We start from the raw sequence: 69,914 nt of genomic DNA, 5'->3' as shown, positions 1-69,914 counted from the left end.
CTAGGATGATTGGCACACACAAGCTCGGTGGTAACAGTGCAGCTGGCCCAGGAGCATTTCACTGTGAGGTGGTGGGTTCATCTCTCACTCACTCTGTCTTCCAATGCCCTGTAACCCCCAGCTCAACAGACCTCTGCCACCTGTAGCTGGCAGCCCTGGATTCTTTCCCCTATAACACAGGAAGGGTGGGATAATGCTAAGGTGCATGTGGCTGGACCCATATTGGATCTCACCTTTCTTCTTTACTACATGGGTGACCTTAGACCTATTACTTGGCATCTCTTGCCTTTGGGCTTCTGTGAAATGGCAGAAAAAGACCACCAGGGTGCCCACAAATCAGGCTTGCTGACAGGATGGAAGGCTGGGAAATGCCAGAAGGCTGTTACTGGGTACCTGGTCCCCAAACCCAGGAGCTTGCATTGAAGGGCTGTGGGCTGGGTCAGGGGGAGCAAACCTGGGGAAAACCCTGAAATGAGCTGGGTTCAAAGGCCAGTGAGATCAGAATATAACTGTAGGAGCCCCAGAGAGGGGACCCCACCCACCTCTGCCTTGATGCCCTGCTCTACCATAATAATGTGCAAGCTGCTTGCGGGCGTTGGCAAGGCAGGTCCTCAGAACTTGATGTGTCTCCCCACTACCAGCCTGGATGCCAGGACAAGTGCAGGTCTGGGGCCACACCCAAAGTGGTGTCAGTGTGTGCATGGGCAGTGATGAGCAAGGGGGTCCTGGACCTTCACAGGCATGCAAGGTCCCATCACCCAGCTCCCTCTTCCTCCTCCCTGTGGACTGTCCAGGACCCTTTTAGAGGGAAACAGGTTCCTTACCTGAGTCGACCATGGCATAGAGGTAAACCTCGTAAGTGCCGCTGAGTGGCTCTGAGCTATCGAACATGCACAGAGGTTTCTCCAAGGCCACGGTGGTGAGGGTGGGGTTGTTGGTGGCAAAGGTCACACTGGCCAGTTGGGGCTGCAGGTTCACAGCTGGTGAAGGTGATGAGGGTGAGAACTGACCTCTGGGCACAGGTGTATCTGAGCACTTGCTGCATGTCCTGCACTGTGATTGGCTTTCCCAATGGGCCAATCCATGAACTTCTCGCAGAGATAATCACTGCTCCTGTGCCCACTCTGCTGGTCACCCTAGCCAGATACATCCCCACCCCACCCCAGCTGCCCTCTCTCTGTCTCTATAAGGTCTCTCTATCCGAGGGCCCTTCCCCCTCCACCCCACTCTTTTCACTTGAACCCTCTATTCTAACATGCAAACCAAATCCGTTTTCCTCCCTCTGGCTCCCCACTGGCCTCCCACGTAGCCCAGTCTCTCGGGAAAAACAGTGAGATCCAGACGTTCAGGACTCTTCCATGTATACTCTCAACTTCAACCCCTGCAGGCTCCCTCTCACGCCACACCTGCCTCAGCCACAGGGATCAAAAAATCAATCCCAGTGTGGGCCATTCCTCCCACTCCAGGTACTTGCCCCTTCACCTCCCCCAGCCCAGGGGTTGCCACATGTCTGCTCTCTGGCAACACCCCTCAGAAGGTCGAGGCCAGCCCATGGACGGGCGCTGGGATTCCCATCAAAGGAAACACGTAAATGTTGGCTGCTTCTCTTACTACAGCTGCTAACATCTGTGTCCCTATTGCCGGGAATCATAGACCTCCTAAATGAGGTTCCCAGTGCCACTCCATGTCTCTGCTCCTCTCGGACCTCCCTGGACACACCCCGCCGTTCTCATCCCCTGCTTACTCCAGCCACACTGCAGGCATCCGAGGGCCAGCAGGGCCCAGAGCAGGAGCATCGCCCCCGAGAGCCTCACCAACGCGCTCCAACCTGCGAGCCCACAGCTTGCGGGGCGCAGCCCTGAGCACCTGCCACCAGCAAGGGCACGTCCCACCCATCTTAAACCGGCCAATCCAAAGCCTCTCGGTGCGATATTTGCATACAGCCCTGCCCTGGGCTCCTCCCACCAGTGCTGTTCTAGGGACCATTAACTAAGGCTCCCAACCATCCTTTCGCCTTCTGCAAAGCTCCTACTGCGTGCTGGGGCAGAGGTTAAGCTTTTACAGTTGCCTGAGACATCCTCATTTTGGGAGCCTCAATTTCTATACTGTAAAGTAGAGACACTAATTTCAATACGCATGAGCTCATACTAAGTGCCAGATCCTGGTAGAATTAACAATTATGGAAAAATGAAGTCCTGGATGATGGTTCTTTTCTGTTCACAGACCATGCACGACAGAGGCTCAGAGAGACTGAGACGGGGCAGGAACCAGTGGGACCAGACCAAGGGCTGCTTCAGACGAACGGAGTAGGGTCTTTAACCCCTCACTGCTTCCTGAGAAGCAGTGGACAATCGTGATGGTGGGCTGGAGTGCAGCTCAGCGGTAGATGCTTGCATAGGCCAAGTAAGACACTGGGCCGTTGTCCCCCAGCAGAGCTCAAGTGGGGGGAAGAAACCCTGTTCTTTTCCGTGGTGCCTCTTCTGCTGATGGATCCTTCAAGATGAAGCTGAACATCTTCCCAGCCACTGCTGTCAGAGCTCTCTGATGAATGCCAATGCCACTGGTCCCATGAGAAACACATGGTCCCTGAAACAGGACCGACTCCCTGAGTACGCCCTGGGTGAAGAGTGGAAGGGTTATGGGCTTCCAGTCTGTGGTGGGGACAACAAACAAGGTTTCCTACGAAACAAGGTGTCTTGACCCATGGCAGAGAGCTCCTGCCGTTGAGGAAGGGGCATTCTTGTTACAAACCAAGGAGAATGGGAGAGAGGAAGTGCAAGTGTGTTCACAGATGTCTTGTGGAAGGTTGTCAATCAGACTGTTCCTGTAAGAGACAGGGGTGGGGTGGATATTTTTGGACTGACAGATTCTACAGTTCTGATGTTGGCAAAATCTGCCCACTTCTCATCTCTCTAAAGAAGATGATGTCCGCCAGGCAGTGGTGGTACACACCTTTAATCCCAGCACTCAGGAGGCAGAGCCAGGCAGATCTCTGTGAGTTCAAGGCTAGCCTGGGCTACAGAATGAGTTCCAGGAAAGGGTCCAAAGCTACACAAAGAAACCCTGTCTCGGAAAAAAAAAAAAAAAGAAAGAAAGAAAAGAAAAGAAAAGAAAAGAAAAAGAAGATTATGATGATGATGTCCATGAGAGTATTGTCAGGAAGCTCTTAAACAAAGAGGGTAAGAGATCCAGAACCAAAGCACCCAGACTCGGCATCTTGTCACTCCACAGAGCCTGCAACACAAACACCAACGTACTGCTCTGAAGAAACAACACACTAAGGCAAACAAGGAGGAGGCTGCAGAATGTGCTAAAGTGTTGGCCGCAAGAATGAAGCAAATCAAAGAAAAACGCCAGCAACAGATTGCCAGGAGACGTGGGCTGTCCTCGCTGAGAGCTTCTATTTCTGAGTCCAGCGAAATAAGTCTTTAAAGGAACAAATAAATGATCAGACCTTGAAAACAGAAATGAGAGAGATGAGGGGCTCTTCACCTAAATTAACCAGTTCCCTCCAGTGTCGGGAATCTATGCACATCTCCAAATGCATCTTAAATCAATTGTATATGCAAGACATACAACTCCACAAGCATTTGTGGGGGGGGCCAGGAAATGAATAAAGTGTGGAATGGGTAATATTATCATGAATAAAGTGTGGAAACTGGATCTGGGTGAATTTGCAAGCGGCTATCCCAGGCCTTTCTTGGAGAGAACTCTAAGAACACGATTCCTGAGACAGAACCCAGAACCTTACTGGTAAATTGCTGGTGGTGGGGAGGGAAGGGCAAATTCTGTGGTGTCCTAGCTCTGACGTTGTGCTTGCTAGAGAATGAGGAAGCTTTGGGATGGAGACAGAACTCTACAGAGCAAAACAGGGCAAGGAAGATGGGCCCATTGGTGAAGTGCTTGCCTTGTATGCATGAGGGCCTGAGTTCAAATCCCCAGCACCCATGTAAAATGCCAGGCTCAGTGGCACAGCTAGAATTCCAGTTCTGAGGAGGCAGAGACAGAAGGATACCTGGGATTCGCTGACCAGCTAGTCAAGACGAGCCCCAAGTTCAGTGAGAGACTCTGCCTCAAAAACAATGTATGGTATATAGAGGAAGACACCTGATACTGACCTCTGGCCTGCACTTGCAAACACACATGCACATGCTTACAACACACACACACACACACACACACACACACACACACACACACACAAGTAAATAAGCAAAATGTTGGGTTTTTGTTTTTGTGTTTTACCTTTTCTGACCACTTAAGAGAGCCCAGTTGCTTTAACACTCCTACCCTCCAAACCTCACCCCTGCAAAGAGCATAGTTAAAATGCTTACATTCTAAAGTCCACTTCCTGCAAAGGTCCCCAGGCCCGGATGGGCAAGGCAGTAGGAGCTGGACTTTTGAAATCCGTTGAAGAATGGTGAACATATGTCAAAGGAGCCAGTCTAGACCGGCTTGAAGAGGCCCCCATCACCCAATCTGAGGAACTTTGCTCACAAAATAAACAAAGGTGGTAATATTTTACATTTAGCCCATTTGATAAAATACAGGTCCGTGAGTCAATACTGACTCTGTACAGAGATCTGGAGAGACTAGCTTAAGGAAGTGTGACCTAGCCAGGCATCACTGGACAGACAGACAGCAAGGGCTTCCTGGACTTACGTAGTGGGGACACTACGCAGTGTCCTGTTCCCAAAGTTTAACCTGGGTCTACTTAGCAGGAAGCAAACAGATGAGAACTGAGGGCATGCAGTGCCTATGGACACCAAGCCAACTTCTGGCTTAGTCATCTAATAACAAGCAACCTATCCAGGCACCGTGGCACATGCCTATAGTCCCAGCACTAAGGCGAAGAAGTTAGGAGGATCTCAAGTTTGAGGCCAGCCTGAGCTGCCCGAGTCTCCAAATCCAAAGGCTGGAACTGCAGCTTAGTGGTAGAGCACTTTGCCTAGCATACACAAGGCCCAGGTTCTGCCTCTAGTGCACACAGACGCACACACAGAGGAATGCATGGTGCACACTATTATAATCTCTGTGATAGGGGAAACTGTTAGCATGTGATGCATATTAAATAACAATAGCGCATAGAAGTTACATTTCTGGCTCAGGTGCTTGCTGCTAAGCCTGACAACCCAGGGTCTGATTCCTGGGATCTATATCTGACAGGGATGCAGAGATTCCTGATTGATTGATTGATTGATTGATTGGTTTTTTTAGACAGGGTTTCTCTATGTACCCCTGGCTGTCCTGGAACTTCCTCTGTAGACTAGGCTGGCCTCAAACTCACAGAGATCATCAGCCTGCCTCAGAGTACTAGGACTAAAGAAGGCATGTGTCACCACCCACCTGGAGGGATCCAGATATTCTAAATTGAGGCTTATGACCTTTATTTTATATGACTATTGGAACAGTGGACCCTAAGAAACTGGATTTCCCCCAGGAATCTCACTTTAGAAAGAGAGAAAGCTCAAACCCAGGGCTGACCAGAGGGGACGTTTCTCTCCGGTCCAGAAGTTCATAACTTGTCAGCCTACCTTATAGACGAGACAATGATAGGTCAAGGGTGCATGGGACCATGGCTTGACCCAGACTGCTTAGCTCTGTATAGTGTTGGTCTCTACTGAAACTCTAACCTCTCTTCAGGACTCCTAAGATGAATCTGGAGCCACCGAATCTATGTCTCTCTACCCACTGCAGTCATGCTGAATAAATCTCATTTTCTGCCCTTCAATATTAATTTGGAAGTTTTAAATGCCTTATCAAGGACAGGGGCTTGAATTTGACTTGTTGGGGCACAGTCTGTGTCCCCAAATCTGGTAACAGTAAAAGGAGAGAATTGCCCCCCACAACACTACTGTGCCACCTACAGACACCTCTCACCCCAAATAAACAAACAAATAAATGGGAGAGAAAAAAAAAGTACAAGACAGAGTCTCACTATGTAACTCTGCTTGGCCTGGAACTTGTGATGTGGACCAGGCTGTCCTCGAACTCAGAGAGATCCACCTGCTTTTGCCTCCGGAGAGCTGAGATTAAAGGTGTGTACCACCAAGCCTAGCATGGAAAAACAATTTTTCTGTATTCTTTTAAAGAAGTTCAATTTTTATAGTGATGATGAGGTTATGCAAAAGGCACCACACGCTGTGGGGTACAAAGGCGAAGTGGCCTGAGTCAGACCGGATGAGAGAGAGGATAAAGGAAATGTGGCGCCTTGTCAACACTTGTAAATGGATATGAATTTGCACACCGCCGTTCTTGCAGCATTCCTAAAGGCTTGATTGACATGTTCAGTGTAAAAGTGCTGTGGGGGAAGGGCTGGGCTCTTGCCTAACATGCGTGAGATCCTGGGTTTACTTCCAGCAATATAAAAAAAGGGGGAGGGTGCTGGGGGAAGTTCCGTGTTCTCACCTCTCTGGGAATCAGTTTCCCTCTGTGAATGGGGTGGGGTTGGACACCCCTGGGTTCTGACCCGCAGGGTAGACAGCTTATCCTGGGCACCTAGGAAGTCCCAGCGATAGGCGCTCCAGAGCAGGGGTGGGGTCTCCTGCAAGGGTTTTTAGGGGCTGGCATTTCTGGTTTTGTGACTGTTTGTGCACCTGGAGTTTTATGGGGGCAGGGGGTCCTCGGGGTTGATCTCACTGGTGAGAGAGAGCAGGCCTGCAATTCCTTGACTTCTCCAGGCCCTGCTGTTTCCTATGAGAAAAACAAACAAAACATCTTCTCATCTCCTCCTTTGCCCAAAAAAGGAGAGAGCTTTGTGGGGGAAATATTTAAATAATAATCCGCAAAGGCCCAAACATGCTCAGCAAAATAAATAAAGCAAAACCTCCTTGGGTTTATAGTCAGGCCTCGGCTTTAAAGCCTGCTGGCTTTGGAGCTTGGCTGGGAGGTTCAGGAGTGATGTCAGCAAGCGCACTTGGGGGTAAATGATCTCAAAGGAGCGGGGACTAATGAAGATCCCCAGGCAAGTGTGACTCAGTGCCAGAGCACCATGAAAGAAGAAAGAATCATAGAATCATGCCCCTATGGCAGCTACAGCCCCATGTGGGCATTTCAAAGCCTTTTTGCAAAATAATAATATCTTGATTTATTGTTTTGTTTTGGTTTTGGTTTTGGTTTTTCGAGACAGGGTTTCTCTGTGCAGCTTTCGGTGCCTGTCCTGGAACTCACTCTGTAGACCAGTCTGGCCTCGAACTCACAGAGATCCGCCTGGCTCTGCCTCTGAGTGCTGGGATTAAATTTGTGCGCCACCACTGCCAGACTGATTTATTGTGGTTTTTTGTTTATTTGTTTGTTTATTCTTTGTTTTGTTTTGTTTTTGTTTTTGTTTTTGAGACTCACCACGGGACCTTGAACTCACAGAGATTCTCCTGCCTCTGCCTCCTGCCTCCTGCCTCCTACCTCTGGCTTTTTGGGTTTTTTTTAGGCTTTTCCCCCCCCCAGTGATAAATCCCAGGTCTCATGTAGCAGGCTGTCCTTAAACTCTGTCTGTAATGGAGGATGATGTTAAACTTCTGACAGCAGGCTTACCTAACAGCAGGGTATAAATCTGGCAGGAGGTGGAGACAGGAGGATCAGAAGTTCAGTCCGGCAGGACAGCAGTGGCACAGACCTTTAATCCCAGCACTCGGAAAGCAGAGGCATGCGGATCTCCATGAGTTGGAGGCCAGCCTGGGCTACAGAGTGAGTTTCAGGACAGGCTCCAAACGTACACAGAGAAACCCTGTCTAGAAGCTCACCCCCACCCCTACTCCCCAAAAAAAGTTCAGTCCGATTTTCCCTTTTCAACTAGAGATTCCAAGTGGCTGAGCTTCATTCTGCTTGTGATTTGGGTTACATACCAGGATGCAGCCAACTGCTTCCTGAACCCTAGCCTTCAGGACCAGTATGGGAGGGATCAGGAAGTTCAATGACAGGGAAAGGTTAAGAACAGCCCAGCCCTGTGCAGGCCTCCTCCAAGTTCAACACTGGCAGTTTGTGGGGTAGAAATTCTTGCCCCTGAGCTGCTTCTCCAAGAGCCAGAGAGATCTGCCACGTGGGTTTTACAAGCTAGGGAGGCTGGCTGCCAGGGATGTTGGGCAATGACCTTGGTGACTCCGAGGCTGTGGGATTCCATCACTCTAAGAAAACAGAAAGACATTGTGGGAAATGGGGGTCCTCACTTTGTAATAAGTGTTCTGGAAGCTCAGAACAGGCAAGTCTAAAGGCAAAAGATGGCTGGTGGGTCCATTTGGAGCAGCAGCGGTATTTATATTCCTAACACATTTCCCTGCTTGGACTCCACACTGGCTGAGTGCTTCAGGGAGGTACAATCTTCTCAGTGTCTAACACTGCTCCCCTGCCCAGAGTCCTCGTCCTATTGGTTCAGGACACAAAGCCTCACCTAATGCATATCCTGGGGCTCAAAAATGGCTCTTTTTCTTATCAGGGGCTCAGTTACAGAGACTTTGAACCCTAGAATGAGTACAGAGCTTCCAGACGTCTGGGAGCCAGCTACAGAAGACAGGGACCTAGCGCCTCCTGCCTGTCCTGCTTCTCTGCCGAGTTCTAACTGCACCTCCTGTGGAAAATGGACTATGATGATTTGTTTCCTACAACCCAAGAGAAGAAACTCAAAGTCCCAGGCTTCTGAGGGTCACACATCCTGCCGCTGCTTCGAGCATCTCCACATGGCTCTAACCAATCCCCTCTCTCTTGGGACTCAACCTTAGAAACACATCCACAAACTCCCTGACAGCTCAGCCCTTAAAAACAGCTCTTATGGCCAGGTGGTGGTGCTGACAGCTCAGCCCTTAAAAACAGCTCTTATGGCCGGGTGGTGGTGGTGCACACCTTTTATCCCAGCACTCGGGAAGCAGAGTCAGGCGGATCTCTGTGAGTTCGAGGCCAGCCTGGTCTACAGAGCGAGATCCAGGACAGGCACCAATACTAAACCAAGAAGTCCTGTCTTGAAACCTGCTCCCCTCCCCCCCCAAAAAAAACAAACCCACCAGCTCTTACAGAGGACCCAAGTCCCTTGTCAGTTGTCAACCTGAGAGAGCCGGCATCTAGAGTGGGTGTGCCTGTCCCAAGCAGCTCCCATTGGAGAGACCTATCTTGTCATCCGTGAGTTTTTCAAATCCAAGAGCAAAATCCCCTTGAGGGTAGACATAGTGGCTTGTGACAGTGACCCCATGTCCTGTGGGGTATGTAAGCTTGTCAATACTAGATGAGTGAAGAAGGTTTTAAAGGGACTGGAGAGATGGCTCAGAGGTTAAGAGCACTGGCTGCTCTTCCAGAGGACCTGGGTTCAATTCCCAGCAACCACATGGTGGCTCACAACTGTTTGTAACTCAAGTTCCAGTGATTCTAACTCCCTCATACAGACATATATGTAGACCAAACATGAAATACACATAACAAATTATAAGTAGACTTTTAAAAAATCAGTATAAATAGCATAGGGGGAAAAAGAAGTTCTTTGTGGATGTCAAGTTCATCTCAGGTCATGCCAGACAAGATGCCCAGGAAGGACCCATAGGACACCGGCACAGGCTGACCCTGGAGCAGAAGGGAGGGGAGTCTGTAAGTATAGTTTAAAGGTTGTGCTAACAGGTCACCACTGATGCATTAGATGTGGGGTCCAAATAAGGGGCCATCTAGAGGATCCAGGTCTGGCTGGAGGAGTCAGAGGGTGGGATTGGAACCTGCCAACTAAGAGAGGACAGGCATTAGCACAGATGTAGGGAGGGGGATCCAAGACCTACTGCTCCCTTTTGTACAGTAAAGGACCTGGAGTCTAGAGGGAGGTCAGACGTCAATGGTTTTCTCTTCCTGACAGTGTCCATCTGTGGGTCAGGAGCTGATTCTCAAGCCAGGGGCAGTCCCCGGAGGCAGCTTCTCCTGAGCAAAGGTGGGTTCACTGATTGACAATCTGATTTTTAAGCATCATGCCCTTGTCCTTACCTGCTGCCCCATCCCATGCTGGACATGTAGAGCTGAGGATGTCAGATTCACCACGACCCTGAGAAAGCCTACCTGACGAACCAGAAGAGCTTGTGGGTGGGGATCAGCAGGCTGGGCTACTGCAAGGTGAAAAGGGCAGGGCTTCTGGGTTAGCAGAGCAAAACTGGTTTGTCGGGGACTGGAATGAAGCCGGCAGCAGACATGCGTGGCTCTGTCCTTACCTGTGAGGTCTGGAAGCCTGAAGACTTTCCTGACCATTCATTCTCTTGTCCCCTTATCTCCTGCTCATCTTATCTCCAGGGCCCTGCAGGCCCTACATCCTGGGCCAACCCTAGTGGGTCAGAGTCAAAAGAATGAACGTAACTACACACATGTGAACTCACAGAGACTGTGGCAGCATGCACAGGGCAGGTACAGGTTCAAGGCAGATGCGGTCCCACCGCTGAGAGGGGAGGTGGACACAAGGTCTCACCCCTAACCAAGAAGTTATGTGCAATCAAGACCACCTAGTAAGGGAAGATTTTGTTTTCTTCAGTGGAGTATCACCAAGAATAGGAAGCACACTTCAGGGTAGGCCCCGTGCCCAGGAGTAGTTGCCCAACATCAAATGAACTCAGTGGTGTCTTTGTAGACGTTTTGCATCGTTTTGCTTTGTTTGAGCATGTTTTTGTCTTATTGGTCTTTTGCTTGTATATTTTAGTTTCTATTTTTGTGATTTTTGTGGGAGCATTTTGTGTATGATTCTTGTTTGCTTTTGTTTTTTAAAGAGAGAGAGAGGGTATAGAATTGGGTGGATGGGGAGGTTGGGAAGGCCTAGGAGGATTTGGAGGAGGAGAAAGGTATGGTCAGAATATATTGTATGAAAAAATTTTTCAGTTGAAAAAAAATAAATAAAATTTGCTTTGAGGTTAAAAAATAAGAGAATTGGCCGGGCAGTGGTGGCACACGCCTGTAATCCTCCCAGCACTTGGGAGGCAGAGGCAGGTGTATCTCTGTGAGTTCGAGGCCAGCCTGAGCTACAGAGTGAGTTCCAGGACAGGCTCCAAAAGCTACAGATAAACCCTCTCTCGAAAAACAAAAACAAAAACAAAAACAGAGAGGGGGGGAGAGGGAGAGAGAGAGAAAGAGAGAGAGAGAGAGAGAGAGAGAGAGAGAGAGAGAGAGAGAGAGAGAGAGAGAGAGGGAGAGAGAGAGGGAGAGAGGGAGAGAGAGGGAGAGGGAGAGGGAGGGAGGGAGAATTGAAGGTTGTGGTGATATATACATGAATAACAGCTACAGCTGGAAAAAAAGAATGAGTGAGGCTCTGGGGAGCAGCTTGCAGTGACCTCAGAAGATAATCTGACTGATGATGAGTCTCACCCTGACCTCACTGGGTTAAATGCTGTAGTGACCTCCCTAGACTCCTGAGAACCTGCATCTGGTACCCAGTGACCTCCCTAGACTCCTGAGAACCTGCATCTGGTACCCAGTGACCTCCCTAGACTCCTGAGAACCTGCATCTGGTACCCAGTGACCTCCCTAGACTCCTGAGAACCTGCATCTGGTGCCAGGCTGCAGCTTGGTTCTGTGAGCTCTAATCCCCAAGGGCTGTTTTGGAGGTTCTTAGGCACACTGGAAGGAGATGGGTAGGGTGTCCCAGATCAGGCACCCCAGAACTCTGTGTGCTTTGACGGTTTCCCCCACTCTGTCCACCTGGGGCACTTCGTGACTGTCTGCAAGGGGTTTCCATGAATCTCTAGATACACCATCACCACAGTGGTTTGGTGGGGAAACTGAGGCCAGAGGGAAGACACTGTCCAGCCAGCCAGTAGGACTGCAGTAGGGTGGCGGGCTTAGAACATTGTTCTTGCCCCGTCACTACCCTGGTTTCCCCCAGACCCTTTTGCTACCCACCTCAGCTCAGGTGCAGGGCAGCAGCCCTGACTTGGTCCTTTTGATGCTGCCCTGAGAAGTTACTTCCTGCTGTCAGAGCACTCTGCCAGCTGTAGACTTAGTTCTCTATGCCATGTCCTTGTCCTCAGTCAACCTTCTATGACCTTATTACCCTTAAAGTCTCCCCTGACTGGCTCACAAGGGTCCTAGTGTTGGTTTTATGCTTTGCTGTTTACCCTGTGAGGAAAGGTCACGAGGCACACCCCCCCCCCCCCGAGAGTTTATTAGGAGAAGGGAGGGACTGGAGAGGGTTGCTCAGGCCTGTTTGAGAGACATGTGCAGAGAGACAGAAAGAAGGAAAAGGGAGAAGAAGAAAGGGGGAGGAGTCTGTGACCCGATTTTTATGGATTCCCCTGCACATGCACATATGGGCTCACATAGCTGCACCACCTGGGCATAGAGTACGGGATCATGCCGAGTGCAAATTAGGTTGTGCACAGATTACATAGGATGTGAGGCTCCTTGCTTGGCTACCGAACAGTGCGTGTATGTATGGTCATGTAGCAACACCTAGTGCATGGAGCACCTGAATGTATAAATGACCCTGGGCAAGTCCCCACACCTTCCTGTCCTTATTTTAAAATGACTATCATTTCTCCTTTGTGGTCTGCTAGATCTATAATGTGGGGCATGATGGTACACGCTTGTAATCCCAGCACGGGGGAGGTGGAGGCAGATCCTGTGTTAGGAACAGAGTACCACCCATACTCACACAAGCAACTCTAACTAAAATGAAGGAGTTGGACTGGAGAGATGGCTCCATGGTTAACAGATGGTCCTCCTTCTATGGAGTTCCATTCCCAGCACCCACAATGGGCGCCTCAGAACTGCCTGCAGGTACAACTACAGAAGAGCTGATGCCTCCAAGGGCACCCGCACTGGGATGCACATACCCAGACAAGTCATTGAAAACAAACAAACAAGTAGAGCTGGGCAGTGGTGGCACAGGCCTTTAATGCCAGCATTCAAGAAGTAGAGGCAGGTGATCTCTGTGAGTCCAAGGCCATCCTGGTCTACAGAGCAAGTTTCAGGACAGCCAGAACTACTAGAGAGATCCCTGTCTCAAATATGCGTGTACGTGTGTGTGTGTGTGTGTGTGTGTGTGTGTGTGTGTGTGTGTGCGCGCATGTGCTTATGTGTGTAAGTGTTTTGTATGTATGTATGTATGTATGTGTGCATGCAGGCCACATGTGTATCTGGTGCCCATGGAAGTCAAAAAAGGCCCTCAGATCCCCTGGAACTGGCGTTCTGAATGATTAGAAACCACCATGTGAGTGTGGTGGAACTGAACCCAGGTTCTCTGCAGGAGTAAAAGGTGCTCTTTAGCTTCTGAGCCATCCCTCCAGCCCCTCAAAGAATAATTTTAGAAAACAAAACAAAAATGTCACTGAACTAGTGTGTAGGAAGTGCCCATTCCATGTGCTGGGAACACTGTTATGCTAGCAGTCTCAGGAAGAGAGCCAGCCCTCGGGACATGTTACTGGAGGAGTCATATAACACATAATCACAGAAATATGTGTAAAGACACAGCAGGGGAGGAATAAGTCCTTGAGATAGCATCTGGGCTCCTTACCTTCAGAGGCCTGCCAGGGACGGTCCCTGAGGGCAGTGCGACTCGGCCCGAGTAGATAGTATAATGGCCCCTGCTTGAGCTCGGGGTCATTTTCAGCTTTGGGCCTTTCTATGGGCTGTGTGGCCATCAGAACCAGAGCATCTGGTGTCTTGTCGCCCAGGGGAGAGACTGACCAGTCACACAAGTTGGCTCTGAGCTGCTGGTAGCATCTGGATTCACTTCAGATCTCATGTCCCGTCACCAAACTGCTCGGGACAAACTTAAAAAGTTAGGATAGTTGAATGACATTCCCACATGGGTGGGGAACCTATAACAAGGGTCTAGTGAATGGAGGGTCCGGGAAATAAGGCAAAGCAAAAGAAGAGGAGCAACCCAGAACTCTATTTTTTAATGTTTTTTTTTTAATTGCACTTACTAATTGTGTGTATATAAGTGGGTGTACACACCATAGTTCCAGTGAGGTGGCAACCTCTGAGAGTCAGTTCTCACCCTCCACCTATGGGTCTCAGGGATTGAACTCAGGTCAGCAGGCTTGGCAGCAGACACCTTTACCTGCTGAGCCGTCTCACTCACCCCGGACCAGAAACTCTTCAGAAAACATCCTAAGAAGTGGGACCACAAAAGGACCCAGGAAAGAGAGAGCAGGGAAGCTGTGGGCTGGGAGAGATGGAATTGGGGGCTCTCAGGGATACTGGGTGATGTGAGTGACCAGAGACCACTGGAGGCACAGAGCTGGGGAAGCAAGTCACAAGCCAAGCAGGACCATAGATAGACTGTGAAGAAAATGAGTGGCAACCAGAGAAAAGAAAAATCCCAAAACGCTGAACAAAAGTGCCCTCAGAACCTCATGTACCCCCTAAAACTTGAGGTACATAGCAAGGGCATTGGGGGTACAGTGGAGTTCCCTCTCTAGAGACAGACATGCTTCAGACATGGATTTTCTCCAGAAACTCCTCAAAGAACCAGCCCTGCCAAGGCCCAGCTTTCGTCTACTGAGCAGATCTCAGCTTCTGACCTGCAGAGGGGAGAGGATCAAGTTGTGTTATTTTAAACCACGAACGGTATAATGTTTGTTCCAGTGGCTAGTGGGAAATTGAGACAGATGAAACACCCGAAAACGGTAGTTCTTTAGCTCTGTGGGGCTGGGCTCTAAGAACCCTTTTTCCCTTAATCTCTACATTTTCTCATTTTCTTTTAAAAGCACTGTATGTATTTATCTTTTTTTTTTTTTGAGGGTGGGGGGCACGGTCTCACCTTGTAGTCTTGACCCAGAACTCAATATATAGACCAGGCTGGACCTGAATTCAGAGGTCACCTGACTCTGCCTCCTGGGTGCTGAAATTAAAGGCATGCTCCACCACACCTGGTCCTAACTTTCTTTGGTTGAGGTGTGGGTGTCTGTAACCCAGGCTAGCCTGGGATTCACTAAGTAGCCCAGGATAGACTCAGACTCCGCACAATCCTGATGCTTGGGCAGGGACTCAGGGCTACACACTTTCTAGGCAAGCGGTCTGGTCCCGAAGCTTCCACTCTGCTTCTTCAGCTCCCCCTAGCAGCTGGGATTATAAGCGTATGCCACACACCTTCTCACCCTATCGACATATGGTACATTTGGGACAGGAGGGGACACTCAAAACTGAAGGTTCCCAGTCATCTCTACCACATAAGGGCACACTGATCGCAGCACCCCACCCTCATGACCTCCTCTAACCTTAGTGATTTTCCCAGGGGTCTCATCCCCAATAACAGTCACACTGGGGTTAGGCTTCATCTCATGAATTTGGGGTCACTCACATTGTCAGAACTGGGGTGCTGGAAAGATGACTCAGGTTAAGACAGCGTACTGCTCTTGCAGAGGATCCAAGTTTGGTTCCCAGTACCCTAGTCTGGTGGTTCCTACGGGCCGTGTGACTCCGGCTCCAAGGGAATCTGATGCCTCCATAGGAACTTGTGCTCAGTGCACATACCCACTCGTGTGTGTGTGTGTGTGTGTGTGTGTGTGTGTGTGTGTGTGAAAATGATGACAAAACCTTTCAGAACTTGGGCAGGGAATGGGGCAGTCTGGGAGAACCAGCCATGGCTCAGGGCAGAGGGACCACAGTCTAGATCCAAGACTGCAGGGAGCCAAGCCCGAGGCCCAGCCCTCATACCTGCCCATTCGGTCACCATTGTACTCAGTGGTCATTTGGTTCTCCTATGTCCTTGTGAAAGGATTTGAACTCTGACCTCTGGGCAGAGTCCTCTCTAGGATAAGAGGACAGACCCTCCTTCTACCCCCGTGTGTTGTCAGGCAAGGACAACCTAGGCCATTCCTACCCATAGTTCTCAGCGTTCACAGCCATCCCAGGCCCAAGCCGGCCTTATCCTCCTTCTCCCACCTCCCTGGGTATGTGGTGATGGCTTTGTAGGTCCACAAGAAAAGCTTGGACCTATATCTAACCTTCACCTGGCCCCTGAACCCTGGGAATCCTGGGGGGGGGACCCTGACACAGATAGGTTTGGCATTTACCTATGTCACATAGCTGTGGAGAGCTGAAGCTGGGGCTGGAATGCAGTCTCATGCATGTCTTGGCTTGAGCCCCACTGTGCTTGTGTGAGCTGGAGGCCAGCCCGGACCCAGGGCTGGGTGTTCTAGCACGTTCAGACCCAACGGTGAGAGATGGGTTGTTCCAGAGATGACCAGCCATGGCAGGTGTCCCTTTTCAAGCACCTCTGAGCCTTGTTATTGATCACAAATGCAGGACCTGTTTCTCAAGTGAACCTTCTTCTCTCCCAGCAGGCAGAGCCTGAGCAGGAGGAAGGACCATCTGGAAAAAGTCTAAGTAAGGCCAAGGCTCGACACCAAGGTCATTTTAGAGCAGGCCTGGAGGGCTCCTTTTCCAGAACTGCAGGACAAGTCAGCCCTGGGAGGGTGAGGTGGGGTGTGGGGTTGGGGGAGAGCCTGATTAAATAAGGATTGACAGGCACAGCTCCACCAAGAGACATCATCAGAGTGCTGTAAAGACGCTCCAGCCCTCACAGGTGTCCCCTGAGGACCATTCCAGGACGGTGAGTGATGCAACCTTATTTCCAGCCTGTGAATCACTGTCCACTGTTCCCCCGAGAAGATTGCAGTGAATTACAGGGCAGCCAAGGTTGCTTAAGCAAGGCCTCGGCCCAGGCCAGGAAGACGTCCTGGAGGCAAGATGCCTTAAGGAAAGTCAGTGTTCTTGGCAGAGGGAATTGCTAGTGCTAAGGCAGAGTGAGAAGAGCAGGGTGCAGGGTGCCGGAAGCTTGTTAGGAAACGCAGGGTGTGGGCGGGAATTCCCTGCCCAGCGTGTCCCCGCGTCCCCCGCACCCAGCGCGGGTGTCAAGCGCCCTCTGGCGGCGCTCGTGGGCGCTGCGGACAAGGAGCGGGCGGTTGTGCGCACCAAGGTGGTCCGCCCAAGTTGTATCAGAACCAGAAAAAGAACCAACTTTGCGGTAGAAAGAAGCAGTTTATCATTGTCAAGCTTCTTTCTTATTTCTGTGCTAAAACATCCGGACAAACGCAACTTAAAGAAGGGTTTATATGCCGGGCGTTGGTGGCGCAAGCCTTTAATCCCAGCACTCGGGAGGCAGAGGCAGGCGGATCTCTCTGTGAGTTCGAGGCCAGCCTGGTCTCCAACGCGAGTTCCAGGAAGGGTGCAAAGCTACACAGAGAAACCCTGTCTCGAAAAACAAACAAACAAACAAAAAGGTTTATATGAGCTCAGAGTTCAAGGTACAAGTCTGTCACAGTGGAGAAATCAAGGCACTGGGAACTTGAAGCAGCGGGCTACATCGCTTCCACATCCACAGTCAGAAGACAGCAATGAACACCCGCATGTCAGCGCTCAGCACGCTGTCTCCATTTTATATATCCCAGAACCCCGTGCCCAGAAAATGCTGCAACCCACAATTAAAATGGGTTTTCCCACTGGAGTTAACATAAGACATGTCCCACAGGCATGCCCAGAGGCTCATCTTCCAGGTCATTCTAGATTCTGTCGTGCTGACAATTTACACTCACCATCACAAATATATCATTTGCTTTCTAGTTTTCTGTTTTGCTTTGAGTCAGGATGTCTATTGTGTAGCCCTGACTATCCTTGAGCTAGCTGTGTAGACCAGGCTGGCCTCGAACTCAGAGATCCATCGCTTCTGCATATAGAGAGCTAGGATTAAAGGTGTGCATCACCAAGCCCGGGTGCTTACTAGTTTTTTTAAGACAAGGTCTTATGTAGCCAAGGCTGGCCTTGTAGTCAAGGATTACCTTACAATGACTTTGCCTCCACTTCATAAATTCTAGGATTAAAGGCTTGTGCCATGACACCAGATTAACATTATAATTAAAATTTTATTTTTAATTAATTAATTAATTAATTAATTAATTGATTGATTTTGTATGTGGAGCTGAGGATTGAACCCAGGGCAAGCGCTCTACCACTGAGCTAAATCCCCAACCCCGATAATTAAAATTTTTAATTGTGTGTATGTACATGCATGTACACATGGTAGCACACATGTAGAGGTCAGAAGACAACTTTGTGGAGTTTGTTCTCTCCTTCCACCTTCCTGTGGGGTCCAGGGTTGAACTCAGGTCACTGGGTTTTCTTGGTAAGTGCCTTTACCAGCTAAATCATCTCCCCAGCCCCTGAACATATGATTTTGACATGGTTGTCCTTCTATGAACTCAACCTTAAAGTAATTTTAATTTGGGGCTGGAGAAATCACTTCCTGTGCAGCAAGAATGAGAACCCAAGTTTGGATCCCTCTGCCTGCTTCCATCCCATCTACAACCGAGCCATCACTGTGGAGGTGAGAAACCGATGCCATCAGGAACCCAGGTCTGGAAGAACTGGGTGGACCCTCTTCTCAGCCACTGGCCTCTGTACTGTTAGGAACAGCGTGGCAAGCCAGCCTTGCCTCCCCAGGCAAAATCAAAAGTATAATTTTAAGAAAACATACTGAAGTCCTGGGAGGGATGGCTCCCTGGTTAAGAGCACATACCGCTCTTGCAGAAGGCCTGAGTTTGGTTCTCAGCACCCATGCCAGGTGCTCACAACCGTCTCTAGCTCCAGGGAAATCTAACACATGCACTCATACACACCCCAAACAGACACATCATTTAAAATAATGCAAATACATCTTTTTAACAAGTGGCATCCCAGGGCTTGTTCAGTGGGTAGAAACACTTTCTGTTTAAGCATGACTCTGAGTTGAAATATTTGGGACCCACTTAAATGGCCGCTCAAATCTGTAACCCCGGCACTGGAGAGACAAGAGGATTACTAGGTTTTGCTGGCTGCCAGCCTGGCTCGGGGTTTAATGGGAGACCTTGTTCAAGGGAATAAGGTGGAGAGTGCCAACCCCTAAAATTGTTATTATTTATAACCCACCCAGTCTGTGTTTTGTTATAGCTGCCTGAATGGAATGAGACAGCCTCAAGGTTGGCAATTGATTTATATTTTCACATTGTACACACTTTTGAGGTATAACACAGAAAATAAACTACACAATTTTCTGAGTTTCATTTTGTTTTTTGTTTTTTTGTTTTGTTTTGTTTTGGACTTTTGAGATAGGGTTTTTCTGTGTGCCCCTGGCTGTCCTAGAACTTACTCTGTAGACCAGGCTGGCCTTGAACTCTGAGATTCACTTGCCTCTGCCTCCTGAGTGCTGGGATTAAAGGCGTGTGCCACCATGACCAGCACAAAATTTGTTGAGTTTTAACAGGGATATATAGCCCATGAACACACCAGCAAAGTAAGATATGGTCATTTAATCACTCCAAAAGCTTTCTCCTGCCCCTTTGTAATCTAGTCTTGTGTGTGTGTGTGTGTGTGTGTGTGTGTGTGTGTGTGTGTGTGTGTGTGTGTGTGTGTGTGTGTGTGTGTGTGTATCTGTCTGTCTGTCTGTCTATCTGTCTGAGTTTATCTGTGTTATGTTTTGGGGTCACTCTGTTTGGCCTCAAACTCATGGCAATCCTCCTGCCTCAGATTACAGGCATAAACCACAATGCTGGACTTCCTCTCCCCCTCTTTTGTCCCACCTCGTCTCCACCCTGCCAGCCTTGGGTCTGCTTCTGTCGCTGTGGGTTAGATTTAGGTTACACTTTCCATAATTCCATGTAAATAAAACCATACCGCAACCTCTCCTTCGGCCTGGGCCAGGCTTCTTTCCCTTAGCGCAACTTTCTCTCAGCGAAATCGTTTGGCGATTCATCCGTTTTGTTACATGAGATTAACAGTTTGTCCCTTTTCACGCCTGAGCAGATAGCATTGTACGGTGACATAGTTACCATTCGCTGGCCCGTTTGCTTGTCAACGGAGGGACGCTCTTCTCCTTGAGCTGTTACTAGTGGCACAGCTGTGCGTATTCCCATTGCCTTGGTGAACCTAGGACTAGAATGGCTGGATCCTGGGACAGACATGTGTTTAGCTTTTTAAGAAACTGTGGCATAAACAGGGCTCGCTGGTGCACACCTTTAATCCTAGCACTGGGGAGGCCAGGCTAGTCTATACATAGTGAGTTCCAGGACAGCCAGGGCTACACAGAGAGACCCTGTCTCGAAAACAAACAAAACAATAATAAGAACAAAAGACCCACCGAGGGCGGGGGGTGGTGCACGCCTTTAATCCCAGCACTCAGGAGGCAGAGCCAGGCGGATCTCTGTGAGTTCGAGGCCAGCCTCGTCTACAGAGTGAGTTCCAGGACAGGCACCAGAACTACACAGAGAAACCCTGTCTCGGAAAAACCGAGAAAAAAAAAAAGCTTCAGAAAAGACTTGGCTCCCAGGCAGCAGTGTTCCCAGATGGGGAGGTAACTCAATCGGAAGGGCGGCTCTGACCGCTCCCCCTCCATTGGTGGGGGTCAATATTTGACAGGCTGCTGTGAGATAATGCGAACTCAGGATGTAGGGCCTTGTCCAGGGGTGCAGGTCCTTGTGGGTGTTCCCTTAGGGATATTTTGTCCGCAGCCCCTTTCATTTGCTCTTTGAGTCCTGGTTACTGTGAGGTGAGCAGCCTCTGCCAGCCATGCCCACCACCTGACATTCTGCCTTAGACCCAAAGCAACAGAGCAGCCAGTGGCTGGCGGTAACCTCGGAAACCAGGAGCCCAAACCTTTACTCCTCTAAAGCTGTTTTCTTGAGTATTTTGTCACAGTCCCCAAAATCTCACGACACACCCACCCACCCTTGTCACGCTGTCTGACTTCTGAACACTGGGAAGTGGGTGTAGCGATGTGTCATGGACACAGCTCACTCCCTACTAAAGGATGCTGAATTTCTTCTCCTGGCTTATAATTTATCTTCTCGGGGCCCAGTTTATTCTAATCTGCTATTACAAGACTTCTTCTTTTCATGGTGCTGAAGATGGAACTGAGAATCTCATGCACGTGCTGGCTTGTCTTCCTATTTTCTGCCTGTAAGAATTCTTTCTATAGTCTAGATCCTACATTTTCTGTTCAGTGTATGCACGTGCATGCGGTGCGTGTGCATGTGTTGTGCGTGTGCGTGCGTGCGTGCGTGCGTGCGTGTGTGTGTGTGTGTGTGTGTGTGTGTGTGAATGTATGTATATGTGTGTGCAAGTGCATTTGTGTATGTGTATGCTCATGAAGGCCAGAAGAGGGTGTCTGATGCCCTCCACATATACATCTCTGCCTATTCCTTTGAGGTAGCTTGGCATGTGGTTGTGGGACCCAAACTCTGGTCTTCATGATCGAAGAGCAAGAACCCTTAACAGCTGAATTATCTCTTCTGCCTCCGCCCCCTTGTGTTTGGATGACTGGCATGTACCACCATGCCAGTGATGGGGATTGAGCCCCGGGCTTTGTGGTACAGACCCCACCTGTCCTCCCACGCAGACCTCCTCACTGGCTGCTAACTGGGCTACGCCCTATTAGTCTCAATATCTGCTCTGTTCTGCCCTGAGGCTGTCACCTCCTTCTCTGTGAGGAAGACCAGCGCCCACAGGGTGCCCTGTTGATTGGGTTCGAGAGTAGATGTGTCTGCAGGTTCTCACCACGCAGGAGAGGCCTCAAGTTCCGCTCTGGTTTTTCTAACTGCGGCGCAGGCTGCTGCCACAAGTGGACAGAAGGGGGCAGCATGGAGGCAGGGTTGGAGAGTGAAGCTTGGCAGGGACAGGGTTCCGGACCACTCACTGGCCTGGGACCCTCTCTAGTCAGGAAAGCAACCCTGTTGCTAAAATTCCTTCCCAAGGGGGAGATGTAACCAGCATCTACCCCTCCTCCTAAGGTCCCAACGATTCCACCCAAGTTCACTATGGGGCCCCAATGAGTTTACTGGGCTTACTCACAAAGCATAGGTGAGGAGAGATTGTTGCCAGGACTGTGGGCACCTCCCGGGAAAAGGCTGCACATGGCAGTCTATGCAGCAGGAATGGAGCCCCCTCCCCACCGATATCCTCTAGCTCCTCCCCCAACTCCCCCAAGACCCCAAAGTCCTGAGCAATTGGGGAATACAGATAGATGGTTGGAGGGGAGAGGATGGCAGCTGCACTCCGGTGAGGGTCCCATGACACCCTGCCCCCTCCATCTGTGAGGGGACATTGGTAATCGTCATGCCTAGTTGTGATGATTTTTTTTTTTTTTTTTTGTGACCAGGCGTAGCAGAACTCCTGAGATGGCAGCAGGTTTGGAGGACAGTCCTGCTCAAGTTCTTGGTGTGGAGCAGAGAAGGGAGATTCACAATGGTTGGCCTCCTGCTGGAATCCCAGGAAAGGTAGGGCTCCATGCCCCATGAGGCTGTCAGCCTTCCAGGGCTATTCAGGTTCGACTGCCTTTGAGGGGAAGAGGAAGAGGACTGGGTTCAAACCCTGAATTTAATTAGCCTCTGGTTCCTCCTTGCAACAGTGGGTGAGTCACTGACCTGGGCAGAATCTGACTTGTGAAATCAGGTCCCATTTCTGCTGCCCAAGCCCCGGGGTGAGCTTGGCAGATGGATCCAGTCTGGCCAGGCCTTGGAAAAGTCTAGCACTGGCCAGAGAGCAATCTTCGACTGTTCTTCAGGAACGCCGAGGCCACCAGCACAACTGGAAGCTGTGGAGGGCCACCTCCTCCAGTAAGTCTTCCCTGACTGCCATCTCACAGAGCTCTGCCCACATACCTGCCTCAGCACCTGGCTCTCTAGCCTCTCCATATGCACTAGTTCTTTTTCTTAAGATAATCATAATTGGGAGCTTGTGAAGTCCTGGTCTGCAGTTGCAGGGATGGGGTGGTGATGACTCCCCTCGGTATTACCAGCATCTAGCCCTCAAGGACCTGCCAGGGAAGCCAGGCAGCTGGCGGAGGAGGGCACAATGAACCCATTATTTCTCTGAGTTCTGGGTCTTAGAGAAAATACAGGGACCACACAGAGTCTAGGCATGCCGGGGCTGCCAGACATTCTCCCGTGGAGCCTGCACAGGGCCCTGTGAGTGGCCAGTTCGGTACCATTTTGCAAAGGAGGGAGCCGAGGCTCAGAGAGGCTGAGCTGTGCTCCCAGTTTGGAGGGAGGAGGTGGTGTCGGCAGAACTGGGGATGACTTCCCTGTTCCTCCCAGCTGTCCATATCTAGAAGGAAGAAGCAGTCAGATAATGTGCACTTCCTTCTTGACTCGTGGGGAAACTGAGGTCTATGGCAGGGTCTTCCCTGGGTTACAGTCACTGCTCATGATGGGCTCTGGTAAGACTCGAACCCAAGCCCCTTTATTCTTGATGTACAGCCCCCTTCTTCTTCTGCCCTTGACCATGGTTGCACAGCCCTGGTCCTGGGCCCTCTGGCTGTGACCTGGTGGCTCCTAGGGGAACTTGGAGGAGACTCAGGGTTCCTTTAGCTAAAGCCCTACTTACTTCTTAAACAGAAAGTGTCTTTTTTTTTTTTTTTTTTTTAACTCTGGTTCTGCCAGGTACAGCTGTGGTCCACAGCAGCCAGGGAGCCAGGTGTCCTGGAGAGGGACCCTGGACATGAGTATGCCTCTCATACCTGCTAGAATAACATATCACGGCTGGCCTGTCCTTTTGGTGACCACCCCTACTGTCATTGACAGCCAGCAGCAACCTCTACAGCCAGTGAGGTTTTCACAGTCTTGGGACAGTGGCTCTGGCCTCATCCAGTGTGGGGGTCTCTGTAAATGTCACAGCCAACAGAGCAACAATTTGCATGAGGCAAGAAGGAGATCTGGTTCAATACAACGTAGTTAGCTGGTGGTGTTTCAAGCTTCTAGAGTCTGACCCCCAAGCTGTTTATTGTAAGCATATTTAAGGGCAATTTTGGGAAAGAGTTTCCCGGTAACAATTATTTCAATAAAGTTTAAGGCGTGACTAGATCCAATCTTTTGCAAAGTATGTGTGACCTCTTCCATAAGGATAGGTTCTATAGCTTAATTAATGGCCTAAGGGAGGATTTGGTATGGTCTGGGTTATCAAGAAGTCACTATCTCAGTTAGGGTTTCTATTGCTGTGAAGAGACACCATGACCACGGCAAGTCTTACAAAAGAAAACATTTAATTGTGGTGGCTCACTTAAATTCAGAGGTTCAGTCCATTATCATGTCGGGAAATAGCAGCGTGCAGGCAGACATGGTGCTGGAGAGGTAGCTGCTACATGCTGATATGCAAGCAACAGGAAGTAGATTGTCTCACTGGGTGTGGCTTGAGCATATAGAAGACCTCAAAGTCCACCTCCACAGAGACACACTTCCTCCAACAAGACCAGACCTACTCTAAGGAAGCCACACCTCCTAATAGTGCCACTCCCTTTGGAGACCATTTTCTTTCTAACCGCCACAGTCACCAAGCTACAAAGTACATGTGACTGCCTGACACCTCCCCTAGGGATGAGTTCTATTGACTGAGAAACAATGCTCAAGGTAGAGGTCTAGGGAGGAAGGGTCCAGGATAAACACAATGGTCTCAGGGATTCCGATGTGGTCTGACCCTACAGATAGACTAAATCACCAGGCTATCAACAACATCCACTCCCAGACTTCTGGGTGGGAAACAGGTATACATCGCTTTCACTGAAGAGACAAGCATGCATATTTAACATTCCTGGTTTCCCTGGTGCTCATCAATGAGCACAAGGACCTCCGTGCCCTCTACAATTCTGCCCTGTTCACTTGCCTTTCACTGGTTCAACATGCATTTATAGAGGGCCTACTGTGTGCCAGCTCCTGAGGGCAAACAGCTGTGTTCCTCCTCAAGGGTCCAGCACCACACCCAGGAACTACCTTCCTTTGCTTCCCCCCACCCCCTTCCTCTTCTCCTAGCTCACTCCTTCCTCTAAATAGCGATGTAGTGGTTTGGAAGGACACAGGGGTTCTGGGCAGGAACAGGCTTTTAGGGATCAGGGAAAACCAGACTCAGAACTGGATCACGGATTCTCAACACTTCCCTGGAAAAATGATGTCTGAACTTGATAGGGAAGGAACTTTCCAGACAGAGGAAATAACACTACAAGTTTATGGCTGGAAGGATGGCAGCAAGTACAGATACCAAAATAACAGGAGGGAGAGGCAGGGGGCCCCAGGGCATCTGGTTCCACTTGAAGAAAAGGGAAGGATTCAGATTTGGGCTTTGGAAAGGTCTCTCTAGCTAGGGGTGGTGGTGCCCACCTTTAACCCCAGCATTCGAGAGGTAGAGGTAGGTGGATCTCTGAGTTTGAGGCCAACCTTAGTGAGTTCCAGGACAATCAGAGCTACACAGAGAGACCATGTCTCAACAAAACAAAAACACAATAATACAGAGATTCTGGATAAAAAAGTCCTATTATTATTTGTTAAAGATTTTATTTATGTATGTCTGCCCATGTCTGTAATCCTAGAGTAGGCAAGAGGATTCCAAGCTCAAGTCAGTTTAGGATACTTAGCAAGATTCTGTTTCAAAATATAAACATCTGAAATGGCTAAGGATATATAGCTCAGTGGGAGAGCACTTGCCAGCATGTTTGAGGCCCTGGGTTCAAATTCTTAGTACAAAAATAATGTTATCCCAAATCTCCCTGATCTCAATTCTATAAGGTGTTGCTTAAAAAATCTGTGAATCTCTGCTCCTCACCAAGGCATCAAGCATCTAATTATAATTGTAAGGTTGTCCCCTCCAGGGCAGTTTCAGTGGGAGCTATTAAAAGAAAACAGTGCTAATGAGAGAATCCTAGATAACACTGAAGACAATATTCTTTGGAGGCTGGGGAGAGGACCTGAGTTCAGATCCCCAGCACACATATAAAAAGCTAGAGTTGGGGGCTGGAGAGATGGCTCAGCAGTTAAGATCACTGATTGTTCTCCCAGAGGACCCAAGTCCAAATCCCAGGACCCACATGTCAGCTCTTCACTGTAACTTCAGTTCCAGGGGATCCAACACCTTCTTCCGGCTTCCATGTGCTCCAGGCACACATGTGGTGCACAGACATACATGCAGGCAAAACATACACATAGAATAATAATAATCCAATTGTTTTAACTGTGTAAAGTGTGTTACTTTTGGTTAAGCTGCATGTATTTAACAATGTAAGGGTGTGTGTTATATTATGTAAAGATATGTTACATCTTTTTTTTTTTTTTTTTTTTGGTTTTTTGAGACAGAGTTTTTGGAGCCTGTCCCGGAACTTACTCTGTAACCCAGGCTGGCCTCGAACTCACAGAGATCCACCTGCCTCTGCCTCCCAAGTGTTGGGATTAAAGACGTGCACCACTACCACCCGGCTAATCCATATATTTTTAAAGCTGGACTCAGTGGCACATGCCTTCAATCCTAGCATGGATCAGGTGTCACTGGGGCTTGCTGGCCAGCTGGTTTAGCATAATTGGTGAGCTCTGGGTCACCTGTTTTATAAAAAAGAAGAAGAAGGAGGAGGAGGAGGAGGAGGAGGAGGAGGAGAAGGAGAAGAAGAAGAAGAAGAAGAAGAAGAAGAAGAAGAAGAAGAACCTGAAATCAACCTCTGCCCCCTACATAGCCATACATACACACACGAGTGCACACACATGAGCATGCACACACATACATACAAACACCACCCACACCCACAAAAAGAGCGTATTCTGTGTCATGACCTAGGATAAGAGGCAGAGGAGGGAAGGGAGTCAAGGGACACTTGACAGGCAGCTGCTTCACTTACTGCAGGGTGACTGAAGGGAGGGGCTGGTACCAGGCTTTTTCTTCTGATCCACCCACCAGCTCCCCAATCATGACACAGAGACTTACTAGCTTTGAGTGCCCAGCCTAGCTTAGGCACGTTTCTGGCTAGCTGTTTTAACTGAAATTAACCTGTTTCTCTTTATCCATCATTAGCTTTTTATATGTGTGCTGGGGATCTGAACTCAGGTCCTCTCCCCAGCCTCCAAAGAATACCGTCTTCAGGGGCTTTTTACCTTTCTTACTTCTGTATATCTTTCTTTGACTGCTTCTCTATGCTGACGTCACCTTCATTCTCTCCTCCTTCTTCTCTCTCGTTCCTTCCTTTCTTCTCTTCTTTCTGAGCCTGGATTTCTCCTCCTATTTATTCTTCCTGCCTGCTAGCCCTGTCTATCCTTTCTCTGCCTAGCTATTGGCCATTCAGCTCTTTATTAGACCAATCAGGGGCCTTAGGCAGGCAAGGTAAAATAGATGTAACGTAGCTTTACATAATTTAACACACACCCTTACACTGTTACACACATGCAGCATAAACAAGAGTAACACACCTTTACACAGTTAAAACAATATTCTGCAGCATAAACAAATGGACCACATCTTTGCCTAGTTAAAATAATATTCCATAACAGAGGACCTTGTAGTCTAGACCTGGGAATGGCTGCATTAAACTTCCCAGATGAAACAGAGGCTGGGGTCCCTGTGTGGTGGGGATGTACGCCTGTGATATCTCAGCACTGGAAGGCAGAGGCAGGAGGACCAAGAGTTGAAAGCCAAGGAACAGGTTCTGAGCAAGTGGGAGAACCCTGGGTCCTAAGAATGTCTGGCCAGGGAGCCAGAAGTGTGCACGACCACCACCCAGGAAACTCTCGCCTTTAGCAGATTCTCAGGTGAGGATAGAAGAACCTTGGTCCTTGGTAGGCTTGTTATAATCCACCTACCCTGAGCTTGGACTGATTGCTTTTTTCCCCCTGGGAGACCCAATCAGACTCACAGGATAGTAGAGTCAAAGGTAATGGGGCTTATCTGGTCTCTCACCACATTGTGCAGACCGTTGACAGGGCTGATGATTTGGTCCATCCTGGCATGGGGCTCTCAGATGAACCAGTCTTCTCTAACAGGGTCTCTAGGGCTCCTGGACACTCAGAAAAAATGAGGGGAGGAGGCCATGGGCGTTTGTCCTGACAAGCTCTTAGAGTAAGATATCCCCAAACAGGTAGAGATAAAATGGAACCGCAGATGTCACCTCAGCATACTGGGCTGACAGTAACATGAAAAGTCAAGCAACTGACCCATTAAAGGGAGTGACTTGTGGTTGATTTCCAGCTGTGCTAAGCTTGGCTTCACTGTTCCAGGATGTGTGGAACTTCATGGAATGAAGTGCAGTGGAGGGCAGCTGGGCTCCTGTCAGAGTGTTCTGTAAATGGAGAGCAGAATAGAAAAACAGACCGGCCAGACAAAGGTAAATGCAGGTTATTTATAACCAGTTTTATTGTGTTTCTGCCACAACAAATTAATATTAAACATTGCTAAGACACATTTATTACCTTATGGTTCTATAGGCGGTTAGGAGTCCAGCTGTGCCCCACTGGACTAACAAGATATTTATCATTGTCAAGTCTTTCTGATGGTCAGGGTGTTTTTGTTTTGTTTGTTTGTTTGTTTGTTTTAAGTCTTACAGACCCAGGCTGACAGTCCAGTCAATCCTTTTGTAGATATTCATGTGTGTGGGCTTGTGCACCACAACACACTGTTGTACCCAGTCTCCCAAAGACCACCAAGAGATTGAATCTGATGCAAAAGCAAAGAGGCTTTGTATTGTTACGCGTTAACTCTGGACTCTCCATCCGTCTGATGCAGCAGCAGAGCAGGAGAGACCCCGAGTAGCAATGGGGCAGGGTTTTTAAAGCAAAGGGGGCGTGGGGTCTACAGATTACATAGAATAGGATTGGTTTATGTGAGTGGCAATCATGTTAGTAACTTTTAATTGGCTAGGGTTAGTTGGGGGTTACAGTTATCATTTTGGGGCCAGCCTGGACAAGTCCCAGGCTCTGTCCTTGAGCTGCCGTGGATGCTGGCTGGCCTAGCTCGTACTGACTATAGGGGCTGACTCAGGGGCTCAGGCTCTGTCCTTGATCCATGCATGTAGCTCTAAGTTGGTGAGGGGTCCCAGACAGTAAACAACTGGTTGAACCTTGAGCAGTCAGAGTACATGCAGAAAGGGAGCAAGGACTCTGTCTTTTGTTCACGGCCCTCCCAGAAACTGCTTGCTCAAGTCTCAGGAAACTGACATTGAGGCCTGATCTCTGAGAGAAGACTGTTATGGCATCTGCTTGGTCCTTTCAACACATGTGAAGGTCAGAGGAAAATTAGTCAGAGATTGTTCTCTCCATCCATCATGTGGGTCCCTAACATCGAACACAGGAGGTCAGGTTTGGTGGCAGGCACATGAACTCGCTATCTCACTGGCCCACGGACCTCTTATCTTGAGTGCTGGGATTACAGGTGTGCACCAGCAAGTCAGTCTCCCATTTTAAAGACATGAACTGACCACGCTCATATTCAATTTGCTTTACTTAACATGGACCAAGTGATCAGAACCCAGACTGAGAAACAGAGCCTTGGAGCTGGGAAAGTGTGGCTCACTGGTCCAGTGCAAGATATCCTATGCCCGCTACTCAGAGGAGTCCCCATGTGGACAATGAGTGTTACTGATGAGAAAATCCAAGTAATGTCCCTGTATTGTTCAACAAATACATTTTGGCACCTGTCCTGGAACGGATGCCAGGGAAACTGGAATGAATTGATTTGATGTTGGTCCTTTGGAGGCAACTGTGCAGGGTCGAGGGAGAGGGATTTCAAAGTGGCTAAGGACACAGTGCCTTGGCCAAACTCCTCAGAAGGCTTCCCAGGGGAGGTGAGCCTTGCTGATGGTGATTATGGTGTTGGAGCAGCAAGGATTTCAGGCCAGGGCCTGGCCTGGCAGTGGGGATGTGTAGGCAGTGACATGGTTTCCCTGGAAGTAAGGAAGCGCAACACTGCCAGCTTCTGAGACCTTGAACATGCTGTCTGATGGCCATATCCTCCTCCTCCTCATTCTCAATAGCCAAACCTCAGCTCTCCAGGCTCACAGTTGGTCACCTCCACCTCCATGCTGGGTCCTCATTAGCAGATGGGGGTCACAGGGCGGGGGAGAGAAGAGAAAGCCATTCATTTCTTTGATGCACACCTTTTTACAGAGTCACCCCTGTGCTTGACTCTGGGACCGTGGAAGGAGTCAGACTCAGGCCCTGGTCTGAGGGTGTCAGGGGACAGTGGCACAAATCTCCAGGTGAGGATTGAACAGTGGGTCGAAGTTGCTCATTTCCTGCTCTGGAGTGGTTTCCACACCTCATGGTCTCAACCCACCTTACTACCATGCCTCCCAAGGCAATCTTCCTGGCAGGCCTCTCTCTTCCATTGTGCCTCACGTAGCCTGAGTTGATTGGGCCCTGGAAATACAGCTGTCAGAATACAAACCTGCAGAACACATAGTGTTGCCGTGGGAAAACACCGTGGTTTAAACAACAGGTGTGTGATTTCTCGACATTCTGATGCTTGCCAAGTCCAAGGTAATGGTGCTGGGTGATTTGGTTCCTGGTAAGACCTCAAGGCCTTCTACATCTGTGCAATGTGATGTCGGGAGATGGTAAGGATGCAGGTACGGAGAGATGGAAGGAGAGCCAGGCAAGGTGGGGTTTTAGGAAATGTATTTGAGGGCACTGGGACCCAAAGGAGAGAAGAAAGCAATAGCAGACTGGAGAGAAGGGTACTCCAGACAGGGTGAAGAGTCGGGGCAGGGCTTTATGCTTAGTATGACTGCAGGAGCTGACTGACACTGGAGACACAGCTGCCTGAGGGCAGTAGTTCAAGGCCACTTACCCCAGTCCTGGGAAAGGACCATGGGGTGAGGTCAGAAGCCAGCCTCGGGCGGCTGCCTCCCTGGATCCTCCTCCTCTCTTCGCTCAGGGATGGATGCCCAGCTGGACCTTGGCCTTCATCAGAATCACATGCCAGCTGACCTCATCCACCTCTGATCTCTCCGTACCTCCTCAGCACAGGAGCTAAGAAGACAGGGAACAAACTCCCCAGTCCCCTCCCGCCAGTGTACAGCTGAGGGAACTGAGGCTTCCCATCCCGCACCAGTGACCCCCCCAGGAGACCACCTTTCCGGAGGTGGTTACTTCTTGCTGAGTTCTGGGAAGCAAGTTTTCAGCAGAACCTAGGTGGAAGGTTCAGGAAGAAATAAGCAAAGCTGGTGTGGTGGAGACAGGAGGGAATGCACCGGGCGGTGACTGAGCGCAAAATCAGTGCGGAGGAGAGGGGGCGGCTCCTAGGCGTGACTCTACTGGAGGGAGGTCCGGGGCGGAGTGGGGCTGGGAGAAGGTGGGCTCAGGGTGGGGGGAGCACGGGCATCAGGGAAGGTCAGGAGACTAAGGAAGATGTGGGGAGGACATGACGCGACAGGTTGCAGCGAGGCCGCGGTGGGCATCCGAAGTTGGCAGAAGCCGGCCGCAAGGAAGTAGGAGGGGCCAAGAGAGGGGGCAGGACCAGGGACAACTCACTGCCTTAGCCAGAGATTGGGGCGGGCTTTTGAGGGTAGGAGGCGGGGAAGGGGCGGGTTTAGGGGCGTGGTCGTGTCAGGGGCGGGGCCTGGGCGGTGGCGGGCGCGCGCGGGCGGCGGCGGCGGAGCGGAGGTTCGCAGTGCAGGGCTGGGCTCCGGGGTCGGCGGCAGTGGCGGCGGCGGCGACGCGCACAAAAGCGGATTGTGGCTTCACTGGTGCTCGCGGCGGGCGGCGGCGGGGCGCGGGCGGCGGGGCGTGCCGGGGGCCCCCGCGGGCGCGGCGCGGGCGATGAGCCGGGGCCCGGCATGGCCTCCGCGCGGCCGCCGGGCCGGGCCTGTGCCTCGGCGTCCGCGCCCGCGGGGCTCCGGGCTGGGCCGTCCGCGCAGCCGGCCGCCTCCCGGGAGCCCGCGGACGGCGCCGAAGCGGAGGAGCGCTCGTTGCAGCACATGCTGCGCGCCATAGCGGAGGAGCGCGGTCGCCTCAACCTGCGCCGCGAGGTCTGCGGCCTGGGTGAGTGACAGTGCCGGGAGCGCGCGCGAGTGTCCGCGCGTGTCCACCTCCGCGCGTCCCCCTGTGCTCCCTGTCCTGCGTGCGTCCCCCCCCGGGCCCTGCGCTCTGTCTCTCAGGACCCCAAGTCTCAGTCTCTTTTCGGTACCACAGAATCCCGAGCCTTGTGTCTTTGCGTCTCGGTCTCCCTCTGACCGTCAGGATGACTGTCCCAGCTCCTCCTTCCTCTTCGTGGTTCTGCAACTCGTCTGCCTTCTCCAGGAAGACCCGGGGGCCCCACTGCTGCTGCTGCGGGGAGTGTGGGCGTGAGATTTCGAGAGGCCTTTAGTCCAGCGCGCGAGGCAGTGTGCCACGATCGCATCCCCAGCCCACATGGAAGGCTGTGTCTCCCGTTCGCTGTAGTCTTTGTCTTTCTGCACCCAAAGGCCCTCTTGTCCATTAGCTCTACCGGGGACCTGTTGGGCCTCTGCCCCTTGACCCCGCCTAGTTGGCGCAGGCATCGGGGCGTGCTGTAGCTTCGCCGGGTGATTCTGGTCTAAGGAGTCATTCATCTGCTGGGTGGGGTGGGGGTGTCTCATTGTTTGAAAGGACCTGGGACTGTTGGTGTGGGTGGGGTCTTCTTGGATGCGAGGTAATGCGTTACTGATGCATTTGCCCATGCCCATGCAGAGAAGCCCCCTCCACTCTAGTCTCAGGCTTGTCGTTTTCTCTGTAAAAAGACCCCTCCCTTCTTCATGCAAGGAATGACTTCATTCCACGTTGTCCGTGTCCCCTCACCCCAACCTCCCTCGCAGTGTGGGCTTGACTCTGTGTGTGTGTGTGTGTGTGTGTGTGTGTGTGTGTGTGTGTGTGTGTGCTGGGGGTGATGCTCCAAAGTGGAAGTGTGCCTTGGTAAGGCCACAGAGTAGCAAGGACAGGGTAAAGCCTGACACTCAAGGTCCCTTGGTAGGCCACGCCCTGGAGTCTTGGAGAGGACAGGAAGTGGATTTCAATTGTTTTTTGAAGGAGGCTTGTTTAGCACCTGACCTTCTCAGGCAGCAGGGTCTAGCAGAGCTCACCTTGAGTGGAAGTGGAGCTCTCTTGACAGGCAGGTACGGCCACCTGGGGGTGTCTTCTGAGGTGGGAATGAATGAAAACATAGTGGTTTCCTCAAAAAGGGGTCCAGAGAATGGTTTGTGGCTGAATTGGAGCGCCCTTATTGATGGACTCTGTATACATGTATTTGAGTACTGTGTCACGACCAGCTGTCACTTGGCACAGAATGTCTGAACTGGGCAGGGTCTGGGAGGCCATCTGTTGCAAGCCCCTCGGCCCTGTGACCTCAGCAGCTCCAGGCAGCCCCTTCACACTCCCCTCTGCACACACCTACCTCTGTTGTTCTTGACCCGAGAGCGTCATGACTCCTGTTACAGTCTCTACTAGAGACTGCGGGGTCGTTCCCTCAGAGCAGCGAGCCCATCACCCTAGCCTTACCTGGGAACTCACTGCATGCCAGGTGCTCTGTGCATGCTCTGTCAGCTCACCCTTCTGACACAGTATCACTTTTGCCAAGCACGAATATAATCTGTCACCCGTAAGGAGCGGTGTTCAGGGACACCCAGTGAGGAAAGGGTACATCCCCATCCAGGCCTGCTGTGCCCCTTAGCTCATACAATGGCGTCATTCTCCCAGCCTTCAGGCCTCCCTCACATACCAGGCTCCCTCCATCCTCGCATCCTTAGACCCTCCTGCTTTGAGGTTCTGGATGTCTGTGTGTGCTGCTATTTTCTCTGCATGGGAAGCTGTTCCCACTGATCTGCCCCCACGTGCGCTGCAGGTTCCCCTTTGAGTCTCTGCTCCCTGCGGTTGCCTGGAACCCGTCCTCCGTACCCAGTCACACGCCCTGGCCCCTCTGTCCCAGGCGATTGGCATTGCAGGGAGCTGTGTGTCTGTCCCTCCAGCCATCAAGAACCATGAGGGCATTGCCCAGTCCTCATGTTGGTGCCTGACATGGGGACACATAACAGAGCTTAGTGAACATGTTGGGAACAAATGAGACATTTCCCTGCTGTGTGGATGGCCAAGGAGAACTGAGCCTTGGCCTCTTAGAAGAGGATGTTCTCTTCACATGAGAAATCTGATGTTCAGAGAGGAAGAGGGAAGCCTGAGAGGGGCTTATGGTTCAGTTGGGTCAGAGATAGTTTTTGAGTCGCTGTGACTAATACCTAACAACTTAGGGAAGGACTGGTCTGTTTTGGTGCAAAATTCAAGGCTAGAGTTCATCATGGCAGCAGGTGCTTGAGGCTGCTGGTCACATGGTATCTGCACCAGGAAGCAGAAGGAGAGAGAAAGGGAGATGCTGGCACCCACCTCATGGTCTCCTTTTCATTCAATCCAGCCCCCCACCCCATGAGGTGTGCCTGCCCATGTTCATGGTTTGTTTCCCGGCATGGATTCACCCAATCCAGATAACCCCTCAAAGACTTGACAAGTGGATGGTGGAGATCATCCATCCTAGGCCTGATGGTCGGCCCACACACTCAGGATGTAGGAACTCAGAACCCCGTCAGAGTACTCCACACCTGGCATGCAGTCACTTACCCTCTCAGCCTGTGGGGCAGCGTTACGTTTTTGTTTTGTTTTGCTTTTGTGTTTCAGTCTTGTCCTTTGGATTCCATCTTGTCGCGCTCACTTTACAGCTGTGACAACCTGTTGGGTCTGTTAGTAAATTTACTGGTGTTGGGAATTGAACCTAGAGCCTCATAATGTCACGCTAAACACATGCTTTATCACTGAGTGACACTCCCAGCCCATCATAAATGGATTTCGGTGTTTAAGTGAAGCTTGTTACTCAAAGCTGCGCTGTGTCCTCTCAGGCTGTTGTTTTCCTCCTGAGGAGGTTCTGAGGCGTCCAGGGAGCCTCTGGGAAAGCTATTGTCCTGTCTGAGTCAGTGTCTGTTTATGAGACTGGATGAAGTTGCTGGCCCTACCTGCGTAAGGACGATCACTTGGCTCTCGGGATGAAAGGCACCTTGGAGCTACAAAGCTGATTTTTTTTTTTTTTTTTTTAATGCTCTTCTGTGATGGCCTCAGTCAAAACATCTTTGGGGCACTTGCTGTGTGCCAGGGATTGAGGCTGGTCCTGGCTTCACTGCAGGACACCGTCGTCTCTCAGGGGAGAGAGAAGACAGCTGCATAGGTGATTGCTAGGTTAAGTAAAAACCTCCTCTGGAAGCAGCCAACGTTGCGGCTGCCCGTGCAGGATTTTGATGTCTCCATAGGAAACTACTTATGGCTCTGGAGCTCCCAGAGAGCTCTGCTCTGCCTCAGTGCTTTGGTGCGCATGGATGTGATGCAACCATCTCGAAGCCCACTGTTTCTTGTAGGGGTGGGACTTCTCCTGTTCCCGGGATGGCCACACAGGGCCCTTCTTAAATAGGCACTGTGCTTCACCAACCAGTGTGAGTTCTGGGGGGCCGGGGTCCACATCGTGCTGCTTGCCTGTGTCTCTGTTTTTGGCCTCATGCCTGGGTGTTGGGCTTCATTGCCTGATAGATGGTATAGGGGTCCTTCCTGGTCCATAGTGCAGCAGATTGGAAGGAGTGCCCATTCCTTCTGTTTATCCTTGAAGTGTGCCTAAGTGGCAGGTCTCAGGGCACGGCCTGGGGCACAGGTTTGGAGGGGTGGTATTGTATTGTGCCCTCCACCACAGTGGCAGGATGTACCTGAGTTCAGGCTCTGCACAGAACAGAGGCCCACCCAGACCTGTTCTCAGGATGCCAGTCTGTCCTTGTGTCTGCCAGGTTGGCACAGATGGCTGCTTGGCTGAGATGGACCAAGGAAAGGGTCCCGGACACAAGAGCTAAACCCAGGGGAAGGGTTTGTGAATGGTATTGGCCTCTGGGCAGACCTGAGTCTGGGAGGGGCTGGATGGAGGAGGAATGCTGGGCAGTTTGGAGGGGCCGTGAGAGCTGAGGCTGGAGCAGCGGTTTGGGTTGAGTATCTGAGAATTTGGTGCTTCTCAGGACTGGCCTCTGGGAGCTTTGTAGGTGTGGCTTTGGGTCAGGACAGGTGTTACCACATAGAACTCTGCACACAGTGTGCCAGAGGCCAGATGCCTCTGCCCCTGTAGCATTTGCTGTAGCTTGGCTCCCTGTGGAGGGAGGCCCTGCCATCACCCCATTTCCAAGGTGAGGAAGCTGCACTTCAGAGGGGACTGGCTCTCCTGAGGTCACAGAGCTGGGAGGCCTGGCCGACTGAGGCCAGCGAGGGGCAACCTGGAGAAGGTTCAAGAAAGATAAAAGAACTGCTGCCTTGTTCTCAAGTGTGCCGGGCCCCTGGGGCCACCTTTTGAATTGGAATGGGCCCCGTACACCCCCTGCTGACCTGGCCTTTTTCTAGGCAGATATATAGCAGGGTTTAAGTGGTGGCTGGGGATTCTGTGGGAGGGAGGTATGGCTGGAAAGGAGGAGGACTGTGGGACCCTGGCCAAGCACTGTCTCTGTGTCCTGACTGTAGCAAAGGAGACAGGCTCTGTGGGGACCGGGCGAAATTACACAGAAAAGCAGCAGGTAGGAACTGAGCCATGGCGTGCGCGGGCTCAGCATAAACTCTAGTGGAGGCAGCACAGGCTGAGCCAGTGCCTGGGGTAAAGAGGTCTGTGGGGATGTCTGCTCGTAGGATTATTTTTTTAGGATCTAGAAATAGAGTTGTTAAGACAGAGAAAGTGGTCCCTAGAATGGGAGTGGGCTAGTGAGCTGAGGGCAAAGCCTCTAAAGAGATGGCTTCTTGTTCTGAAGTTCAGGCTCATTTGCAGTCACCGGGCAAGGCTCTTGGGATGGCAGTGGCCCTTCAACCCGAGGGCTGTGAGCTGGTTGTGGGCCAGCGTGGTGGGAGGAAGTGTGGCTGTACAGAGTGGTAGCAATGCTGTTTTCGGTTCCTGGGCCTATTTTAAGGCCTGTAATTCTGGCTTCTGCTGGTCCTAGGGGTGGGGTGACCCTAAGGCACTGGTCAAGTGGAAACCATGTGCCTTTATTGCACCTGAGGGCCCTGGGCTTTGGGCTCTAGAGACCGTGGTGGTCACAGCTGCAAGGCCATCTGTAGCCAGCCTTCTTGGCATCACTGGGGCCCGGGTGACAATACCGTGTTGTCCTGCTCTGTGGCTTGGCTGAGTCATTTCCGACCCTCTGGCTTTCTTCTGACCCAGAGGCTCCTTGCCTCCTTCACCGAGCTGGGAAGGCTCCTGAGTATCAGCTTAGCCAAGAGTGTTGGGAAATATTATTTTAAGATATGTTACTTTTGTTTATGTTACATTTGTTTAACTCTGTGAAGCTGTGTTCTGTGCCTGTCTAAAACACCTGATGGTCTAATAAGGAGCTGAACAGCCAATAGCGAGGCAGGAGAAAGGATAGTTGGGACTGGCAGGCAGAGGGGAGAGAGAGAGGGAGAAATCTGGGAGAAGGGGAGAAAAGAAAGGGGAAGAGAAGGAGGAGGACTCCAGGGGCCAGTCACTCAGCTACACAGCAAGCTACGGAGTAAGAAACAAAGAAAAGGAAAAAAGCCCAGAGGCAAAAGATAGACGGGATAATTTAAAGTTAAGAAAAACAGGCTGGAGAGACGGCTCAGAGGTTAACTGCCTGCTGTTCCAGATATCCTGACTTCAATTCCCAGCAACCATGTGGTGGCTCTCAACCATCTGTAAATGAGACAGAGGCAGAATGTTGTATACATAATAAATAAATAATCTTTAAAAGGAAAGAAAGAAAGAAGGAAGGAAGGAAGGAAGGAAGGAAGAAAGAAAGAAAGAAAGAAAGAAAGAAAGAAAGAAAGAAAGAAAGAAAGAAGGAAGAAAAGCTGGCTAGGGGCTGGAGAGATGGCTCAGAGGTTAAGAGCATTGACTGCTCTTCCAGAGATCCTGAGTTCAATTCCCAGCACCACATGGTGGCTCATAACCATCTATAAAGAGACCTGGTGCCCTCTTCTGGCCTGCAAGCATACATGCAGACAGAACACTGTATACAGAATAAATAAAATAAATCTTAAAAAAAAAAAAAAAAAAAAGAGTTAAAAAAAAAAAAAAAAAAGAAGAAAAGCTGGCTAGAAACTAAGCCAAACTAAGGCTGGGCATTCGTAAGTAATAATAAGCCTTCGTGTGTGAATTTATTAGGAAGCTGGGTGGCGGGCCCCCTAAAAAAGAGTAAAAAGCGGAAAACAACACAGGAGTCCACTGAAGAGACACTCCACATAGGCCACTTGTTAAAAAGCATCCTCCAAGTTGCCAAACAATTTAGTCAATTAAAAAGAGCTAATTTGCTGGGTGTGGTGGTGGCGCATGCCTTTCATCACAGCACTCAGGAAGCAGAGGCAGGCTGGTCTCTGTGAGTTCCAGACCAGCCAGGGCTACATAGGGATACCCTAAAAAAATAAATGAATAAATAAATAAATAAAATAAATAGCTAAAAAAGATAAATAAAGCAAATTTGCTGGATGCAGTGGTATGCAGCTGTAATCCTAGAACCTTGGAGGCAACTTTGACTTTGAAGCTAGTCCATCCACTCTACACAGCAAGTTTTGGGCTAGCCTGGGCTACTTATGAAATCCAATTTCAAAAATGTTTAAACATCAAACATTTTAAATTTAAAAACTCAACAATAGTTGAGTGACTGTAGCATAATTTATCTAAATTTATCTTGTTAGTAACTTAGCTCGGCTTTACAAATAGGTTTCTGTATTGACCAAGCAGCCTGGGAGGCCATTCTTAGGGTCTGACCTTTAAGGGCCAAGCTAGGGCCATTGCTAAAGGACAGATGCTCACCAAACTCACAGAGGAACTTTTTAAACATTGGCACAAAGCCAAAAGGAAGGTGAGCTGCGGTAGGGAAGGGACCTGGGAAAAAGCCCACACTGAGAGAGCGTGTGTGTAAGGAGCTGGGGAGATTCTGCAATGAGAGATTGTGTGTGTAAGGAGCTGGGGAGATCCTGCACTGAGAGATCGTGTGTGTAAGGAGCTGGGGAGATCCTGCACTGAGAGATTGTGTGTGTAAGGAGCTGGGGAGATTCTGCACTGAGAGATTGTGTGTGTAAGGAGCTGGGGAGATCTTGCACTGAGAGAGCCTGTGTGCAAGGAATTGAGGAAGGAGCAGCACCAGATGAGGCTCCCAGACAGGCACCCTGTTGGTCTGTTAGTCTTCAATGTGTCTGCTCACCTGAGAGATCTTTGCCTGGAATCTCTGGATTGTCCTGCTTCTAGAGGCTCAGAGCCGTTTGTTCCCAGCTAAGGACGGTGAGGCCTGTGAGCTAGGCCTCTGATCACAGCCCAGGCTGGCTCCCCATGACACACCTGCATGTCCGTTTGGCCTCCTCCCACACTGCATGCCCTCCAGTACCCAGCAGCACCTGCCCCTCCCTTCTTCTGGTTATGCCTCTTAACACCTCACCTGGGGCTGCTAAGTAGGCAGCCTTGTAAACCATGTCTCACTCCATCCTCCAAACTCCCTGAGAAATAGGAATGGATTCCACATTGTTATAAAAAAACTAACAACAAAACAATGGGACCCAGAAGCTGGCCGGGTGGTTGTGGTGCACTCCTTTAATCCTAGCACTGGGGAGGCAGAGGCAGGCAGATCTCTGTGAGTTTAAGGCCAGCCTGGTCTACAGAGTGAGTTCTAGGACAGCCAGAGTGACACAGAGAAACCCTATCTGGAAAAACTAAAAGTAAACAAACAAACAACAAGTAAATAAAGAAAAAGGTGGGACAGAAGTTTGTTTCTCTTCCCTAGGGAGAGTTCTCACAGCACCCTCTGTGTGTCCCAGGCCACAAGCCCCCAGATGCCCTTCCTTGTTCCACGTTCACTTGGCAATGCCAGCTTCTGTGATGTTGCTGAGCCATCACCGGCCTCCATCTGTCTGGCCTCCTGTCACTTCTGCTGGTCACAACTTTAATGACAGAGCAGAAGCCTAAGTAAGATTCTTAGTGCTCTCTGCTCCCCTCAGTGACTCGGGATGTTCCCAGGACCCCTTCACTCTGCTTTCCTGTGCCTGGAATTATTTTCCTGCCTGTCTGTTGGACAGCCTCAGGTATCAATCAGCTCTAGGTCCTCAGGAGCCTTTTCCTGGTACTGTAGGACTGAGGTCAAGATTCCTGCCACCAGGCTCCTCCCCACACCCACCGGTGCCCCCTCCAGTGCCAGTCAGCTCTCTTGTGTCCCTTGCCCAGTGGACAGTGCCCGAGTCACCCCCACAGGAACTCATAGTGCGGGGTGTGGGACTGTATCGGGTGTTGGGTTGGTGGAAGAGGCCACTTGAGTGGAGAGGGTGTCAGGTCTTGGGGAGCCGGCCTTTGATGGGGGCTTCCTCCTGAGCAGAGCCACAGTGGGAAAAGAGATTTCTTTGACTCAGGGTGGCATGGGCTACTGCTGCCTACCTTCAGGAAATGAGGGGTAGACTACACTAGCCTCAGGGCATCTCAGAGATGGTCTGTGGGGACAGTTCCTTCCTCTCAACTCTTGGTTTCCTCTTAAGTGAATGAGGAACCAGTCATAACTGCCAGCTGGAGTTCTGGGACACTGTTTAAAGCCTATTATGCATGCTTTCTCTCTCTTTGGAGTGTTTTGTTTTGTTTTGTTTGAGATAGGGTTTCTCTGTGTAGCCCTGCCTGTCCTAAAACACTTTGTGGACCAGGCTGGCCTTGAACTTAGAGATCCCCCTGCCTCTGCCTCCTCAGTGCTAGGATTAAAATTGTGTGCCACCACTGCCTGGCTCACCAGTTATGCTCTTAAGGACTGTTAAAAACCTCACCACCTGTGGAAAGTACTGTTGGCCAGCAGGGCCATTGCTTGAGGCCATCAATAGGACCATGTGTGTGATTGGGTTCAGGTCCAACAGAAATGAAGGAAGAAAGACAAATTAGAGGTGCATTTCCACCCTGTACGTCATGGCATGAAGTCCCTGCTGCCTTAGGGCCCTGTGAGAGCTGGAACACCACATTTGGAGTCTCAGACGCGGTTGGCCTGCTTGGCTGCTGACTCAGGGAAATCCGGATCCTGCCAGCCAGGGAGGTGGGGCTGGGATTCCAGAGTACTCCTGTCCCCTCCCCCAGTTCTCCTGGGAGTCCTCTCCAGGCAGGGAACCTGGTGGGATGAATCAGCCTCAGCTGGTGCTGCAGCTGTGCTCTGCTGAGGTCACCCTCTTCCCAGGGCTGTCAGGGGAGCCTGTGCACCCGGGAGAGTTCTCTCTAGCGCTCTGAGTGGTACAGAGTTCTTCTCAACCTGTACTGCTCCCTTTCTGCAGGGGAGTGTCACCCCTGTTGGCACACGGAGCCAGTGAGACGTAGTGGGGTTGAGGCAGTTGCTCAGACTCTCGCAGTAGCAGTAGGCAGGAACCTAAATTTCCTGGATTTGGAGCTGTGGCCTGTCCATTCTCACATTTCGACACGTCTGCATCAGAGGGTGCCCTCTGGTGCCCTGTTCTTTTCTGGGTGGCCCTGTCCTGGGTTGGCACGCGTGGAGACACCCAGCCCTTGGTTTTCAGAAGGTGGGTAGTCGCAGAAGTGAGAGCAGAGGAGAGACTTGAAAGAGAATGGTGATGGAGTGGGCCGTTCCAGGAGGAGGAAGACCAGTGAGGAATGAGGCGCCCGCAAGAAGGATCGCCTGGCCGTGGGAAAGGTGTGTTTGGGTTTGTTTTGCTCTCAAAGGGGCCTGGATGACTGTGAAGCTAGGGGAAGACCCAGGGCTGGTTAGCACTTGGGGTCTGCCCAGGTTTGGAGGTGCAGAGTCCTGTTTTGTGTGATGGTTCTTTGAGCACATGGGAAAAGCCTTGCACACTTGGGCCTGCAGAACCTGCAGCAAGCTGGTGCCGGGTCCACTGTAGATGAGATGCAGCTACGTGGATGGAGCTAGGGTGTCTAGATCCTGGCTGGAGCCTGGCACAGAGAGTAGGGTGAAGAAATAAATGAACAGTGAGACCCAGCCGGGGTGCTGACCTCTGCACTAGTCAGGGAGTGGCTGGAGAGGGCGGGCTCTGGGCCTCTGAGGTTCTGTGACTCACCTCCTGCCCTGCAGTGCATGAGTGGAAGCCAGAGGAGGGGACTAGTGACTGCCTAGGGAGGTGGAGGTGCTGGCTGGGGGGTATCTCAGGAGGCTCACAGCTCCCTTTGGGTCAGGGCACCCTGGAAAATGTTGTGGAGCTAGTTTTCCGTGTGGTGAACCCAGAGGTGGGGGTTTGCGTCAGGAGACCTCTCAGTTGATGAGATGTGCCAAGGAACATCACAGTGGTCTGGAGGCAGGCTGTGGGTGGTGATGTGGCAGGTGCCATGCCGTGCCGGTCACGTGGGTGATTCTGTGGCATTGCTGCTGCAGAGGGAGCATAAAGGATGGCTTTGTGGGAACTCGAGTCCTGCAGGCCGCCCCAGAGGAAGCTCACACACTCCCTGGCAAGGGGGAGGCTGCAGAGTGTCAGCATCTACCATGACCATGACCTTCCCAGGCAGCCTGGATGTCAGCCCCTGGTTTCCTGACTGTGAAGTGGGTTCTGAGGATTTTCCATGTGTGCTTGCCGATGGTGGTTTGTGTGTGTGTGTGTGTGTGTGTGTGTGTGTGTGTGTGTGTGTGTAAATTTGCCTTAGTGTACACCCTATGTTCATGTGCTTGACATCATTTGTGGCTGCCTGCAGTGACCTCTGTCAAGCAAGGTGCAAGGCCCCTCACTGATAGGAAGTGAGAAATCACCGTGACAGGCTGGAAAGGGCTGAAGGTGTGGCTTGCAGGCAGATGCATGTGGGCAGTGGTCTGACCCTGCCACAAAGCAGCAGTGGCATGCCTGACTGGTGACGCAGGCCTTGTGCCTCAGTTTCCCATCATGTGAATGGAGATCAGATCAGAGTGGGCACTCAGAAGGAATCCAGCCCCAGGGTACAGATAGCTCTTAATGTGTCTGGAAAGGTGCAGCCAGTCAGAGGCAGCCTGGTGTGGGAGTGAGTGTGCAGATGGACCCCAGGAGCTGAGCACAGAGCTGCTGTCACAGGGAGTAGATACTACTGCTGAAGGACATGTGGCCTCTGCAGAGGTATTTGGTCAGGGAACTGGGTCAAGGCTGGCTACTGCATTTGAGAAATGCAGGGCAGACCTGGGGTGCTGTCTGGAGAGCTTAGCTCATGTGGTGAGGGAGCCATGTGGTGAAGAGACCAGACCAGCTCAGCCTGATTTGAACCATCCGCATCACCCACACACCCCACTTCCCTTGGGATTGCTCACATGGGACCTGAATGACCAGTTCTTCATCCAGGGCCTCATCAGGGCAGCCTGGCCTCCTAGGATAACTTCTTTGTGCTTTGTGTCCCAGGGAAGGAGGGCCCTCAGCACCCAGGCACAAGATGATAAAAAGCCTATTGAGGCCACAGTAGCCTATTCATCCTGACCAGAGAACCAAGGGCCACCCTTGGACTCTTGTCAAAGAAAATTGACCTCTGGGCCTCTGCTGTTGGCAGAACCCACTGAGGAGCAGGTGTGCTCTCTCGGGAGGTCCTTGTCCGTGTAGCCCGTGGCTGGGTCAGGACCAGGAGCTAGCCTGCACACACCACAGCAGAGACACCATCCCAGTGCCCCCACCCCTTGCCAGACTGTTCAGAGGCTTATCCTTGGAGGGGAATCTCTGACCGCCAGCCAGCGTGCTCCTGAGGTCGGCCCCTCCAGCTCCACCTCCTCACTAGGCCGGGCTACTGGGCTTTTCCTGTCCCCCCAGCCGTGGCCTTGAATGCTGCTCCCATCAGCTCTACTCCCTCTGCCTTCTTAACAGTTTCCACTGAGCCCCAGCTGAACTCCCGTCACTGGGAGCTGCTGGCTGTTGAGCCACGGTGCGGTGTGTGCCCTGCTGTCCAGCCCTTGCCTGGCTCTGAGCGCCATCTGCCAACAGCCTGGATAGTGGGCATTTGGGATGCTGGGTTCACAGTCCAGTTGGGGCCAACTGTGCTCCTGGGCAGCCTCTCCTTGGGGCAGTACCCCTGCCTGTTTAAAACAAAACAAAAACATACACAAAACCCCTGCTGATGGGATTGTGAGGTGGGAGGGAAGTTTAGCATGGTGCCTGGCATTCAGGAAGCCTTAGTGTGTTTATAAAGCTGTGACAGAAAACTGGGAAACAGGAAGGAACCACAGCTCCACCACTCCAGAGGCTCGCTGGACATTTGGATACTTCCTTTCAGTCTTCATAGGCATTTAAAAGCAAAACAAACAAAAACCTGTTCTCCTAAGTATTTATATATGTTTGCTTTCTGTGTTCTGGCTCTTGATGGAAGTAATTTTCTAGTAGTTTAGTTGTAAGTTGTATTAAATTCTGGCATTTGCTAGCTGTAGTTGCTAAAAATGTCTTGATTCCTTTTTATTTCTGGTGTGTGTGTGTGTGTGTGTGTGTGTGTGTGTGTGTGTGGTGTTGTGTGGAAACTTAAGGGTGACACTGGGTGTTTTTCTCAGTTACCCCCCACTTTATTTTTTGAGACAGGGTCTCTCCCTGAATCTAGGGCTTGCTGATTTGGCCAGACTAGCTGGCTGGCTAGCAAGCCTGGAGATCAACCTGTCTCACATCCCTGTGCTGGGACCCTATGTGCATACTGCCACAGCTGGCTTTTCATGTGGGTTCTGGGGAGTCGCCAGCTTTTGTGGCAAGCACTTCACCGAGCCATCTCCAGAATCCTTGTTCCGGTTCCTTTTGTTTGTTTTTGAGTTAGGGGGTCTTACTGTGTGTAGTCAAGGCTGGCCTCCAATTCCCAGTCCTTCAGCCTCAGTCTCCTGAGTGTTGGGATCATATGTGGGCATCATATCTATTTTTGGTTGTATTTTCAGTAGATCAACTTAAGATATATATATATATATATAAAAAACTGTATAAGACAATTCTTAATGAAAAACCCAGAACCCAGTTGGGCATCATATCTATTTTTGGTTGTATTTTCAGTAGATCAACTTAAGATATATATATATATATATAAAACTGTATAAGACAATTCTTAATGAAAAACCCAGTTGGGGAACATAGCTTCATGGTAGTGTAGGGGCTCAGCACTCACAAAGCCCTGGGTTCGATCCCCAACACCTTCTTCCAAAAGTCACAATTTTTAAGGGCCATCAAGATGGCTCAGTGTGTAAGAATGTTTGCTACCAAGCTGGGCAACCTGAGTTCACTCTGTAGAGCCCACGCAGTGGGAGAGAATTGGCTCTCAGAAGTTGTCCTGACCTCCACACATGTACTGTGGCACGCCCCCTAGCCCCCCCCCAAATTAAAAAAAAAAGACAAACTAAGCCTTCTATATTAGATGCTTTTTCTCATTGCTGTGACAAAATACCAGAAAAAACAACAATTTAAAGATTTGAGTTTATGGTTTAATACTTGTGGCAGGGGTGCGAGGTCACTGGGGGCGAGATGCTCTGTCTACTGAGCATCTCCCAGGTCCCCATTGAGTATCTAAGCCATCTCCCAGGCCTCCATTGAGTAGTATCTAAGCCATCTCCCAGGCTCCCATTGAATATCCACCAATACCACCTTGATTTCATTAATCATCTTATTCATCTCATTCATTCATTCAACTTATAGGTATTTATTGTTTCTATATACCAGACACTGTTGTAGGAATTCACTGTATAGCAATGAACAAAGTTACCAAAGACAGGCAAGACTGAGGGCTTTGGGGAACTGAAGTTCTGGACGACTTTCTTAAAGCATGGCCCGGGCTCAGAATAAATTACTCTTTTTGAGGCAACAGCTGTGTTTTGTAAACAGGTAAATAAATAAAAAGGTAAAATATCCATTCTGTTTGATAGTGATAATGCATGGGGTAGAGAATGCTGGAAGGGTGGGGCTTACAGGTGTGTGTGTGTGTGTGTGTGTGTGTGTGTGTGTGTGTGTCAACTTCAGTCATCCTCAGCAACGCTGCTCACCTCCTATGACACAGGGTCCCTCATTAGCTTGGAGCTGCCCAGTTAGACTGGCTACCAGTGAACCCCAGGGGTCCTCCAGATGCTGCTCTCCAGCACCAGGCAAGCATTTTACTGACTGACCTGTCTCCATATCCTGGGGCTTGCAATTTAAAATTGACCTTGAACTCATTGAGATCCACCTGCCTCTGCCTTCTGAGTGTTGGGATTAAAGGTGTGCACCACCACGACCCAGCTAAAACTGATTTTTAAAAATATTTGTTTTCTATGTCTGGTTGTTTTTGCTTGCATGAATATATGTGCACTGCATGCATGTCTGGTCTTGTGGAGGTCAGAAGAGGGCACTGGATCCCCTGGAACTGGAGTTACAGATGGTCTGTGAGCCCAGGTGGGTGCTGGGAACCAAACCTGAGTCCTCTGCAAGAGCAGCCGGTGCTCTCACCTGCTGAGCGTCTCTCCAGCCTGGACTTGCAGTTTTCACGGGGACCTGGAGCTGGGAGTGTGGATAGGTCTGACAGTTCTGTAGGGGAGGAAAACTGTCGGCAGAAACACATGTCTGCAGATTGGCAGCTGTGCAGGGAAGTGATAACTGGGAGTTTCCACTGGAGACAGTCTGCCTGTGGTCCCGTGGGGCCTGGAGGATGATGGGCTTGGGTTTGTGTTTAAAGGGGGAGAGTCTTGAATGTGTTAGGATTCTACATCCGAGTAACAAAAACACACGTCCTACTTACATTTTGTCGCTGACCAGAAGAAATGTAGAGAAGGAAGGGGTGTGTTTTAGCTTATAGGGCCTTCAGTGGTCCATTGCTGAGGAAAGTCAGTGCAGGAACCATGGAGGAGCATACAAGAACCAGGTGCCCAGGGCATGGTGCTGCTCACAATAGGCTGGGCCCTCCTCCTTAATTAGCATTCAAGACAGACATGCCCATAGGCCTATCTGAGCTGAGAAATCCCTCAGGAGACTCACTCCTTTCTTGGGTAACTCTAGAATGTCAACCTGTTGACAGTTAAGGCTAACTAGGAGACATACCAGAGAAGCTCAGAGAAGGGTAATATATTGGCTGACCATCTATGGGAGGGTGAAAACCCAAGCCTCAGGACACAAACACCCGCTCAGGGCTCCAGGGCAGCCCCCTCCACACCCCCTCCACACCCCCCTCCACAGCCCCCTCCACAGCCCCCTCCACACCCCCTCCACAGTCTGCAGCCCCCCTCCGCAGCCCCCTCCACAGCCCCCTCCACAGCCCCTCCACACCCCCCTCCACAGCCCCTCCGAAGCCCCCTCCACAGTCCGCAGCCCCCTCCACACCCCCTCCACACCCCCTCCACACACACACACCCGCAGCCCCCCTCCACACCCCTACACCCCCTCCACAGCCCCCTCTGCATCCTTGCTGGCGTTTTCTTGTATGCGGTGGGACCTCCAGCAGCTGCAGTTTTAGTCTATAGCACTGCAGGGCAGTGGATGGTTTGGGCTGCTGTGATGTGAGGGTTGAGGTTTTTTAAAAGTATGTTACAGGCTGGAGAGATGGCTGAGCCATTAAAGGCTAGGCTCAAAACCAAAAGTATGAAAAGAAGTGTTTTGCATTTATGTTTCGTGTCTGTATGTGTGACATATGTGTCATGTCACATGTGTGGCGGTCAGAGGACAACGTGTGGGAGTCAGTTCTCTCCTGCTGTGTGGGTTTTCATCATGGAACTCAGGTCCTCAGGCTTAGTGGCACACCTTCACTCACTGACACACTTACGTGACCCTGGATTTTATTCTTTTCTTCCTTCCTTTCTTCCTTTCCTACAGTGTTCTGCCTGCATGTACTCCTGCAGCCCAGAAGAGGGCGCCAGATCTCCTTACAGATGGTTGTGAGCCACCATGTGGTTGCTGGGAATTGAACTCAGGACCTCTGGAAGAGCAGCTAGTGTTCTTAACCTCTGAGCCATCTCTCCAGCTCCCCAGTTTTTTATTTTAAGACAGAGCTTCGCTCTACAGCCCTGGACCTTACCATGTTGTCCACTTGTAGTGATTCTCTTCCCTCAGCCTCCCAAGTGCTGGGATTGCAGACATATAGATAGCACTGTGCTTGTCTGGGATTTAGTTTTATAGTCTGTTGTTAGATCTGGTTGGACTCCCATGGGACTCTTCTGATTATTTCTAGTTGCACTGACTTTTTGAAAATGTGTGTGTGCATACATGCATGTTTTGTGTGTGCTGTTTGTGCGTGCGCATGCGTGCACATGCGCATGTGTTTGTGCACGAGTGTCATACATGTTCCTGTGGCTGTGTGAACATGTGTGTACATGGGTGTATATTCATGTGGGGACCAGAGACTGATATTAAGTATTTTCCTCCACTGCTTTCCACCTTACTTACTTTAAAAGGTTTATTGTTTTTAATTACGTGTATGTCTGTGTTTGTGTGGATATGTGCATGTGAGTGCAGATGTGGAGGCCAGAAGAGGACACTGGATCTCCTGGATCTAGCTGGCAGTTGTGAGCTGTTATGTGGGTGTAGCAGGAATCTTAACAGGTCTTATTAATAAAAACAAACCTGGAGCCAGGTATTGGGGTGAACGCTGGAAGATCAGAGAAGCAGAACAAGCCACAGCTTCCTCACCTCGCCAGTTCCTCAGCTGATCCTGTTTCCTCAGACTGGAAGCCTCACCCAAATGGTTCTCAGCTGAACTGTGCTGCTCAAAGCCTAAAAGCTTAACCAGCCCGAGTTCCTGGTCCTCACGCCTTATATACCTTTCTGCTTCCTGCCATCGCTTCCTGGGATTAAAGGCGTGAGTCCCCATGCCTGGTTGTTTCCAGTGTGGCTTTAAACTCACAGAGCTCCGAATGGATCTCTGCCTCCCAAGTGATAGATTAAAGGCGTGTGAGTGCCACCATTTTCTGGCCTCTATATCTAGTGGCTGTTCTGTTCTCTGACCCCAGATAAGTTTATTAGGGTACAGAATATTTTGGGGAACACAATATCACCACATGTGGGTGCTGGGAACTGAACCTGGGTCATCCAAGAGCAGCAAGTGCTCTCTTAACTGTGGAGCCTTCTCTCTAGACACAAGGACCCTACTTTTAAAAATCAAGAACGGGAGTTAAACTTGGCCTCCCAGCATCTACGATCATGTCTTATTTCTCTCTGGAGCTATAAATAGATGTGAATACATTGGTAAGCCTAATATTAGATTATTCTTGCACTGCTAATTACATCTTGCTTAACCAGTAACATGTTCTTAGTGGATTTCTGGATCCTGTGGAGTAACACAGTTAAGTTTGTTGTTGTTGTTTTGATTCAGGGCTTTATGTAGTGTTGGCTGGTCCTGAATTCATCATGTAGCTGAGGCCGACCGTGAACTTCTGATCCTCCTGCCCACATGCTGGGATTATGGCTACTAGCCACCACACCTGGTCTGCATTTAAGATGTTCATGTTGCTCCCTATGTGATTTTACTGAGTGTGTGTGCCTGGCTGTGTTGTCTGGAAGTCACTTGTCTACCTCATAAAAAGAATGTGCAAGTTTTGTGGGCTCTAGTTATGTGTGAGAAGCTGGAGTTACCTGTGAGCTGATAACATTGCCCTCCTAGGGTTGTGCCAAGTCGCTAATACATAGCAGTCCCTGGCCTAGCAGGTTAACTAGGTGCCTATGCAATACCTTAATCATCTTGTGTGGTTTTCTCCATGGCAATGACAGGAGCAGCCATTCTTAATCTTGCTGATGGGCAAACTGACAGGTTGGGTCACTTACCCAAACAGGCAGCAGGCAGGAGCATGGACCAAGTCCATTCTAACTGGTTCCACAGAGGCTTCTCCAATTCCACACTGGGATGGATGGTGCATGACAAGCCTCATAAGATAGCATGTTCCCTTCCTTTTCAGAAAGTGTTTGAAAAGTCACCTCTGTGGAAGATCGTTGGAATCTGTAAAACTGGCCCTCTGCAGGGAAGGGGACCCACAGACCCTGGCCCATGGAGCATCCTACCCACGTTTCTGTCATGTTACTTGAAGCTCCGAGCACTGTAGAGCTCCGTGGCTGCTGTGGTCACTCACATAGTGGCAGGGAGGGCAGAGCTGTTCTTGGGGGCTCAGAGGGTATGGGGGTGAGGGCAGCTGTTCACCACATGACCTCAGAGACTCCTTAGGTTCATTATTTATCAGCTAGAAGAATCCTGGCTCTGCCCATGTCTCTATGTGGGATGTTGGAAAAAGCTAGTTCTTCTTGAGGGACTGGATGTGAGTTTCAGCTCTCCAGTCTGCCACCAAGCCACCAATGTCTAAGGCCTTGTGTTGGGGAAAAAAAGGCAGGTTTAGGACTGGGAGTGTGGCTTGGTTGGTAGAGTGTTTATGTTGTGTGCACAAAGCCCTAAGTTTGATTCCCAGCACTGCATAAACCTGGTGTGGTGGTATATGCCTGTCGTGCCCGCACTTGTGAGTTAGAGGGAGTTCAAGGCCATGCCCATTTTCAATTAATAGCAGTGTGAGGGTCAACCCACCTAAGACACTGTAAAAATAAAGAGATGGGCATGGTGATGCATGCATTTAATCCTATCACTTGGGAGGCAGAGGCAGGTGGATTTCTGTGAGTTCAAGGCCAGCCTGGTCTACATATTGAGTTCCAAGACAGCCAGGGCTGTGTAGAGAGACCCTGTCTCATCCTCCCACCCCCAGCCCCCGTATTGTGTGTGTGTGTGTGTGTGTGTGTGTGTGTGTGTGTGTGTGTATTTAAAAGACTGACCTTCACGCTATGCTGATGTTGTCCTCCTAAGGTGGACAAGGGGATCTGAAAGGTAGTAGGCAACAGTGCTTTATAAACTGCAGAACATGGCCGCACAATCATCGTTACCCTTCTCAGCCTAGTACTGTGGTACTAGGACTTTCGACAGTCAGTCACTTCTCCATTAGGATGCATAGTGAGGGTGGCGAACCTGCTGCTACAGAGGCTGAGAACATAAGGGTTCAGAGAGGCCCAGGCCTGGTGCTCACCCCACTGCGTACCCTCTCCACCTGTCAAGGACCTGTCAGTTCAGGAGAATCAGAAGTTGCTGGACAGGAAAGGCAATTGGTCTACACCCTATTTGAACTGACTATTACATTATAATATTTTTATGCCTTCCCAGTGAGAAATCACTCCAAGCACTCAGAGATTAATAAAGGAAAAACTCTTTAATAATAGCATGCAACCCGTTCTGGCTAATGCACAAAAGGGAACCGGCCCTGAATGAAATCCCTGTTTATATAAGCTCATGGCCCCAAGTTACACTTTGAGCAGTGATCCGTGCTCCACAGAGTCAGAGCTCCGAGATTTGGTTATCGGGACAAACAGGAAGACTTACAGTGTAGAAATACTTACTGCCGTAGTTATCCCGAGACGGACCAAGGCTGCTTTTTCTGGGCCGGGGCCAGGGTCATCCTGCCCGCCTGGCAGAATTATGCTCTTCCCCATCTGAGGCACAGGGTTTCATTAGAGTTGTCAGCCCGGGTTGTCTTCTCTAAACTGCCTGGCAGAGGCATGCTCCTCTAGCTAAATTTCACTCTTGTGTAACTTACTATTTCCTAGACAAGTTTCCTGCTCTATCCTTCATAGCCTCAGTTTATCACCTCCATTTCCTCCTCCAGCCAGAGTCAGTGTTTACGCAGTCACTCATGTGAGAGTCTGTTGCTCGCTGTCCCCACACCGCTGCTGTCAGGATTAATGCTGGACATTGCAAAGAGGTGAAACCGTCACCTGACAGACAGGTCTCCCGCTGGGACCGAAGGAGGCGACAGACACTCAGCTTTTGGTTTTTCAGTCCTCAGACGGTAAACAGCAGGGCTGTCTGATGGAATGCCGGCCTCCACAGCATCACAGACAGATCTCAGATCTCCCCGAAGGTCGAAGAGGTCAGGCTCACGGGGCTATGTTCTATGTTTGGGCATGAAGGCATCTGATATTAGTCAGCTACACATTAAATAAAACGCCTTAGACAGAGGTCATCATAAGGCAAACGATTGCTTGATGACAGTGTGGCCAGAGTTGCTCACTTGTAGCCTGCCTCTCGAATTGCCCTGGAGCAGTGGGTCAGTTTTCACTGATTTCCCACCCAGCAAGGACAACCGACTCACTGTCGCTGCCCCTCAGGACCCTAGCGTGAGAGGGAGGAGCCCAGCGGCGGAGAGCTGTCCGTGGTGCTGGCCGAGTGAGTGGCTTCGGGCTGTCTGCTGCCCTGGGGTTTGGGCGCACTGGGCTCACGGTGGTAAACCTGCAGCCCCTGTCAGCCGAGTGGCTGGAGGTCCAGAACAGATACGGTTCAGGAGACTAGACAGGTCTGTGCTAGACTGGCAGTTCCCAGGCTTATGACCCAGGGATTTCTTCCTGGGCAGGCCTGGGGAAGAGAAGGAAGAAGGGCTAACCCATGGGAGAAACAGTGACCAACAAGAGTTCAGTTGCCAGGGGCTGGAGAGATGGCTCAGAGGTTAAGAGCACTGACTGCTCTTCCGGAGGTCCTGAGTTCAATTCCCAGCAACCACATGGTGACTCACAGCCATCTGTAACGAGATCTGGTGCCCTCTTCTGACCTGCAGTCATACATGCTGCATACATAATGAATACATAAATAAATAAATTTAAAAAAAGAGTTCAGTTGCCTCTTGTGTGTGTCCACTACACAGATACTGAACCACGGGAGGGGCTGTGATCCACTGACTTTACCCCAGCTGGCCAGAGAGGCATGCAGAGCAGTGCATCCAAGCAGTTCCTCATTTACTCCATATGATGGAGTATCACAGACTATCAAGGAAGTTTGGTCTGGCTCCGCTACCCCAGACCTCACCATGGTTCTGGGAAGGTGTGATGTTACTGGAGCAGTCTGGGTGGGGAGCAGTTGGGACCAAGATCCATGCTGTAGGATTTTAAAGCCTGCATTACTCTGTGTCCCCAAGAGTTAGAAATTCTATGCCAGATCTGCCCTGCCCAGCTTCTGGACATGAAACACATCTCTGTGTCTGTCTTTCCCTCCCTGTGAAGAGGGATCTCTCCTTCCCCCTGCATGCTCTCTAGGCCTGTGACACCAAGCCATAGATTTAGGGCAAAAGATAGTTTGTGGAGAAGGGAGACAGGAAGGGAGGCTGGCCAGCCACCTGTGAAAGGCAGCTGTTCCCACTGTTCCCTGTGGTTTGTGGCGCTGTCAGCGGGACTACAACTGAGTTTTGCCTTTTTACTCAGGACTGTGTGACCCACATTCCTGTGTATGTGTGTGGTCTCCACAGCCTTTACAAGGCAGTGTGACTGAGGGTGCAGCTTAGCACAATCGAGACCCTTGGTTTGGTTCCCAGCACTTTAAGTAATCAAATAGTCAATTGACATTGGTTTAGTACACATACCATGATTTGCCTAATTATTGGCAAATGGCAATACTTGCAGAATCCTCCTGAAAGCTGTTGGATTATTTGCTCTCACGAGCAGCACAGAACAGTGTGTTTATTTTTATTACTTTTTGTTTTGCTTTGTTATACTTTTTTAAGGTTTACACATTTTAATTTTACATGTATGAGTGTTCTGCCTCCAAGTAAGTGTACCCATATGTGTGTGGTGCCCAAAGAGGCCAGACCCCCACAAAGGGTGCTGGATCCCTGGAACGGAGTTACAGAGATGGTTGTGAGCCACTGTGGGTGCTGGGAACTGAATCCAGGGCCTCCGCAAGAACAGTCAGCTTGTAACTGCTGAACCTTCTCTCAGATCTCATTACTTATTTTTTAAGACAAACACACCTTTGCTGTTTGTTTGTTTTGAAGTAAGGTCTCTTCAGGTCAGATGATCATGAACTCTGGAGTTCTGGGTTACAGGTGTGCACTGTCATGTCGGGCCTTTGCTTTTGTTTGTTTGTTTGTTTTTCGAGACAGGGTTTCTCTGTGTAGCTTTGCGCCTTTCCTGGAACTCACTCTGTAGTCCAGGCTGGCCTTGAACTCACAGAGATCCGCCTGGCTCTGCCTCCTGAGTGCTGGGATTAAAGGCATGCGCCACCACCGCCCAGCCTGGCTTTTGCTTTTTATGCTTTTGTTTTTTTCTTTTTTTTTCTGAAATACCCTGAATTTAATCACACAGGATTTAGTCTTGTGAGCCTGACTTGTGAATGTGATCATTCTGATGACTCCATGGCACTCTGGGGAGCTGTAAGGCATTGGCCAGTTCGGCTGGGTTTCCACTTTGGGGCTCTTAGAAAAAAAAACCCCTGCGAACATGTGTGTGCTAACCTCTCTTTGGATGCACACCTTATTCTCTGGTTGGACGTAGCAGGACTGGGTTATGACAGCTTTATAAGAATCTGAAGAAGGCAAATTTGCTCCTTTAAAAATACCACTCAGGGTACGGGAGAGGGGGTTCAGTGGTTAAGAGCACGGGCTGCTCTTGCTGAGGACCTGAATTCCCAGAATCCAACATGATGGCTCACAACTGGCTGTAGCTCTAGTCCCAGGGGATCTGACGTTCACTCTGGCTTCTCTAGACACCAGGCACATGTGTGGTGCCCAGACAAACATGCAGGTAAAACATCCTTACACACAGAATAAGATTAAAATGAAAATAAAATAAAAATTCCACTTAGGCCAGGCATGCTAGCTCACGTCTCTAATCCCAGCACTTGAGAAGCTGAGATAGGAGAGTTCCCGATTAAAGTGACAAGTAGGGCATTGAGATGGCTTAGCGGAAGTCTGCTGGCCTGAGTTTGACCCCTCCACCCCCCACCCGAGAGCCCTCATGGTGAAAGAAAAGAACAGACTCCTACAATTTATCCTCTAATTTCCACACACACCCCACAGCATGATGCATACATGCCCGTATACATGCACACAAGTAAGTAAATGATAGAAAGGGATGAGTAACAAGGAAAAATAGAAAAAGAACATTTGTTCAATGTGACCACATTGGGAAGAGGAACAGAAAAAGAGGCCCTGGGATCCCAGAATCATGAGGATTAGTTTTTAAAGATTTGTTTTATTATTTTCAATTATGGTGTGTGTGTGTGTGGTGGTGGTGGGGGGCACATGAGTGAGGTACCCACAGAGGCCAGAAGAGGGCGTTGGGTCCCCTGGAGCTGGAGTTACAGGTGGTTACTAGCTGACTCACCAAACCCCAGTCCTCTGTCCAGTGTTGGAGTATGTGGACCATGTGGACCTGCCTGGCCCCTGCCAGCCCCTTTCCTGACTGAACAGGGCTTCCCCACCTTCTGCTCCTCGTGCCAGCGTCTGAGATTGGCTCCTTTTCAGCGAATTGTTGAGCACAGGTTTTCCAAGGCCTGAATGTGGCCATCAGGTAGATCAGTCTCCAGCTCTGGAAACTTGGATACATCCTTTAGCCTCTTCTGTGAAATGAGTTGGGGGCCTTTGAGTGACAGTGAGCGTTTACTGTTTACAGTCTACACAGTTCTTTGCCTAACTAGTTTGTCGCTAAGATCATTGTCATTGTTTTGTTAATATTGTTAATTGCCTGAATGCTCTAGAAGCTACTGCCAGGTGGCCTTTTGTGGTCCTGGGGATGGCACCTCTGACCTTGCCCGTGCTCAGCTAGGGCTTAATCACAGAGTTGCACCCTCTAGTGCCACCGCTGACTTGTGTTCAAGAGCAGCAGAGCCCTTTCGAGGAAGTGCAGTACTTTTCTCTGTGACTGTCGCTTGTGAACTGCCTGGCTGTGAATTGGGTTGGACTGAGTCACAGGCCAGAGATGCTTCTGCCTCATCTTACGGTATGTGCATAGTTGGACTTGCCTGGTGCAAAAGGGCGCAGGAATGTCGGATGGCGGTGGTTGTTCCCACCCGGTGCCTGTGAGCCTGCCCCCCTTCACTTGAGGCTGGCAAGGTGTGCTGACCCCTCCCACTGCCCACGTGTTGGGTCAGGCGGGAGTGGGTGGACCACACATTGTTATCAGAGGGTGGAGCGGAAGGACTGGCTTCAACTCCCGGTTCTGTGATGTGGCTGGCATCTTCTACTTGCCAGTAGCCCCTGGTCTGGCTACTGACTGCCTCTGAGGATGGTGAAGGGTGCCATACCATGTAGACCTTTCCAGAAGCAAGGCACTAGGGCTGGGTCTCCATGGTTCAAGGGAAATGGGGAAAGAAAGACACTCAGGGTGTTTGAGCTGAGTAGCACAGGGTGACAATTTGTTGATCTATCTAGAGAGAGGAAGCCCGAGTTTCCTGACCTGCTCTGTGCCAGGCACTGGCCATTCATTCTCATGTAGCTGAAAGGAGCCTGTGGCTCAGCAGCCTAGCCACCTGCCCCTGTCACATAATAAAGTAGCAGTGCTGAAGAGGAAACCCAGATTTTTCTTACCAAAACTTGGGGGGGCGGGTTTCTTCTATCTTGTACAGGAAATGATTTCACATTTATCATGCAGAAATACCCTTTGTAATAGAGAAAATCTGAAGGGATAATGGGAATCAGTCTGGCATCCCCCCAGGGCCTTCCTGCCTGCAGCTGAGACTGTCCCTTTAAATTGGGTTCTCCTTGGGATTGTCGCAGCCCAAGGGGGAGGGCTAGGGATGTCTGTGGTGAAGATTTCCCCAGCAAAGCTTTTCTCCTTGCAGCCTAGCCAGCTTGCCAGTGACGTCCGCACAGCTTCTAGATTTTCCTTTTCCTCACAAGCCGCTGAATCATTCACTGGCTGGAGTCAGCTCGGCAGTGGAGCCTGGCAGCCCTGGCTGTCAGGCTGCCGATGGGTGGAGTCCTAGGCCTCCGGGGAGGCATCCCCAGCCTCTCTGATACCTGTGGGTGGGGGTGGGGGGCACCCAGGGAGAAGGGGCAGAGCATCCCAACCTTGTCAGATCTCTGACCAGAAATGCAGGTGGGGAGGACCAGGTTTGACCAAGGTCAGAGCCAAGGCCAGGAGGGCCCCTTCTCACTCCTCTGGCCTCCTCCTGTAGGGTGCTTCAAGGATGACCGGATTGTCTTCTGGACATGGATGTTTTCCACCTACTTCATGGAGAAACTGGCCCCCAGGCAGGACGACATGCTTTTCTACGTGCGCAGGAAGCGAGCCTACCCGAGCAGCGAGAGCGGCATCGATGGGAGGAAGGTGGGTGACCCCCCCACCTGTGCCCCCAACATCCTGCAGGGGCTCCTTCCCTCCCTACAGTATTCATGTGTGGCTGAAGGGAAAACCATACTGAGTACCCAGCACATTTGAGGGACCCAGGAGACGCTTACCAGTGGCTTAATTCTGGATTTGTTGAATTGTTTTTGCCATGGCTCCAAAAGATAGTGATTGTGTCTTTGAGGAAACTGAGGCTCAAGGTCCAGCTGATGTGGCCATCCTCTTAGAGAGAGTTAGTGAATGGAGGTCCAGGGCTTTGAGCCCCAAGTCTGGGGCCCTTCTCAGGGTGGGCAGGGCGGTAGCTGGATGTTGGTGGTGATGGTGATGATGTTGTCCTGTTCTAACTTGGTCCTTACTGTAAACTAGAGGGATCACTCAGGACTATCGTTGGTCTTTTGAACTCCCAGCAGCTGGGCAGATAGACAGATGAGGAAACAGGGCTTAGAGAAAAGTGGTTCACCCCGGGCATTTCATCTCCTAAGTGTGGCAATGTGGAGGAGTTTGTGAGCAGATTTTGCATGCTTTCTCCTCTTTTCAGAATGTTTAGTGGTTTATAGAATGTTTAAGCAGCCCACATGTTTGGCATGGAAATAATTTGTTTGCCTTTAAGGGTAAACAGTGGTCAGGCTTTGAGCCTGGTCTGGGACTAACAGCTTGTCTGCTACCAAGCTCCCTGCAGCTCAGGCTCTGTGGGTTTCTTAGTTATGGCTCACACACTTGAGTGTTGGGAGCTCTTTCCTGTCACATGCCTGCACATCTACAGAATGCATTTGCTGTGAGTAGACACCCCTGGGTGCCTGCTGTAAAGCAGGCCTTTGGTGGCTTTCTTGGCAGGCTGGTGTGGGAGGGGCCTGCAAGGAGCCCATGAACCACTGGCCAGAGAGTTAGAAGAGCCAGGGGAGGGTAGGATCTGGAGACGTGGGTGATGCTGCGGTCTGGACTAGGGCCCAGGGGTGACAGGTGGGTGGGGCAGAAGATGCTCTGTGGGAGAGCTAAAACTGAGACCTGACTGGTGGGTCCCTCTGGCAGCTGTTAGTAGTGGCTCCAGTGAGTCAGGAACTTTCTCATTGGTGGTGGTGGGGCAGCCCTGGGCTCCTTAGTCCTGCCCCCTGCTGCCATTGGAGTCCAGCTTTCTCCCCTCAATCAGTACTATGGCTGTGGCCCATACCCAGACATCTCTGGGACTTGGAACAGATAGTAAGGGCCAAGCCTCCCACTGGATACGTGTGAGGCTGGGATGTTTGGGGTGATGGGACCACAGAGGTGCCCCTGGCAGGAAGGGAAAGGTGCTAGGGAGCCTCTGCCTGCTGATGACCCAGCACCAGTGCACCCTGGGAGTAGACACCGCTTTCACCCAAGGTGTACCTTGGGATGAAGGTCCTTGGAGCAGCAAGACTGTGGACCCCACCTCTGGCTCCAGCCTTCACTTCAGCTCCACTTCAGCCTGTCGTCTGGGAGGACAGGCACATGTCTTTCAGGTGGAACCTATGGCGGTTCTGGGAGAGGTCATGGAGATGCAGGGGTGGGGGGCAGGCCGGCCTGTGTGTACTGTTGAGGGGCCAGGTTGAGAGGAAATGGGGGTGATTAGTTGATAGCAGCTGGGTGGAAGAGAAGTGAGGCAGGAGTGCTCCTTGGGGGAAGCAGCCCCGGGCCCAGGATGGAGAAGTCTGTAGCTGGAGGGCCCCGGGGTTGTGTTGAGACACCGTTGAAGATTTACGGGGTGCTGAAGTCAGCAGAGGCAGCCTGGGTCTTACAGGGGTGCTGAGTAACAGTGAGCCACATGGAAATAACGCAGACATGACTCAGGCTGCCCGCTGTCTTTGGGAAGCCCTCAGTGGGTGGACAGCACCATGTAGTGGAAGCCACAAAAGGTGACATCTCTGTATAGGACTGTAGGGCAGCTGTCCACTGAAGACTTACCCTGGGGTGGGGGTAGTACCTACGTGGGAGGAGAGGAGGCCAAGCACACTTGACCCAGGGTGTGCTATAACTTAGGGTGTGACAGTTTGTGACATTGTGTGAGCAGAGCGCCCTGGCCTCAGAGTGATACGTGCAGGGAGAAAGCAGAGTCACCAGATGTCAGTGGAGTGAGGCCGAGAACAACCGTAGTCCTGCTGCTCAGATGGCTCTGTATAGGCGTTGGGAAGGGGGGACCCTCCCCCCATACATCCTCTTGGTGCGTGGTTGGCCTCCTGCACCTCTTCATGGGTCCCAGGGAGGGCTGACTGGGTGGTGTCTGGTACAGGGTTTGGAGGACCAGGCATTGGGTCAGGCAAGCTCAAGTTCACTCCGACTAGACATCTTTTCCAGCCTGGCAGTCTGCAGTGTGGCCTGTAAGGGACAGGCTGGGGGTACACCCGGGAACCCCAACCTACCAGGAAACAGAAGCCAGGGCTGCAGAGACGCGTACTCCAGCGCCTGCGCACTAGGAGTGTTCTGCGGCAAAGCGCCGCACCACCTCCCACCCTTCCCCATCCTGCTGGTACTGGTTGTCATGGCAACCAACCAGGCTCCTTGCCTAACTGAGGAGGGGGGGTGGGCAGAGCCAGAGCTGCAGTATGAGTGGCTGGGTTACTGGAGTCCCCACACCCTGTTGCAGGATCACCTTGGGGATCTGGACCGGCTTTCCCCAGTGTGCCCTAGATTTTCTGCACAGTCTTGCTATGCCACCCCTGGACGAAACTGATGAGCACTGGCATCTGTTTGTGTCCTTGTCTATGCTGGTGGCCTTCTACCTATTTGGAAAACCAGAGCTCAGGAGCAGTGAGGGTGTCTTTCTGGTCCCACAGCGTCCAGTCTCGTGTTTTCTCTTTTGGAAGCTTTTCTTTTGTGTGTGTGTGTGTGTGTGTGAATCAGGATCTCACTATGTAGCTTTGTCTGGCCTGGAACTCTATATAGACCAGGCTGGTCTCAAACTCACAGAGATCTGAGTCTTAGGATGCCGCCACATCCAGCTGGTAGCTTTACTTGATTGTGATGTACATGCAAGGGTGTCCAGGTTAATGGCTTTTGGTGTGTGTGTGAGTACTGGGGTCACCAGCCTTCAAGATCCAGAGACCCAGCATGACCAGTATGCCCAAGGGGCCTTGGCCCCAGCAACTCCCTCCCCCACTGGGCTTAGCTGGATTTCTGCCACTTAGGAAGTTCGTTTATCCCAAGCTAACGTGTAGCTGCACTGTGTCCTCTGGCTGCTTCTCAGTCCCTTCTTTGGGAGCATGCCTGTGGACTCAGGTGGCTGTGATTTATCAGTCTGGTTGCCGTGTGCTGTTGCTAAGTGTGCATACCACCCACCTGCCCTCCTGTGGGTGGGTGTCTGGGCAGCTCCCTGAGCATCTTAGTGACACATGGAGTTGTGTAACTGACCTGCTGCTGACCTCCCACAGGAGTGCAGTTGTGCCATAGGTATTTCCCCGCCTGGGGAACACTGAGTCAGCGGCTGTTGAATTCTTCCCTGTGTGGGTCCTCCTGCAGGAGAGTCAATGATATGAGTCCTAAGCATGGCACAACCAAGCAGGGCAATGGAGTGAGACCAGGGCAGGCAGCGTGGAGGCTCCCAACTCAGTTTGGGTGATTCCCACAGCCACACAGACCATGGGAGGTAGGGGTCCCACCCCTATGGCATATCCTATTGCACTGAGGCATCTCTGTGTGGACCCCAGCTCTGCCCCACGGGCACACAGGCCTGTGTCCCTGTAGGGCGCCTCAGAGCTGTCCAGCAGGTGACTGTTGTCTCTTGGCGCTGACCCTGTAGGAGCCCTCCTGGGTCTAATTAGGGCCCTGAGCTCGGGACCCCCTACTGGAACAGCTTGCTTTCAGATCTGCTTTTGATTACTTATGCCTGGAGTAGGAGGAGCTGGGGCTCTTCTCTCTCTGATGAGTGTGTGGCGTGTGATGTCTAGCCTGTTTGATCCTCATCAGTTACAGTGGGATTAATGGTTCCTTTCTTGCAGATAAAAGGTTAATAATTTGTACGACATGACGACTAGCCTCTGCTTCCCACTGTGAGCCCAGTAGATGTTACTGTCACTGGGAACTTGGGAAATATTAATTATCACAACTTGGAGAGGGAAATGCTTTTTCTGTTGTATAGATTAGAAAACTGGGGCTGCAGGCTGGAGAGATGGCTCAGAGGTTAAGAGCACTCACTGGCTGCTCTTCCAGAGGTCCTGAGTTCAATTCCCAGCAACCACATGGTGGCTCACAACCATCTGTAATGAGATCTGGTGCCCTCTGCTGGCTTGCAGGCATATATGCAGACAGAACACTGCGTATATAATAAATAAACAAGCAAGCAAGCAAATAAACAAACAAACAAATAAATAAAGATGCCCTGTGGACATACATGCTGTATACATAATAAATAAATAAATCTTAAAAAAAAAGAAAGGAAGAAAGAAAACCGGGCCTGCAAAGGAAGAAGAGGTGGGCACTAAGGATGGGATCTTTGTATGTTACCACCTGCCTGGCACAGCAGTCGGGGAGCGGAAGGCCCCAATGGACCCTAGAGTCTCTCTGTCCTGCACCACAGGCTGAGGCTGAGCCTGAGGTGGAGGTGGAGGTGTACCGGAGGGACTCCAAGAAGCTTCCAGGCCTGGGAGACCCTGACATCGACTGGGAAGAGAGCGTCTGCCTGAATCTCATCCTGCAGAAGGTATGGGGTGGGTGGTGATGGCTGCTCATAGGTCTGGGGGATGGTGATTCCCCCCCCCCACACACACACTGTGTTCTCTTCTAGCTGGACTATATGGTGACCTGTGCTGTGTGCACACGTGCTGATGGAGGCGACATCCACATTCACAGGAAGAAATCTCAGGTGAGCCCCTCCCTCCTTCCCTCCCCCCATCCCTCCCTCCCAGTAGCTGTCCAGGCTACCTATTGCCTGTTCTAGGAAGATGTCTCCCCCTCCTCACATCCCCTCCCCTGAGGTGAGGGGTTGACTCCAGGGGTCTCGTCATATGCATGCACCCAGCCCTCCCCATGGCTCCTGAAGAGAACATCCCCGGCCATATCTGAGGTAGCTGTCAGCGTCCAGGCTGGCTTCTCAGTCCTTTGCTTTGCTTTCTTTTTAGCAAGTGTTTGCATCCCCCAGCAAACACCCTATGGACAGCAAAGGGGAAGAATCTAAGATGAGCTACCCCAACATCTTCTTCATGATTGACAGCTTCGAGGAGGTGAGTGCTCACCACTGGCCTCGGTCCCCTTCCTCTTCTCCTGGGGGTAGGGTGGGGTGTCAGGCTGAGGACCTGCAAAGCCTCCTGGGAGACATGGGCAGCAGGAGCCGGGAATGGTCTGGGTGACAGCCAGTGACGCTCCCCTCCTCACAGTGATTGACTTAGACAAGTCCGTTCTCCCTGCTCCAGGCCTTGGTTTATTCATCTATAAAGTGAGTGCCATGACCTTGTGACCTACTAAGGTGTCAGGGTTGATGACTTGAGGGCTTCTGGGTGGGAATGTGCATCCTAGATGCTTACAGTAAGTGCTCCCTGACCAGAAGGAGTCATCATTGGCTGCTCTGTGAATGGCTGCCCCGACCCTGCCCAGGGTGTCAGAGACACGCCTTTGGTTCTATGGCCAAGCCTTTGTTTCAAGATTGGCAAAATGCGCTCTGGACACATTAACTCAGTGAAGGAGGAGTGGAGGAGGGAGGGAGGCTGCCATTCCACTTCCTGGTCTGCTTGTTTGCCAAGGCTGATGGAGTGTGTGTGTGAAGTCCCATGATGGTGGGCATGGCTTTCAGGGCCCCTTGGGCTCCGATGGTATCTGAAAATACCCGAGGCTCAGGAAGATGAGGTGGCCTCCATGGGTTCACACTGCACACGTGTCTGCCCCTGAGTCTCTCGCCTCGAAGCTCACATCTGGATGTCAGATATTAGGAACAGCAGCTCAGGAATGTGGCAGGCTGTGGTCACTCTGCCCATGGCCAGGTGGTGTTATCCAGGAAGGCAGTCACTGTTAGTCACATTAGCTTGGACAGCCAAGCTGAGGGTTAAGGTGGGCTGTGATGAAGGAGGTCCCCAAGTGTCCCCATAGTCCTTGTAACTTTAACTCAGTATTAGGAAGTCAGATGAGGGTCTTGCTGGTGGCTCAGCTCGGGGTGAGGTGTCTTCCTCCAGTCCCAGCCACCCCGCTGTTGCACAGCCCTGCCCCTCAGGAGGGGGATGGTAGACAGTGGGTGCCTGTGGACAGGTCCTCGTCTGTGAAATAGGACCCCTTCTCCTCCCCGATTTTCCCCCTCCTCTCCCCCCCTTCTCCATCTTGAGACACATTGTCTCTACCCCAGGCTGACCCCAAATCTAGATCCTTCTGCCTCAGCCTCTCTAGTTCTGCGATTACAGGCTGCCCTCCTGGCAGCCCGGTCGGGGTCTGGTGTGGGTGGTGGCGCCGAGGTTTGTTACCTCCGTCTCTCCCCGCCACCCTCAGGTTTTCAGTGACATGACCGTAGGGGAAGGAGAGATGGTCTGCGTCGAGCTGGTGGCCAGTGACAAAACCAACACGTTCCAGGGCGTCATCTTTCAGGGCTCCATCCGCTACGAAGCGCTCAAGAAGGTGTATGACAATCGAGTGAGTGCAGGGCGGCCTAGGGGTGTGCGTCCAGGCCCTCTGCTCCTCACGTGTCCCGTCCCCCCCCCCCCCCCACCCCCTGCTACCTGCATTGCTGAGAGCACCCCACATCAGGGCACCCGCTGCTCTTCTAGCCACCCCTGGGTCCCCACAATCTCCCTTCCAGTCCTTCATCCCAATCCACCTGTGTCTGTGTCTGAGGTGTAGTCAGGGACTTCCTCCTCCCTCTCATGCCCCTGTGAGGTGCCAGCCAGTGGCATACCGGCTCTCCCTTACTGCTGGTAAGGGGTACTTAGCCTAGTACTGGGGACACTTCCACTCTCCTGTAGCTGATGCTGTCTGGCCTGAGGTGAAGTTAGGCCTAGGGTTAAGGCCCTGGCCAACAGTATGGGTGTTCAGGGCAGTGAGAACAGCCTTGGCCTGGGATCTGAAACACACGCCATACTAGACTGGCCTCCCTGTGGCTCAGACTCCCTCAGGATAGCTCAGAGATGGTAATACTGGTTGCTGTGTCTTGAGGGAGAGGGCCTGTGGGGTCACTCTTCCCTCGGTGCTGACGGGGGGTCCTGTCCCACATACCGCAGGTGAGTGTGGCGGCTCGCATGGCCCAGAAGATGTCATTTGGCTTCTACAAGTACAACAACATGGAGTTCGTGCGCATGAAGGGGCCTCAGGGCAAGGGCCATGCTGAGATGGCAGTCAGCCGTGTGTCTACTGGGGACACATCCCCCTGTGGGACCGAAGAAGACTCAAACCCAGCATCGCCCATGCATGAGCGGGTAAGGGCTGCACAGCAGGGGGAGGGACTTCCTGTCCCTCCATTCACTTCCTGTGGCTTCCTCACCCCACAGCCCCCAGGTTGAGGGACATGTCACCAGCTGACCTCCATGGCTGATGAGGAATCTGAGGCTCTGAGAGGGGAGGTGCCTTGCTCCAGGTCACCCTGCAGGTTCACACCCAGGCTAAGGCTGATTCTGTTTCCCTGAGCTGCTCTGCCCCGAGGCAGTTCCCAGGGCCAAGAACAGAAGAAATGGACTAGGAGCTGGGCCTGGTGCCTGTCCCTGTGGACCTGCTGGGCAGCTGTGGCCACATAGCCATTCGCAGTGAGCCAATAGGAGGAGGAAGAACTGAACCCTGGGTTGTCCCATGAGGATACCCAGCAAACACAAGGCTCGCTCTGGGCCTGGTCATTTGTTTAGGGTAGTCTGTCTGTTAGCAGTATCCCCCGGCAGGCAGGATTCTGTCTGGACTGCCCCTGCCGTAGCTCTGAGGGCTCAGCATAGGGCCTCAAGCCTTGCTCCCATTGAGCTCTCTCTCAGTCCTTAGTGGGGAGCTGATGTCAGTGACCATGTAGAGACCCCATGGAGTCAGTGTTCAGATGTCACTCAGAGCAGTGGGTGCATCAGTCAGCCCTTGTCCAAGAGCCCCGGTGGGCTGAGTTCCGGGATCTGCTGCTCATGTGACCTTGGCTGAGTCCCTTCTTCCCTAAGCTTCTGAAGTGAGGTGTGAACCTCCTTCCCAAGGCTTGAGGTTTCCAGGGGCACTGCTCACGGCTCAGGCCTTGCATGGGGCTTGGCCCTGTGAAGTGTCCCAAGTGGCAGCCATGGTGGTTACTGTCCGCAGCTGATGAGAGGTGACTCTCAAGAGTGGACAGTGCCTGACCAGCTGCTGCTGGTGTTAGTTCCTGGGCTCCTCTTTTTCTTTCTTCTGGAATCTTCTGTACTTAGTGTGTTTTATAAGCCAAACAAAACCAAGAAATGCCGGAATTTTTGTAAAGGGTTGAGCACCTCAGGCAGGGGCCCTCTTGTGTTTTGGAATGGAGGTGTCTTGGATTCTGAGCTCCCAGGTGACAGCCTGGTTCTGCCCAGTTCTGTGTTGCACTTGGACGCTGAAAGGTGTGCACGCGCAGCTGTGCAGATGTGACCCCCAGCTGGGCAACACTGGGCACTGTTTGCTGAGTGCCCACAGATGAGTCAGTAGACCACCCAAGCCTCAATTGTCCCACCTACTGAGTGGGAGTGGCCACGAGGGAATGAACTGGCCCTTAGCCGCCCGCGCCCTTCATAGGGGGGAGATGTGGCACCCTGGGGGGGCTCAAGGCCGCTGCCCACGTACACACTGTTGCTTGTCTTCTTGTCCTGAGGGGTCACTCGTAACCAGTGTACAAGAAATGCAGACTGTGTGTATTGTGGTTTCTGGTATTTGTTTTTTTATCTTTTAAAACCTTCCTTGACTTGAGGGAGGACCGTCTGGAGCCCAGCAGCCGCCGGGACTTTGGTGGATGTCGGAGCTATGATGAGGAGGCCGATGGGGCCCCGAAGTCTCGGTCTCAGCTCATCTTGCTGCTCCCGATTCTTGTTTGCGTGGGGAGGAGGGAGGGGATGGGCCAAGTTCCCTATGCCTGGAACGCCCTTCCCCCCCTTCTTCACCTGGCGAACTCCTACTCGTCCTTCAAGACCCAGCTCAAGCGGCACCTCCTCCAGGAAGCCTACTCTGATTTCACAGGCTGTCTGTCCCTTCCGTGTCCTGTGCTTCCCTTTCTGTCTCAGCAGCCGGCATGCTGTCTGTGGTTGTCACTTGAGTCTGTCACCCCCAGCAGACTGTGAGCTCCTTGAGGGCAGGGGATCTATGTCGTGTGCCTGTCTGTGCCCACCTCACCCCCGAGTGAGTGTGGAGAATGTTGGTGGCTGGGACTGAGCGTGCTTGGAAGGGAGGAGAGGGGACAGTGAGCACTTGTAAGAGGGCCTAGGTGTAAGAGGGAAGGGCCCCGAGGGGTGACCTGGGGTGTAGTCCCAGTAGCTTTGGGCAGGCCAAGGTGGCCATTTGTGTGCCTTGTCTGCTGGTATGTGACGGGCCTCATGAGCTGCTGTGTTGGGACATGGTCGGAATGACAAGGCAGTGCTTAAACCACGCCCCGCAGCCTGTCACCTGGCATTTGAACAGCCCTCCTTTGTGTGGAGACGTGGAAGGGAGGCCCTTCCGACAGTTCCGGTGGCAGCCTGCTCCCTCCTTAGGCAGGACTGGCTGCTGTGTGTGGCAAGCCCCCAGTGCCCAGTGCCCCTCGCCTAGGCCAGATGGCCCTCAGGCCAGGGTCAGGGTCAGCAGCTATAACTCCAGCCCCTGCTTGGGCTGGCTTTGATCTGAGTGGCTTTGGGGCCTCCTGCTACACTTGTGACTTGGACTCCTTGTTCCCAGGTGACCTCCTTTAGCACCCCGCCCACCCCGGAGCGAAACAACCGGCCCGCCTTCTTCTCCCCATCCCTCAAGAGGAAGGTGCCACGGAACCGCATTGCAGAGATGAAGAAGTCACACTCGGCCAACGACAGTGAGGAGTTCTTCCGAGAGGACGACAGTGGAGGTGATGATGGTCTCCCCTCCGTCTGCAGACTAACGGCCCCTGCTCTGGCTTGCGTTCACTCATCCACGCTGCCCTCCACTCACCCAGTGTCACTCAGAGAGCTGCGTCAGGTGTAGAGTGCTGACCCCAGGGCTGGGGTGAAGCTATGCATAGGTGCTGGGTGGGGCAAGCTGCCTCCATGAACCCTGTTTTCACACTGTCCACCCACCTGATATCCAGGGGCTCTGGAGCGTTCTGCGGACCTCGGTGCACATCAAGGGCTGTCTTGCTCTCTCTCTCTTCTGCCTCTCAGGCCAGCTTTCCTCATTCTAGAACCTCTTGTCCTGGGTGAACCTCAGGGTTTCTCTGTACCTCAGGGTTTCTCTGTTACCTCTGTCTCCTGGTCTCCCGTGAGTCACCCTGACTCACAGATCCTTCCCTGTGGCCCCACCAATGACCTTCTCGTGGCTGCCCAGAGGTCCCTAGAGCCCTTGGTCCCACCCACTCATCTGCTCTGTGTACACAACCCCCGTCCCCAGTGGTCAGTCACTGCCAGTGAGTTGTGTAGCTGTGGAACAGGACTCCGCAGTCTTGGATCAGGAAAGCTAGTGGTTGGTGGGTAAACTGGCCACTCCATCAGTCTTGTGGGAGGTGGGTTTCAGGGAACAGACCCCCTGGGTTGGGAGTTTCTGAGGGAATGCCAGCATCCCTCACCGTCCCTCACAAGCTGGTTGAGTGGCTGGAAGAGCTTCACTGGGGTGAACCCTGAGTGCTTTCTGGGCACAGGGAGAGGGGGGCCCTGGCAGACAGGACAGTGCGAGGGCCCGGAAGCAGGGCTTTGGGGGTGTGGACACTGGTGGGGAGCACTTGTGAGTGGCATCAGTCGAGAGGAGCAGATGTCTTGTTGCTCCTCCCCCATGCCCCCTGACCCATGCTGGAATACTGACTGACCTGCCCTTCTCCCCTGCAGCTGACCTGCATAATGCCACCAACCTGCGGTCTCGGTCCCTGTCTGGCACAGGACGGTCCCTGGTCGGGTCCTGGCTGAAGCTGAACCGAGCTGATGGAAACTTCCTTCTCTATGCACACTTGACCTACGTCACCTTGCCACTGCATCGGATCTTAACAGGTACGGGAAGGCAGAGCCCTTCAGTGGGCTGCAGTTTCCATAGCCAGTGGCTTCCCTCCACATGTGTCCCTGATGTCCTCACTGGCCCTTCTTTGAGTGGTTGCAGGTGGGTGTTAGCCCCAGAGTATTATTCCTCTTGGCCTCTGCATCTACACTTACCCATTGCTGGGCTGGGAGGGCAGGGTGATGAGGGCGTCTGTAGCCTGTGAGGCCTGATCAGAAATGGTGGGTGTACGTGGCAGCTATGGTTCCCTCTCAAGAGTGTCCTCACCCCACCTGCTCCCCTCCTGTCCCCCTAGACATCCTGGAAGTACGGCAGAAACCCATCTTGATGACTTAGTGTGTGTGGAGCCTGCACAGAGCCCCGGCCCTGCCTGGCCCTGGGAATGCTGCCAAGTGCCTACCTGTCACCGCCACGGGGGTCTTCTGTGACAAGCCAGCGCGGGAGCTGCAGCCAGGCAGGGCCACTCGACTCGTGGGGCCAGGGCCGACTCCATGAACACCAGCCCAAACTGAAGTGCCTCGTCCTCCTCCCTCGCTGGCTCTGCTCCCACCCTGTCCCGCGCTCAGCCCCCTCAGCCCATCTCCGGAGAGCCTTCTGCTCCCAAAGAGGGCCAGAGACACTAAGAGGTCATAGAGAGCGTGAGGGGCTGCCAGCTTCCAGAATGTTCTTAGACCTCCCGACCTCGACTCCATCCCCCTGCCGGGGCTCTGTGCCAGGCCACTGTCCACACACCCTACACAAAGCCAGTTGAAGATTTTGTAATGCAGTCCTGACGGACTTCAGCTCGCCAGTCAGTCCCAACTTGCTTTCCCATAGTCATTATTTGTCGAAGTGGGTTCCAGCTGGGAGTCACGGGACACGGGCTGTTTGTCGGCTGGGAATACCTCGCCCTATGCCTAGCTCAGAATGGGTCTCAACCTCCAGCTGGGCAGCCAGGCCCCGATCCCCCAGAATGGCCTTTGCTTCCATCCAAAGAACACCGTCAACACACACACCTCCGACCCTGAGATGTTCTGCGTCAGTCTTGGCTGGAGGGATGCAGAATGTGGTTCTGAAGGAATGTGGGAGGGAACTTCTGCCGAGGGATGTCTGATGGGGACCGGGGTTGGAATCCTCCCAGGAAGGTTTTTAGGCAGAATCCCCCTGGGGCCAGAGCTCAGAGCAAGGCTGGTGCTGTCCCCTCTGCCTCCGTGCTTTTGGTCAGCATGCTGGTCTTGTCCTCAGCCTGGCTTCCTAGGCAGAGAGGAGCAGACTGGGCTGCTCATGAGCCCACATCCTCGGTGAGTGCAAGTGGCCATGGGTCACCAGCCCAAGGCTCACCTTGGCAGTGTGCTCCAGCTGAGGCCTCCTCTAGCCAACTGGAATAAACTGGAAGCTAGGCCTCCTTTTGCCGCTGGGTTTAGTGTCCCAGATTCTGGAGAAATCAGCAGTGTATGTAGTGCTCGGCCCCACTGGGCTGTAGAGCAGGAACAGGAGCACAGCTCCAATCCTTGGTCTCTGGGAGTGGGGACAACTTTGGGGCTTTCTCTAGATTTTGTATGTTGTTATTAAAAGCGAGCTATTGCATTTCATTCTGCCTCAGTTTGCCCACCTGTAAAATGGGGCTGATACCACCTACCTCACTGAAGTCTCCAGGGTTCAAGTGCATGACTGGGTCAGGGCTTGAGACCGACCACCTGTCATTCTGCATAGCTCAGGCTGGGTCTTAGGAGTGGGTGTTAGGTGGCCAGGAAGCTTGCCTCTCCTGCCTGTTCTGAAACAACTCCTTCCAAAGGGACAAGGAGTGGGTAAGTTTAGACACTGATCTTCTGCTGGAGCCTGGGTCCATGCTGTAGTCTAACCATTGAAGCAGATTCACACCCTGCCCCAGGATGCCAGAGAACCTTAGGCCTGTGGGTGTGGCCCTGCAGTCTAGGGTTCCCATTTCTCCTGCCCACGTTTGTTTCCAAGGAGGTCATAGCAGGCTGCCACTTCAGGACCCTAGCCATTCTGGGGTCTGAACACTCTGGACTTGATACCTTGGGGGAAATGCAGCCAGGTGTGTGTTCTGCAGAAGACTGAGGCCGTAGCTATTCCATGGCTTCTCTTCTCTGGGACTTTCCCTCCCAGAGCTTAGCCATGTTCTCTTGGCTGGGCTTGAGCAAGACTGGCTTCTCAAAGCTGGGGTAACTGTGAATACAAGTGCTTCCCAGGCTGATGGAAGGTAGAGTCTGTGCCATGCAACTTGGCTCTGTGTGG

General features: G+C 51.6%; 2 protein-coding genes across 3 annotated transcripts in view; one reads left to right on the top strand and one right to left on the bottom strand.

Moving 5' to 3' along the window:
• The window catches only part of Upk3a (uroplakin 3A), a 7,286-nt gene extending 5,449 nt beyond the window's left edge, over positions 1-1,837 (bottom strand). The window contains exons 1-2 of the mRNA XM_036209031.1: positions 1,745-1,837; positions 825-980 (exon numbers count right to left, since the gene is read on the bottom strand). Coding sequence (XP_036064924.1) covers positions 825-980; positions 1,745-1,796 — 208 coding nt within the window. The 5' untranslated portion in view covers positions 1,797-1,837. The remainder of the gene's footprint in view (positions 1-824; positions 981-1,744) is intronic.
• A 29,471-nt stretch (positions 1,838-31,308) lies between these two features.
• Kiaa0930 (KIAA0930 ortholog) lies at positions 31,309-69,247 on the top strand. Of its 2 annotated transcripts, none has more exons than XM_036207712.1 (10): positions 31,309-31,691; positions 56,476-56,627; positions 61,174-61,296; positions 61,381-61,458; positions 61,715-61,816; positions 63,066-63,206; positions 63,791-63,985; positions 66,402-66,564; positions 67,514-67,672; positions 67,972-69,247. In XM_036207712.1, exons 1-10 carry the CDS (start codon positions 31,487-31,489, stop codon positions 68,010-68,012), a joined length of 1,359 nt encoding a protein of 452 aa, XP_036063605.1. In that variant the 5' UTR covers positions 31,309-31,486; the 3' UTR covers positions 68,013-69,247. The 2 variants fall into 2 exon arrangements, with proteins under 2 accessions (XP_036063605.1, XP_036063606.1); XM_036207713.1 differs by lacking the exon at positions 31,309-31,691 and adding an exon at positions 41,027-41,329.
• The last annotated feature ends 667 nt before the right edge of the window (positions 69,248-69,914 follow it).

Source organism: Onychomys torridus, chromosome 16 (assembly GCF_903995425.1).
Source record: "Onychomys torridus chromosome 16, mOncTor1.1, whole genome shotgun sequence".
NCBI lineage: Eukaryota > Metazoa > Chordata > Mammalia > Rodentia > Cricetidae > Onychomys > Onychomys torridus.
This window is presented reverse-complemented; position numbering and strand designations above follow the sequence as displayed.

Bases quoted from the DNA above. Each gene is read 5' to 3' on its own strand.
- Kiaa0930 (XM_036207712.1), top strand. From the start codon at position 31,487: ATGGCCTCCGCGCGGCCGCCGGGCCGGGCCTGTGCCTCGGCGTCCGCG. The intron at 61,459-61,714 runs GTGAGCCCCTCC...CTTTCTTTTTAG, and splicing joins TTCACAGGAAGAAATCTCAG to CAAGTGTTTGCATCCCCCAG. The intron at 63,207-63,790 runs GTGAGTGCAGGG...CACATACCGCAG, and splicing joins AGAAGGTGTATGACAATCGA to GTGAGTGTGGCGGCTCGCAT.